At 32.7% G+C, this 72,089-nt stretch overlaps 2 protein-coding genes across 2 annotated transcripts; one reads left to right on the forward strand and one right to left on the reverse strand.

Annotated features, from left to right (window-relative positions):
• The first annotated feature begins 38,506 nt into the window (after positions 1-38,506).
• LOC110650504 (ankyrin repeat-containing protein NPR4-like) lies at positions 38,507-45,835 on the forward strand. The gene is made up of 4 exons (XM_058139738.1): positions 38,507-38,982; positions 39,123-39,263; positions 40,036-40,478; positions 44,926-45,835. Exons 1-4 carry the CDS (start codon positions 38,535-38,537, stop codon positions 45,580-45,582), a joined length of 1,689 nt encoding a protein of 562 aa, XP_057995721.1. The 5' UTR covers positions 38,507-38,534; the 3' UTR covers positions 45,583-45,835.
• Positions 45,836-70,330: 24,495 nt separating this feature from the next.
• LOC131175292 (uncharacterized) lies at positions 70,331-71,587 on the reverse strand. The gene has a single exon (XM_058139015.1). The coding sequence runs from the start codon at positions 71,585-71,587 to the stop codon at positions 70,331-70,333; it is 1,257 nt and encodes a 418-aa protein (XP_057994998.1).
• Positions 71,588-72,089: the final 502 nt, after the last annotated feature.

The raw sequence follows: 72,089 nt of genomic DNA on the forward strand, positions 1-72,089 counted from the left end.
GCAGGGAGGCTGTGAGACTAGCCTGTTTGGACTGCCATATCTTTGGCTGTGTAAATTCAATTGGTGTTTGGCCAATTGGACATGAAACTAGACTTATAATGGCACATTTTTGTTGAAGAAACCATGCCCAAAAGACCAAAGCAAGTGGACCAAAAGTTGGCCCCAATACGGGCACCCTGCAAGCCAATTCTGCAGAATGACCAAATGAATAGTAACTGTTCATTTGGCCATAACTCACTGTAGAAATGGTCAATTGACCTGAAAGTTTTACAGCAACAAGTTAAGACCTAGACAAACAACTTTCATGAAGAAACCTACCCCAAATTATAAACAGAACCTAACCCAAATGGCAATCACAATCACTATTCATGGTACTGTAGATTTGGTAATTCTGCAGTTTTTCCAATCCGGCCAGCTGTGGTTTTTGGACCATATCTGGAGCTACAAAACTCCAAATGGAGTGATTCAAAAAAAGAAATTCAACTAGACAAAATAAGGAACAACTTTCATGTTTACCATTTCCTCAAATTCCCACTGCAATAGTGCTTAATGGAATAGTAAAGTTAGGCTTCAAAAACTGAAAATTCTGCCCTCTTGGTTCTAAGTTTAGAAATGGTAATGACAATCAATTCCAACAAGTTTTAAATGTAAAATGTGGTGCATTGGGAGTGTTAAAACCAATGTACCTATTTTCTATCCAAAAGTCAACATTTTTGTTGACCAATGAGGTGAATAGTGACACCAAAACTTGAAATTCAAAATTTGGAATTAGAAATGCATCTAGGGGACTTTAAATTGCAATTGGCAATTAATACTAGCAAATGTAAAACTCAAAATGTGGGATCTTGGTGTAATTAGAATTAATATATCCATTAAGTATAAAAAAAGTCAACATTTTGGTTGACTAGTAAGGTGAATAGTAATCAAAATAATTAGCAAATTAAGATGAAGACCTAGAACCAATTCTAAGCTTAACTGCTTAGAATGGTATGACAAATGTGGACTAAGCATCTTAGTCAAAATTGTTAAAAGGAAATTAAGAGCATAAATTTGAAGTCCATGAAATTTTCATGGATTACTTGAAACATGAAAAAAATAAGTCACCTAATTGATGTGAATAGATAGTTAGGGCTTATATGCCCATCACAAATGGAATTCATAAAATATTAGTAACTCAACTTGAAATATAAAATTTGTAATTACATAAGTAGATTCTTGAATGTATAAATGAGAAAGGAAAAATATTTTGAATACAATGGTACATGAGAACCATTGTTTAGAATTGTGATCAGTATGAATAACATAATGAATGAATAAATGAACTATATTAATGTATGAATGAGACATTAGTTCTCATTATTATAGAAAGGAGAAGTATTTTGAGTAAAATGGTATAAAAGGATAATTGATGTGAATTGTGATCATATAAATGATCAAATGAATGTATGAATTATAATTGAAATTTATCATGAAATAATGAATTCATAAAACACAATATATTAATATTTAATGATATTATGTGCCCTTGTATTGCCTAGACACGTGTGTCAGATTGGATAGATTGGCATGCCAATAGGGTATTGTTTTAGCAGTGCTGCGAAAGGAAAGGCTTTGTGCCTGTATTCATGGCTTTATGCCCGTATCCATGGCTTTTATGCCCGTATTCATGGCTTTTATGCCCGATTATGTGATATCATAGCTTTTAGCTATATTGACTGTATACGTGGTTGACGTTCTGTCCCATGGTATGACGGCCCGAGGCACCGCGGTGCCCAGTGCCAACGACGTTATCGATCCGATTATCGAAGATAGGTTACTTGGGCAACCAAATGAATGGAAAAGTATAACTGTGAACTGATTATTAAAGAAAATACGAAAATTAAGTATCAGGAATGATTACAAAAATACAAGGAAGCTCAAGATCATGAAAAAAAAAAAAATTAATGAAATACATGAAGAAGTTAATATCATAAAACATGATTAGCCCTCGACTAAACAATAAGTTAGTAATTACTCATTTCTTATGAACACAATAGCAAGGAAATTATTATTTTTATTTGCATATTATATTTTCTTGTATTATTGGCACCACTAAGCTTTATGCTTAGCGCGTCGCTTTTGCAAAGCGTAGGTACTGAAGATTTGGACAGAGGGCCCAGTAGACCACAGATTCGGTAAGGCAGTTCACAGTTCTGCATAGTTTTCGTGTCACCTCACCGTCTACAGTGCATTGGTAGGACACTAGGCTTCATTTTGGTATTTTGTAATTGATTTTTATTTTCCTTTGTGTAAATGAAACTTATGTAATGTATTTTGATTTTCATGTAAATAATACAAAATTGTGTTTGTAAATGGAAAAGTGAATATTGATCTGTGACTGTTATATGACTATCAAATGTGATGAATGATTGAGAAACGAATGGTTGAAAAATATTGAGATTTTGATATTGGAGTTTGTGAATAGATGAATATGATTATTAGAAGTGTTTTTCATAGGTTCCGAAGAACTGTTTTCTCTATTTTTAGCCGGTACTCCGCCGGATTTTCTTTAAAATTTTCGGAACCTCAAATAAATTACAATTTCAATAAATGAATTATATTTCACAAGTTAATTCAAAACTACGATAAAAATGAATTAAGATAAAATAGAGTGCTCCGGCACACTGAGTGGCATAACTTTCTCGGCTACACTGTAGTCGGGTAAGGGGTGTCACAAAGAATTCCTTTCAATCCTTAGATGTAAAAAACCGAGTGATTTTCAGTCTTACAAAAACACTTTTCTTATTAGGATAATACTTAGTAAAGATTCTAATCAACCCTTTTGGAAAGAAAAATTCTTTGCAGGCCTTCCAACACTTTTGGGAGAAAGAGTTAGGAATAAGATCAAGGAACCATTTGGAAATCAAATCCCGTATAATCAATTAACCTATAGTGAACTAGTTAGTCTCACTCAAAAAGAAGGTTTAAGATTTGAAGTTACAAAAACATTTAAAATGGAAAATGAAGAAAACTCGTCAATAGTTAGGATCTTTCTACAAACCATTTGAAATAAGAACAACAATTCTGCAGCGATTCTTTGTTGTTTCTTTGTCTATTTGCCAAAATTATGTCTTAAGGACACCCACGAACCGAGAGGGGGAATCGCTAACAGCAAAGAAACTACTCTCTAAATCTTGAAAAATAGATAAATAATTAAAGAAATACACAAAATGTAAAAGAAAGAGCAGAAATAAACAGAAATGAATTTAAATGTATGAAAATGATATATATATATATATATATATATATATATATATATATATATATATATATTCAATAGACGGCAGAGCCAATCCGTTATGAATATATATATAGTCACGTAAACATAATTATTTGTAATTTTGTAGAGAGATTTGAAAAAACTTACTTAGAAATTTTATAAACTTTTGAAAGTTTTGTACAAAGAGGTTTTGGAGATTGTAATTCCTGGTAGGTATTACAAACCAGCACCTGAGCTTCCTTGTATTTACTATAAAGAAATTACAAAGGTTTTGAAATAAGGCAGAGGTTGGGCAGGATGGATGATGACCTTCTTGCTCCTTCTTTACCTCTGGTGTTGGAAGAGAATTTATTTTGAAAGGATGGGATGCTCTCTAAGAGATTTTTGAAAGGATCTTGGAAGATGGAAAGATTGAAAATTTGAAGGATTTTTTTGCGGATGTCTTGAGAAAGACCATTGAGAACCTATTGTCCGAATTTCTTCTCAAGACACCGGGCTTGAAATTGTTTTAAGGACCTATTTGCACCAAGTGAAGTAAAAAAGACCTCACTATGGTGGTAGTTTTTCACATTGACCAGTGGGGCCAATGGTAATTTTACACTAGAATCCAGCAAGGATCCTGGGCCTTCAGTCCTTTACTTTTGTATTTTTATACTGAAATCCAGTGGGGATCCTAAGCCTTCAATTACCTGTTTTTGTAATTCAAGGTGATGATTTTGGTAATCAATATATGGATCTGATGGACTAATTCTGGATGTATAAGTATTTTTAAAAATTTGTTTTTGTAAAAACTCAATGAATAATTGAGCTATTAGAATATGATCCTCATGATTTTTAATTCTGCTAATAAGGTCGGCCACATATTTATTAGTTTCTTCAAACTCAATATAAAGAGCATTGAGAGTTGTTACTCCCAATCTCTTGTTTTGTATTAAAGTCCAAAGATTATCCAATAAACATTGGTGCCTTTCTGATGGAGTATGCAGTTCTGGCTACGTTAATTCTGAATTTCTAAGCAGGAGTTTTTGAAAGAACTATGGGTCCAAAGTGGACCAAATCACCACTGTTTGAAGATTCTGCCACCGGTAAAAACTCACAGGGATTAATTTGAAACAAGTAATAACCAGGAAATTGATTTTTGAAATCAAAATTATTTTGTAAACAAATATCTTTTTGGAAATACTGTCTTGTTCCCTGCATCAAAACATTTATTTGATTATCATAAATGGAATAAGCTTTTATGATATTCAATTTCTTTGTTGTGGGTTTTTCAATAAAAGGGAAAATAAGATTTTGATTTCTTATTTTAAAAGAAATACTATTATAGTTTACTTTATAGGGAGTTATCAAATTAATGAATAGCGTCCCTAAAATAACACTATGATTTATATCTCTTACTAAAACAAATGAAGTTTTTAGAAGAAGATTTGAATTAGCTATTGAAGCTTCAGTTTTGTATTTGATTCTTATTTTGGAATTGTTTGCAGCTGGTAAGTTTTCTTTAGTTTCTTTACAGAAATGTTTTGGAATAATACCTTCTTTAATACAATTTAAATCTGCAGCTGTATCAAACACGACAATTGTATCAATTTTGAAATCTTTTGAAAAAACTATTGTAATTTTTATCAAATATTTTCTAAAAGTGATCTCATTAAGAATGAAAAGAAAATCTTTTGGAGCTTTTTCAAATCTTTCAAGATTTTGAATTTCCAAACTATTTTCTTCATCTTCTTTAGATTCTTCTTTGATTTGTTTTGAAAGTAGAAATTGAAGAGTTTTGGAATCATAAGTTTGTTTTTCTTTGAGCCATTTTAACTCAACCTTTATTGTTTTTATTTCTTCTAGAAGGCTTTGGACTGAAATTGTGGACTGTTTTGGAATCTTCTTTCTACCTAATATGGCCGTAAGATCATATGTGTTCTTACCAACAAAAGGTAGAATGGAAGAGTTTTGTACTGATTTTTCTTCAAAAGATTTTAAAAGCTTATCTAAAAATTCTTTTTGCAGTTGAGGATCCTGAACTTGTGCAAGAATTTCTAGGAGCAGCTTTTGATCTTTTAAAAGAATATTTATTTTTAATTTAGTTTCTTTTGTAGGTAGTTCATTTTCTGTATCAGAATTTGAATAGAGTGATGAACTTGTAATTAATTCATCAATTTGTAAGGCTTCTTCACTGTTTGTGAGTTCAAAAGAGTTGGACTCACTTCTAGTTTCAACTAGAAAAGCAGTTATTTTATTAATAACTTTTTCCTCTAGTTGTAGTTCATGAAGTTTTTTATTTAGCTTGCAATAATTTAAAGTATGACCTTTTTTTCCACACTTATAGAAAGTAAGACTTCTGAGATTTGTTTTGGATTTAGAACTAGATTTACTAGTCTTCTTTGAATTTTTTTTTGTAATAAGGACCTTTTTCAGGTTTTGAAAGGGTTTTATATTTTTTGGATGATTTTTTGTAAGATTTTCTACCACAACTTTCTCCACAATCTAGAGTAGGATTTTTTTATTCCTATTTCGAATTGTCTGCAAAAAGATCCTAACTCTTGGTGAGTTTTCTTCATTTCTCATTTTAAATATTTTTATAAATTTAAATCCTAATAAATCTTTAAACCTTCTTTTTGGGTGAGACTAACTAGTTCACCATAGGTTAATTGATTATATGGGATTTAGTTTCCAAATGCTTCCTTGATCTTATTCCTAACTCTTTCTCCTAAAAGGGTTGGAAGTCCTGCAAGGAATTTTTCTTTTCAAAATGGTTGATTAGAATCTTCTCTAAGCATTACCCTAGTAAGAAAAGTGTTTTTGTAATACTGAAAATCACTTAGTTTTTTACATCTAAGATTTGAAAGGAGTTCAACATTTTTATCTTTAAGAAAAGACGGATCACCTATGAAATGTAAAGAAATTATTACAATCAAGGTGGCTACTATATTTGGGATTGTTTGTCCCAACTCATCAAGAATAGGCGTACCATCTTCTTGAGTTTGTATAGAATCTAAAATCCAAGATTGTTGTAGGGTCGTGAGATGATAATCCCACCATCCTTTGAGCTGTCCTGAAAATCCGGCAATGAGGAGTTTAGCAATAGCTCTATTTGGGGTTCCAATTTGGGTTTTGTAAGCATTTGCTGTCATGGTCATTTCTGGAGAAAATTCAAGATGTTGTATTCAGACATACCATCTATATTCCATTCATAGATGGTAGAGACATTGAATTTAGACTGAATCAAGATTTTAGGTCTATTTTCTATACCTAAGCCTGGAGCTATTATTGGAAGGGGCGATGCTACCCGTGGCCAATAAAGCCTATTGATTTGTAAATTTTTTGGAGATTGGATTTCCTCGTTTTGGATGGACTGGTTTTTTTGGCTTTGAATATCTGAATCTTTCTCTATTATATTAACACTTCTTCGAGAAGTCGCAGCTGGAGTAGAAGTCACAGCTTCTAGCTTAGTTTGCCAGTGTTTTAAAGTTTTTATAAATTCAGATTGATTATTATTTTGTAAATCCTTTTGACTATTTTTGGAGACTTGGAAGGTTTGAAGACTGGATTTTTTAATTTTGTATCAGGCTTAGTTTCAACGTGGAAAACTAGAGCCTATTGGGCTTGTTCAATTTTTTGTAATTGCTTACCTATGGTATACAAATGAGCATTTGTAAAATTATTCTATTGAATAATATTTTTTATATTCACAGAATTATCTTTATTTATATTTTTGTAAGGGGCTGCTTCTACAGATTTGTCTAAATGGGGAATTTTTATTTTCCTAAGAGGAGGATGTTCATACTGTATTTTCCTCCCATCCAAAATTTCTCATTCATGGGTTTTATTCCTAATAGTAACAGGGTTTATAGATTTTTTGGACTTTTTGAAAGTTTTAAAAAATGGATATGAAATGTTGTTTTGAAAAGCATACATTTCAAACCAATTAAAAAATAAAATATGAACTTTATATCAATGTACAAATTCATAAAATTTTTCTTGTATTTTTTTTCTTTGTTCCATAAAATTATTGAAAAACCATAATTTCTTTTTATGGTTGTGAGGAGCATAAAAATCATCATGCAAAAATTTTCTATCAACTTCAAATTCTTTTTCAAGCATGTTTAGTTCATTTACAACATTTTTTGTAACAGATGAAAAAGTTAGTGAAGTTGGTTCTGATCGTGGTTGGACTTTAACCTGAACAGATTCATTTTGTAGATTTGTGTAAACTGGATGATGAACATTTATAAAATAATTTACATTTTTGTAAAGTGGAGCTAGGTATTTCTGAAGTAGAAAACCTAGAGGAACTAGGTAAGTCTGAAGTAGAATACCTAGGCTGAATGTTTAGAATGAAATTTATTATTTTCTTTAATTGGTTTTGTAATGGGTAAATTTATGACAGAGGGTAAGTGAGAAACTCTTTCTATGTCTATCGTACGAGACATTGAAAAATTATCTGAGATGCTAAAGCTTCTATTAAAGCTAAGGCTAACTCTTCCATTTTCGTACTGGGTTATTTGTCTTAATTGAACATTTGGTTCAATAATTTTGAAAGATTCTAGTTGGACTGCGCCTTCTAAGACCCATTCTTCTAGCAAAGTTATGTCTTTCCATTGAATGGATCTAAGAATTATAGTATTTGCTTTTGAAAGATCAGTTTGTAAAAGCAATGTCTCTCCTTTTTTGCTTTGAAACTTATGTTTTGTAGCAAAAGCAAAAATTATGGCTTTGTAATGTATTTTGTAAATTAATGCAAGAGGAATAGATCCATCTATCATTTTGTAGTTATGTGTTTTGATTTGTAAAACAAGTGATTTTGTAATGTTACTGTCGTTTAAAGAGAAAGTAAAGTTTGAATAGCAATCAAAAGAGAAAGGTCTACTACACAGACTAGACTTTATTGAACTAAGCAATGAGTCTTGAAAGTTTATGAACCTAGTGTCTCTAAGAACTGCTAGGATTGAGGTGTTCGATCCTTCTTTTGTAAGAGGTTTAATTCCTACTTGGACTAAACTTATGTGAATATATTTGTATTATTTATCCCTATGTTTTTGTAAAGATTTTTGAAGAGAAGAGAAATAGTCTCAAAAAGTTTTGAAATTTGTAGATCTCTCTCTTCTGTTTTGCTGGTGAAATCAGTTTTGAAAAATTTAGTTTTGAAGTCTGATAGATCTGGTCTTTTTGTACTTTTGGAATTTCTCAATTATTTATCGATTTTTCAAAATCTTCTATTATAATCTCTTCACTGTTAACTATCTTTCTCGACTCGGAGGATAAGGTAGAAGAGTTTGAGAAAGAAATAGTCTTATAGAAAATAGGATTCATATTTAAAAAAGTTTCCTAGGTTGATGTTCTAAGTTAACTGGCTAACACCAAAAGATTCACTGCCTTAACTCGCCTTTCTACACGGCCTTAAAATGGGACTTACTACCTAGGCCTGTTGACAGCCTAAAGAATACCCAGCCTATGATATTCACCTCAAGATCATAGATCAAACCTCGAAAATTTCTCAAATATGAATACTACCCTCGGTAACACTCCTTCCACCACCCCCCCCCCCCCTCTCGGCTTTGATACCAAGGACACCCATGGACCAAGCCAAACTCTTGAATATATATATATATATATATATATATATTGAATTTAAGTGCTTTTAATTATAAAAAAATTTTTAGAACCTACTTCAGCATTTTTTCTTTTTGACTAGGTTACTGTTCATGGGATTTTTTTTTAAAACATCAGCTTGTATATACTAAAATCAAATCTCAAATTACTATGAATAGGAACAGTGACTTGTATTTTTTTTTTTATTCAAACGAAGGGGCTGGTTTGCAATTGGTCTCCCATCTGCTCTTTGTATGGTAAATTTTACAATCTATCTTTAAACTTTATTTTATATTTCATTCTACTATAAAATTTTCTAAATTTTAATTTTATTCACAAAAAATTCCTCTAATATGTAGTAACAAGTTTTCAAATTAAAAAATATCTCTAATTTGTAACGTATGATGTCTACAAATACAACTTTAGTACTTTCCAGTGAAAGGTAAATCTTGTACTTTTCCAGTAAGTATATCATTGTGAAGGTATTGATATTTTGTATTGAGTCTAAACAGTAGTTGAAACAACCGGTATGCTTTGAGTGTCAGAGAAAAAGAGGTAAAAAAATAAATTTTTTTTAGCAGAAAACTTGTTATAGTAGGTTAGATAGATTTTTGCGAGATAAAAATAAAGTTCAGAAATTATTTAGTAATCAATTGAAATTAAGTGACAAAAGTAAAAGACAAAACAAAATTCAAGTAGAGGCTATATAAATTACCAGCTTTTTCTCTATATTATAGTTTTTCTATTTAATTGATTTTGCCATGTTGCTTTAAAGAACTTGAGTGCATGGGAAAGATAATTATTATGACCCTACAATTTATAATCCAATGAAGTTGCTACATTCATTTCATATATACATTTTAGGATAGTTTTGCATCTATTTTACTCTTATAATTGAGTACTTTTATGTCTTTAGCTTTATTTTAACTTAATTATTAATTTTAATTACTTGATATTTGATTTTTATGATTTTGGTGTTTTTAATAGGTTTTGAAGTGAATTGAAGGTCAATTATGCATTAGGAGATGATTTGAAAATATTTAGAATCTTAAAGAATGGAAAAAAGTTGAAGAAATTAAGTTTTGAAATCTAAGCTTGCCAAGATTTACTTAAGATATTGCTTGAGATATTACTAATGGCATACCACATTGCTTAGCCTATGGCATAAAGCAAGTTGCAAGTTAAGTGTAGCTAAATTCCAGCATCTTCAGAATTTTCAACAAAAATATGTCGAGATTTGCTTGAGAAGTTGCTTAAGATCCTGCTTATGATATGTCGAGATGCTTAAGATACAGCTCGGGTTAAGCTAGAGGTCAAGCGCAGTGAAAATTCATTGAAATACAAAAACTTGCCGAGATTTTGCTAAAATACTTGCTTAGCCTGTGCCACTAGGCAATGTAGCGCCTGGAATTTTACTTAAGATGTTGCTTAAGGTAAAATAACTCTGTCAGTAGGCACCTCAGAAATGTGAAAATACATGCTGACTTGAAAATTTCTACACCTCATCGCAGAGGAAAAGTAGCAAAAAAAATAGGAAAATGAAAAAAGAAAAAGAGAAATGGGTTTTTGTAGAGAAAAGAAAGGGATAATAAATAATTTTGATATTTCAATTCCTAAATTTTGCCATTGAAACAACATTTTCACATATCGAGAACATTAATGGTGACTGTTCATATCGAAGAGACATCGTTCAGAAAGCACGCCTGACAGCTATCCATGGAACTTTACAAATGTACCTCCAAAAGCAACGCATCATCAGTGCTTAACCAAGGAGTCCTGCCCAAAGCAAATGAACGGAAAAAATACACGAACATGAAGATTCTAATGACTAGAGGGGGATTAATGATATCACCCACTAGAAATTTAATGTGGCAGTCAAAATGTCGACATACAAAAATCCATCATGGTGGTCAAAATGTCAATGCTCACTAAGGAGAGAAACAAATGAAAGGCCGCTCAACCCAAACCGAACAGAGTCGAACTGAATGAAACATGGTCCAAACCTGACAAGAAACAATGCTTTCACTCACCTAACAAGCCGAGCTGAACTATAACTAAGCAAGTAGGGGAGTAAATGAGCCGAGCCGAGCCGAGCTTCGAATAGTTCAAGCTCGAGTCATTATATTTTTTTTTTCAAGCTTGAGCTCGGCTCGAGCTCGATTCGAGTTTTAATATTCAAGCTCGAGCTCGGTTCGTTACATACATATTAAACTCGAGCTTGATTCGAGCTCGGCTCGTACCAAACTCATTTATAATATAAACGAACCAAGCTCGAGCTCGGCTCATTTATAGATTAAGCAGAAGCTTGAATTCGAGCTCGCTCGTTAATATTTATTATATTAAAATAAAATTTAATTGAAATAAAAGTAAATTAAAAATTAAATTAATTATAATTAAAATATATTTAATCTAAATTAAAATAATTTTAAAATTGGAAAAAAATACTGAAGAACCCATTTGGGCCCCACATGTTGGCTCTAACCAATAAGAAAAAAGCATTTAAGTTAGGGTGGGGGGTGGGTGGCTTTCCTTAAAAAAGGGAAGCCACTCACCCCCCACCCTTTTCTATCCGATGTGGGACAAGTCTCACATCAGATTTTTGTTTTTTTTTTTTTTTTCTAGTTTATTAAATTTATTTTTAAATTTTATCATACTTTTATTTTATATAAATAATTTACTACAATAAAAGCCTAATAATACAATATAATGTATAATTAAAATTTTATCATATTTATTATTATTTATAAAATTTTAAGGTTTAAATTTGATTAAAAATCATATTTACATTATACACATGCCTAATTTAATTTCATAGCTCTTAACTAAACTCAATAATATTATGATTTAATTAAAAAGATTACCATATGATACAAATTCAAGATATTAGATGATATCAATTATTAATTATAATTATATTCAACTCAATTATATGTGTATGCATATACACACACAATCTACTCTTATGACACATAACTAAATTCAATAGTATTATGATTTAATTAAAAAGATTACTATGTAATACAAATACAATATATTATATGATATCAATATATAATTAACAATTATAATAAACTCAATTATATATATATATATATATATATATATATATACACGCACACATAATCTAATTTCATGGCTCTTGTTAGAAGAAAGAATACAAGTAATGAAGGAAAGGATTGTGTATTTGTCTGTGTCTCATTTACAGAGATATTACATCTATTTATACATGAGAATATGAACTAATTTGGACAACAATAATAATTGCTATAATTATGCTACACAAATCTCCTATAATCATGCTGATTCTTTGTAATTATGTTACACAAATCTCCTATAATCATCTTGATTCTTTGTAATTATGCTAACACCCCCTCAAACTCAAGGTGGTAGCACAAAGTGCCAACTTGAGTTTGCTTAAGAGATCCCGAAAGCGGCGGGAGGATGCGTTTTGGTGAATATATCGGGTTTGGTGACAGAGGAGACAGGAATCAAACATATGGTGCCATGAGCAACATGATGACGTACAAAATGACAATCAATTTCGATGTGTTTGGTACGCTCATGAAATACATCATTATGAGAAATCTGTATGGCACTTCTATTATCGCAATGAAGTATTGTGGCAGAAGAATGAGTGACACCCAAATCAGTTAATAACCAACGAAACCAAAGTAATTCGGATGTAGCATCGCGAAGAGCACGATATTCAGATTACGTGCTAGAACGTGCAACAACGATTTGCTTTTGCTACGCCAAGAGATAAGAGAATTACCCAAGAAGAAACAATAACCGGTTGTAGAGCGACGATCCAGCCGATCACCCAATCAAGATCGAGTAGCCAGATAATACTAGGGAGGAGGTAGCGGAAAAGTGCAAACCATGAAAAAGAGTGCTTTTGATATAACGAAGGATTCGAAGTACTGAAGAGAAATGATTTGAGCGAGGAGCAGACATAAAGCGGTGACTGTGTGAACGAGATATGAAATATCAGGTCGAGTAACTGTGAGATAAACAAGACTCCCGACAAGCTGTCGATATAAAGTAGGATCATCAAGAGGAGTGCCATCAAGAGGTGTAAGTTTGCAATTGAGCTCCAATGGGGTTGATACTGTTTTGCTATCAGTGATGCCCTTTCGAGAAAGTAAGTCGGATGCATACTTGGCTTGAGATAGATAATAGCCATCGAATTTTGAGAAACTTCAAAACCCAAAAATAGCCGAGAGAACCTGTGTCTTTCATTTCAAAATGTTGATTGAGATAATGTTGTAACTCTAAAATACCGGATGAATCATCTCTGTTATTATCATATCATCAACATAAAGCAATAGAAGAACAATACCACCGCTCGACGAGTGAATAATGCAGAATCATGTGGACTAGAGAGAAACCAAGTTGAGTAAGAGTGGAACTAAATTTGGCAAACCAGGCCACAGGAGCTTGTTTTAATCCATATAAGGCTCACAAGTTTGCAAACCTTATGAGGAGAATGATAACCGGAGGAGGATGCATATAAACCTCTTACATTAAATCACCATGAAGAAAAGCATTTTTAACATCCATCCGAAAAGTTTCCATTTACGAACCGCAATAGCTAAGAGATCGCGAATAGATGTTAATCGGGCCACTTTGGAGCAAAAGTTTCTTCATAGTCGATACCATACTCTTGAGTGTACCCTTTGGCTACTAAGCGAGCTTTGTAGCGTTCAATAGTTCCATCGAGCGGGTCTTGATTTTGTAAATCCATTTGCAACCAATAGGAGTCTTGTTTGTTGGAAGATCAACTAAATCCCAAGTATGAGTTTTATCTAAAGCCTGAAGTTCGCTACCATAGCTTGTCGCCAAAGAGGGTCAAGATTTGCCTCACGATAAGAATGAGGCTCATGAAGGGTTGCAATAGTAGAGTAACAATGAAAATCGGAAAGATAATGAGGAGTTTCTCTTACGGGTAGAACGACGAAGAGTAGTGCTAGGAGGAGATGCAGCGCAGTACTTTGGATCAACAATCAGTCGATTCAACGAGGTGTGTAGTTGGGCTAATATTGAGCACATCACAATCACTGGATCAGACTTGGAAACACTCTTTGGAGGAGTCGGTGAAAATAGAGAGTCGATTGTGAGTGATGAAATTTGGAAAGAGAAGAGAACATAGTATTTTCCCAAAAGGTAACATGACGAGAGATGCGTAACTTATTAGAAACAGGATCCCAACAACGATACCCTTTGTGTTCAATGCCATAACCAAGAAAACAACATAGACGAGCACGGGGTTCTAATTTGGTATGTTCATGAGGTTGTAAAAGAACAAAAGAAACACATCCAAAAGGTTTAAGGATGGAATAGTCAGGAGGTTGTCCAAACAACTTTTCAAAAGGAGATAAATTATGAAGAACCAAGGTAGGAAGACGATTAATAACATAAACAAGATGAAAAGTCGCTTCTCCCAAAATTTTTCCGGACATGAGGCGTAAAGAAGAAGAGTACGTCTGAGAATCAAGAATATGGCGATGCTTGCGTTCGCTCGCCCATTCGTTGAGAGGTGTGAGGACAAGAACGTTGAACAACGGTGCCTTGTTGACTAAGAAATCAAGTAAAGAAGAATCCCGATATTCCATGGCATTGTCTGCTCGAGAATTTTAATGTCACAAGAGAATCGAGTTTTAATCATTTTTGCAAATGTGATGTAAATTTGTGATAACTCGGATCGATGTTTCAAAAAATATATCCAAGTAAACCGAGAATAATCATAAATAAATATTACAAAATAACGAAAACCATTTATCAAGAAATAGGAGAAGGACCCCAAATGTCGAATGAATTAAACCAAAAGGAGTGTCTCAAGTAGTATTATTATGAGAAAAAGATAATGCAAAGTTGTTTTGCAAGTGACAATTTAAACAATTAAATGACTCAAACTTAGTAGATCCTAATAATCCACGAGAAATTAAAGGTTGAATTTCTTGGTAGAAGCATGACCAAGACGAAGATGCCATTGGTGAATGGAGGAATTAGGGATTGTAGCTGCAGACACAAATCTCTCGAGGAAGATGTAAAGATGTAAGCTCAAATAATCGACCCACTCTGCGACCCTCCCAAGAATCATGTCCGCTTTGTGGATCCTGCACTGACACCATGGTGAGAAAAATAACATTTAGTCCTCTTTCACACAACCGACCAAATGAAATAAGATTGAGTGCCAAATTAGGGATATAATAGGTGTCGTGAGATGAAGATTTGAGGTAGACACATGACCGGTATGTGTGATGTTCATTTTAGTACCATTTGCGGTATGGATTGGTGGTAAGGAAGATACAGAGTTTTGCGTAAGACAAGAATTTAAGATTAGTGGTCATATGATTACAACATGCAGAGTCAAAAAGCCAATAAGAATTACCCGGAGTGGCAGACATGGCAGCAGGAGAATTAGAAGAGATAACCTGTTTGAATAGTGCCTCAAGATCACTCATGGTGATGGCAGTAGAGCCCTCGATGCAAAGAAGGATGTGAGAGGAAGATCCGGGCTTTGAGACATTCTTGAATTTAGAATGCCCTCCTTTTGATCTTGGAGGGCGTGGGACAATGTTCAAGAATATGACCGTAACCATGACAATATCTCGCATTTTATGGTAGGACAATATGCAAAAGCATGACCAATTTGATTACAATTCTTACAGAGTTGATTGCCGATTTCGATGTGAGGATCGAGTAGTTGCAAGAGCGACTTCAAATTGAGGAGTTTTATCCAAACCGAGACGAGTCTCTTCAAAAATAATCTCTTGAATAGCAGTTTCCAATGATGGGAGTGGATTTCGATGTAGCAGGGACGCTCGAACGGCCTCATATTCTGATCGAAGAGCCATTAGAACTTGAATGAGATGAAGATGATCTTCACTGATTTTGGCCTGAGATATTTGATTCCAAATAGGTTGGACCTGGGCAAGAAAATCATTCACAGATTGACCTGCTTCTTGTTTCAGATTATGAAGAGTAGTCCACAACTGATAATAGTGGGCAAGTCCAGTGGTCTGATATCGATTAGCCAAAAAATCCCAGATTTCTTTTGCAGAGTCATAATTAGCAAACTGGATGTGGATGGACGAGACAGAGGTATTGCGAAACCAGGTGATGATCTGATGATTTTTACTATCCCAATCCTCAAGACGGTCAGCAAATTTTGCATCAGTTTCATCGTTCTCTCTTGTCGGCGCAGTGATATCTCCGGTAACAATACGCCAAAGCTTGCGACCTATCAAAAAACTTTTCATTCCTTGAACCCAAAGATTATAGTTAGAACCAGTCAGAACTGTTGCAATAGGTTTTGAAATATCAGATTTCTCCATTGATAACAAGATGAGGAGAAAAAAAAAATGGTATAATAATAGGTATGAAAGAATGAACCAGAACAGGTTGTAGAGAGAGCAGAGAGACCCCAAAAAAACTAGAAATAAAAGCTTTATGGCTCTGATACCATGTTAGAAGAAAGAATACAAGTAATGAAGGAAAGGATTGTGTATTTGTCTGTGTCTCATTTACAGAGATATTACATCTATTTATACATGAGAATATGAACTAATTTGGACAACAATAATAATTGCTATAATTATGCTACACAAATCTCCTATAATCATGCTGATTGCTGTAATTATGTTACACAAATCTCCTATAATCATGCTGATTGCTGTAATTATGCTAACAGCTCTTAACTAAATTCAATAGTATTATAATTTAAATTTAACATATTAACAATTTAATCTTTATGGAAAAAGTGGATAATATTATGTAGGAAAAGATTTAGGAGAAAGAAATTTTTAAAGGATGCATAAAGAGAAAGTGCTTAGAGAGATAGAAGAATAATAATAATGGATAAATAGTTTAGTATTAAAATTGAATATTAATCTTTTAAAAATTTAAAGTTAACATAAAAGAAAACTAATCAAAAGATTGGAAATGAGACAACATATAAAAAGAAAGTAATAATAATTGTTAGACATATTAATGTTAATTTTGAAACTTAATCTTTTAAAAGTTTAAAATTTTAATAGAGAATGAAGAAAGGGAGAGAGATATGTTTCATGTTTCAAATCGCACTAACGCCAAAAGTATGTAATTTTAATTTCTTTAGTAATTTAATATATATATAATAGTTTACAATAATTTTTATGTATTTATTATCCAATATTCTAAATTTATTCTCATATAAAAATTAACTTTTAAAAAAAAATCTAAAGCATAAATAACTATAAAATTATAAATATATTTTATATATTGTTTATATCGTATTTTTAAAGAAAATATTATTTTAAAAATAATTATAAACAAAATAAATATATTTATAATATTATAAAATTATAATAATTAATATAAATATTTTTGTAAACGAGTATGTTCAACGAGCCAGCTTGCGAACTTGTTCAACGAGCCAGTTCGCGAACTTATAAATGAGCCGAGCTCGAACTCAAGCTCGAGTAGAATACTGCTGAGCTTGAGCTCGGCTCGTTTATTTAACGAACTTAAAATTCAAGCTCGAGTTCGGCCCGTTTAAAAATCGAGTCGAACCGAGCCAAGCTTTTATCGAGCCGAACTTCGAATAACTCACAAGCGGCTTGGTTCATTTACACCCCTACAAGCAAGAGAAACATTTAGCGAAGATACAACCAGATTTTTAGGGGGCAATCTCGGTCTATCTATCCAAGATCACCCTCGTAATTTAAGCAATGACTAATTTTGAAAAGCCTATAAATGTTGAAGAAGGATCGTAAAGAAGGTATGTATTCATATTATCTCAAATAAACTCTAAATCTCTTTTATTCTCTCATAACCGGTTCACTGACTTGAGAGTCGGAGTGGTTAGCTATGGGGCCATTAGCCTTACTTCTCTACATGACGATAGGATTGGACTCTTGAAACTCACGGCAGCATCACTATTGTACTTTAATTTTTAAGCCTTGTATTTACTTTCCACAATCAATATAATTCTCATTTTTCAATTTATAATTGCTTTCACATTCATTTTGTAATTAAAGCAAATTGTATATAATAGAGTTGGTTCTTGCAATTGTTTATTTTAAAAGTTAGAGTGCACTTTATTGATATATTCTGTATTTGGCTCACCTACATTCAAACTATTACTCAACCAATTATTTGTCAAACAAACAACTGCAAAATCAAAGAAAATTGTAGAAAATCTCTAAAACACTAAAAAGTAATGCTCATTACATTAATAAGAAAAATTAATTATGAGTAAACATCTGATAAATTTTTGGAGATGAGTGTTCTTTAAAGTGTATTAAGATGTGCTTGGTTTAGCTCATAAATTCTAAAAATACGATTACTTGTTTGTTTATAATATTTTTTTTACTTCTAAATTAAAAAAAAAACTAATTTTTCATTTTGATACTTATAAACATTAGATTCATAAGTTAATTTGAGCAAATATTTTACTATGTTGTCTCCATTTAATTTTTAAAATTTTACTACATATCCTATTTAATATCTTTCTTAGTCACTTTAATAATAAATATGCTTAAATTTTTTTTATTAAATATATTAAGTGTTTATTAATTATTTATAAGTATTTTAACTAAACATATAACTATTTAAATTTTTAAATATTTATAAATTTAAAGAAAATTATTAAAATTAAATATTTATAAATTAATTTTTATAAATAAATCAAACACCCTCCACATTAAAGTTAATTTTGAAAATAAAGAAACTTACTGATTACTTAATTGAGTTGGCCAAGTGGGTCAGTTTGAGTTATAGCTTACACAGAAACATCAACGTGTTTATATCTCTGTTTATTACGCAGCCCATACCTCAAATCAGAGTACTCCACTCCATTCCATTGCCCTTCCTTCCCATTAGCGTATTGTTCTGGCCAAGAGTTCTCTTTCTTTTCCATCTTTTGAGGTAAGTGTCCATTGTTTTGCTGGCATCATCTCATCCTTTTTAATTTTTGGGTAAATTAATATTTCTCTCAGAGTTTTTTCTTCCCTCTATTATTTTATTATTTTTTCCTTAACTCAAATTTTAATTTTTGGGCTTTTCCCTTTGTGTGATTCTAATCAGTCTCCATAAGCGTTGACTTCTCTTGACTTCTATTTTCTTTTTCATGAGGCGTTTTTTCATTAGCTGAAAACCCTTCTCAAAACAAAGAACTATGATTAATTGGAAAATTCTTGCCCTATCAAAATCTACGTCAACAGATTTAAATGATTCTTGGTAAAAGTAGTGGCAAGGATAGCCATGAAATGAAAATACCCAAAAACTGAGTTGAGATTTTGCTAAGATTTCTCAATGAAATACCCAATCCATCGCAAATGTTCTAGAGGGTTATTATGATTTGGAAGAAGGAATCGATAGTAAGGTTTAGATTTTTATCAATTTCATGGGTTTAAGCATGTTTATTATATAAAAGGAAAGACTAGATTTGTATTTTCATTGTTGGTTTTGCAGAAGAGGGAGACCGATTCCAGTAGCATTCAAGCTACCTCAGGCATTCTCTGTCGATTTTGGCAGCAGTCCAAGTGAATTGAGAAGATCAGCTGCGTCAACCAGGCTTGCTCGGTTCGCTGAACGAAGCCTGCGGAGTGGATTGCTCGGCACACCTCTCTGCTTTCAACTCCTTCGGTAAAATGTCGACAAACGTTGTCTCTCTTTATTTCTCTCAATATGTTAGGGTTTTGAGATGTGAATTATTACTGGATTCTCTTATTTATAATATTATATATCTGCAATATCTGTCTTGCACTTTGCATTAAGAGTGTCAGTTTCCATTCCGGCAGAGCCATAATTAAATTTTATTTTCTCTACGATTGGAATCAGAAAGATTTTAATTGGATTTTAAGTGGTTTGGTTTAAATTTTAATTTCGATTTCAGTTTAGATTTGTATCTTACCTCCTATTAAGTGTAATATATTTTAAATGGACATAAATCGAGGGTTTATCTGAAAAAAAAATATTAGAGAAAAAACAATAAAGCAATCTGGGTAGCCACAGTTGGATTCCTAAGGAGGAGACTCAAGGGAGGAAAGTAAAAGATCAGAGGAGAAATGACAAGGAAAGATAGAAGAAAGGATTTGTACAGCCTTCTCTCCCTATAAACATATTATTTCTTGGTACAATTATTTATCACATGTAATACAATTTTAATTTCATATATATATATATATATATATATATATTGAGTTTGATAAAAATATCCATATTAATTTATTATAATGACAATAAAAAAATTATTTTATGTTTTAATATTAATATTAATTATTGATTTTTTTAGATAATCTTATGTAATATTAAATTTGCAAAGTACTATATAAACTTCAATTATAAGGCTTGAATCAAATTCTTACAGTATTAAAAAAATTTAGAAATAATTATATGTAATTTTAAATTAATTATAATAATAAAAAATTAAATTTTAATTAATTATTTAAAATTAAAATTAATTTTAAAATAAGTGGGATCCTCTTTATAGTTCATATTATTTATGATATTAAAAATTTTTTAAAAATTAATTAAGCTAGCTATAAAATCATTGAAACAAGAAAAAAAAATAAAAATAATAATAAAGTTTTTTTTTTAAATTAAGTAATTTCTTAAAAATGTTAATGGTATGCTCTAGTCCTGCATTGGGAAGTTATTTTAAATTTATAATTATAAATATATTTTAAAAAGAAATTAATTTATTTATAATAATTAGTAATTATTAGGGGTGAGCACTCGGTCGGTTCGGTTCTGAACTGAACTGAACCGAACCGAACCGAACCGAAATAACCGATAACCGAAAATCTCATAATTTGTAAACCGAAACGAACAGTTTATTGGAGAAAAACCGAATCGAACAGAACCAAACATTATCGGTTCGGTTTGGTTTGATTAATGAAAAACAAAAATTTCAATTTTTTTCAATTGCCAAACCTGCATTGAAATGTAAATTGCATATTTGCATTTGTTCACGCTTCATAGTACACAATTCATATAAAATCAATTGTGTAGCATCAAATAAACAATCAATTTAATAAAATGTCACTATGCCAAATAAACCATAAAATAAGTAAATTCAGTCTGTAGAAATGAATTTATTAGTTCCTATTCTTGACTATTCTTGACTTATTATTTAAAACATGTTTAATTTCACTTTTCATAGGGTTGATAAAATTCAGTTTATTAGTGCAAATATCATTGTATTTATATGTAAGTGTTACTAATATAAATGTATTAAAAATAAATTAAATTTAACTAAAATTTTATTTAAAAAGAAAATAAGAAAAAAAAAAAAAAGAATTGGTTGTTGAATTCTGTCAAAACCGAACTAGTTTAGTACATGAAATTAAGTCCAAAATTAGACTTGTTAGTGACCAATAAAAGAGCGTATACTCGTGGAAGTTGATAGGTAAAGTCCAAATTGGACTTGTTCTATGCGACCGATATATGGCTAATTATTATATATATTAGAGTACTAAAAAATAATATTCTCTTTATAATAAAAAAGTAAATCTTCTTTATAATATGAATAATGAGTTCTATATAATTATGAAAAATAATACATATGCAGTGGATCCATCTAATAATTTCTCCCGATATATCTCTCCTATAAAAGGAGACTCGCAGTGCATTGGTTTGAATAGGTTGTGTTAGGCTAAGTTCATGAGTTTAAGATTTGCAGGCCACAAAAATATTAAAGAGTTAGTGAGTGATTTTGAGAGTAATAAATTATTATTTTATTTTTTAACTAATTAAAAATGAGAGTAATTTATCATTATTAAATTCAATCATGTTTTTTTCATGTTAATTTTTTTTCTTTTCATTTCTATATATATTATTATTTAATAATAAATAAAAGATTTTGGAGAAGTCTGATTAAAGACTTTGTTAAGGTGATAGATACATCTAAAATTTTTATTTTTATTAATATTTATATATTCTACTTGTCTTTTATTTTACATAGAAATTAATTATATGGTGTTTATATTTTATTAATTTTGTTCTTAATATTTTATTTTCAGAAGGCTTAAATAAATGTTATTAAAGGTAGGTGAAAGGCACCATAGATGAGTGCTGGTTAGGTGACTTTTAAATTTCATTAATCAGTAAAAGTAATTAATTTTAATACTAATACTATGTTTTAATGTTTTTTTTATGGCAGGTATTTTAATTTAGAATACATTAATTAGTTGGGAATCATGAGCGACAATGAAATCATGAGCGACAATGAAGAATGGGAAAAACGAAGTATCATGACCGACCTTGAAACCATGAGCGCCATCCCGAGCGACATCGAAGAAGGGGAATCAAAAGGTACAATAGCTTCGTCAATTTTTATCCATCGTATGATTGAATAACTTATTTTTATTAAAAAAATAATAATAATAATAATAGTAATTAACAGGGTTTTAAAATTTGAATCGGATTGACTGATCAGATCTTTTTTTTTTTTTTTTCTTTTCTTTTGAGTGATCAAATCGGTTTAGAGATTAAATATTCATTTCTGAGAATTGGTTTTCTGATTTGATCTACTCAAAAAAAAAAAAAAAATTTACAATGGACAACAACGGCCATTAAATACAAGACCAAGCAATCATTTTGGGCCAACAAATCACTAAGCCACCATTATTTTATAATTATTATATATATATATATATATATTAATAATTTATTACATTAATATGTTAACTTAATTTATTGAATTATCTTTCTATTGTTATTATTATTATTCTTCTTTTTCTTATTATTATTATATAAATTTTTATTTACTATTTTATATATATTATTATATTAATATTTATTTTTCATTAATACGAATAAAATTATTATAAAAATTTCAAATTTAATTTTTTATAAAATTAAATGTTATTATTTAAAAAATTTAATTAAATATGTAAATTATTTTTTTTAAATTATATATTAAAATTTAACTAAAATTTTAATAATTATTGATAAAATATATAAAAATATTAATTGTAATAAAGTATCATTAATAATAATTTTATAATATTTATTTAATAAAATACTAATTAAATTTTAAATTCTTAATCTTTTGTCTTGGCGAATTTTATAATCAATATAGGTATGTAAATTTTGATAATTAATTAGATTATTTTTTATTTTATTTAATTATTTTTTAAATAAATATTTATTATATTTAATAAAAATAATTAATAAAATTTAAAAGATAATTAATAATTTTTAATTTTTTAAATAAAAAATAATTTTAAATAAAAAAATATAAATATAATAAATAAAAATGAGTGGAAGGAGTAATATTTTGAAGAGTTCTCAGGTAGACAGTGCCGATCACGTCAGCAATAGATTGATCAAATAACTTAATGTCATGTCAAACTACTTTAATCTCTCTTAATAAATGTAGTTGCATTTGAAAGCTAATATTTGTCATCATATTTTGACATGACATCAAATTATTAGATTAATCTATTGCTGATGTGGCAGGCTTTAGCTACCTAAGAATTTTTTTAGTATTTTACGTAATTTTATATTTATCAACTGTAGTAATTAAATTCATTTACCTATATATGAAAGCAAAAGACAGTTTTTTTTTTTTTTAATGGGTATAAATATGTATCTGTTATAAATTATTTAATGCACTCTACATGTATGGGGAACCACATTAATTTATAGCTTATTAAGTATTTCTTTTATTTTTATTTGTTATATTTAAGTTATTTTTATAAAAATATATTAATAATTAATAAAATTAAAAAAATAATTAATGCATATTAATTTTTTAAATATAATATATAATTTTAAATAAAAAAATAAATATGACGAATAAAAATAAACATGAAAAATACAATTTACACCTATTTAGAATAATTTTTCAGACAAATTATGCTCTCATTCAACCTACTTCCTATTAAAAATTCAAATCTTAGAGGTGACCCTTGCCAACCCCTTAGGTTTGTCATTGCCTGGCAATGCAAATAATGGGTATGACAAGGAAGTTCACTAACAAGTAAAGTTGAAATGATAAATAATTTAATTGGGTTCAGTAATACGTGGTGATGAAAGCATTTTGGTCTTTAGGTAAGCAAATGGCCAATATGCATGATGTGAATAAAATTAATACATAAAAAATATGATAAAAATAAATTTAGACTAAGAGTCTGTTTGGTTTAACTGTTGAATACAACTGTTAGCTGATAGCAGTTACTGTTAGCTATAGCTGATAGCTGTTTTATGTTAAGTGTTTGGTAAAATTATATTTAGCTGTTACTGTTGATATGTGAAATGACTAATAAGGATATATATCATATAATTTATTTAATTTTGAAATAAATATAAAATTATAAATTTATTACATTATATTATTTATTTTATTATTAAATTAAATATATAATTATTAAATTAATATATTATATTATTTAAATAAATATATAATTATTAATCTATTATATTATATTATTATTTTATTATTGAAATAAGAAAATAATTATTTTTTAAGATAATTAAATAATTTTAAAAATATAGATAAAATAATAAAATAATTATTATTGTTAATAGAAAAGTTTATAATTAATTTTAAGTTTTTAGATATAAATAAATATTTTATATTTTATGTTATTAATAAAAAATATTTTAACAAAATTAAAATACATTAATTAAAATTTTAAAATTACAAATAAAAAAAAAATTAATAATATTAATTTTCAAGTTAAATAAAAAAGGATGATATGGTCAAAATAAAAAATAAAACCAAATCAGCTATCAGCTGATGAGAAACAACTCTAAAAATAGAATCGATACAAACTACAGCTGATAGGTCTCATATCAGTTGCCCATTAGCTATCAGCTCTATTTTTTTAAACTTGTCAAACACTATAATTTACCTGTTTGGGTGTCCATCAGCTATCAGCTGCACCCAACAGGTAAACCAAACACCCCTAAAGCAGATCATTACAATAATAATTTATAAATTAATAAATATTATTATGAATAAAATTAATTAAATTAATATTTTAATACACATATTTTATAAACTAGAATTCAGATAAAAAAGTTCATTATATATTACTGGTTTTCTATTTAATAGTTTTTAATATTTAAAATTTTAATTATAAATATTATTTTAAGAGAATATTTAATGTAAAATATTAAGTTTTTTTGCTTCATGACAAAATATATTCAATTAATATATTTAATTCATGAAATGTTTAATTATTTCATTTATAAAATATACAAAATATAAAATATATATGCCTAATGAAATATTTAATATAGTTAATTAGTTAATAAAATATTTAATAAACTTAAGATATATATATATATATATATATATATATATATATATATATATATATATAATTTTCTTAAGATAATATTTAAAATAACTAAAATTTTAAATATTAAAAACCACAAAATATAAAAATAATAATATACAATAGACTTTCACTATTTAAGTATATAATTACTATGAAGAAAATTACAAGAAATAAAGTGAATGACTTGGGAGACAGATGAGCAGGTTCTCCTTAATTTATGAATAAAAATTATTCTTAAGCATTTAAAAATATTAATTATAATATTTTTTTAAATCACTAATTATAAAATAGAACTTTGGAAATCCACATAAAATTTAATAATCAATATATATATATATATATATATATATATATATATATATATATATATATATAAAATTCAACATAAAAAAATGTAATATAATTTATAATTCAACCTAATAAAAATTCATAAATTTTATTTAATTGTTATTATCACTTATTTTACAATATTCAAATATTTTATTATTAAAATAATATTTAAAATAAAATTATTTTTATATACAAAAATAAATTAATAATAACGAAACTTGTGCAACGTACGAGCATGCAACCAGTTGTTTATATTTAATGTTAAATTGTTTATATATATAAAAATATTAAGAGTTCAATTTCTTACAAATTTACGTTCTTAAAAAAATATCAATTTCAAAGTAAGAGAAAATTAAACAACATTATTTCACCAGTAGAATTAATTATAATCGAAACAAATAATTTGAACCAAATCATTTTAGATTGCCCATTGATTAAAATTATTTAATGAATTGCTATAAACACATGATTCGAATTATATTCAAGTCAATTTGAGGGTTGAGTCGTATTGAGTACATATGTTAATTTTTTATATACATATATAAAATTATCTAATTTCTTAACTTAAACACAAATTGGTCAAGTTATAAAAATCTTTGGACTGACATTTTATGTGTCACACCTTACCCCTCTGTAAGGCATAACATGATCCCGTAGAATACCTAATGAACTACCGAACTTCACCTACCGATAACTCATTAAGTACCCTACAAGGGATTTTAAAACAATTTTCTTATCTTTGACAAGTGGTGAGCATTTTTAATAAGTATTTAAAACATTTAGTTGAAATTAAAACTAATTAATATTTTTGGCCATTTTAGTTTTTCGCAAATCTTATAAAAATTTTGACAGAGTTTCCTCTGTATTTTGAGAAAACCGTTCTTCAAATACACAAATAAAAGCACTTCCAATAATTATCTAACCACTGCTTCAAATTCATACTCAATCTCAACCAATTTCTCAAAATTCACAAGTTCAAAAATTCTCAAAATACTGTCCATCAATATCATTTATTCATATTCCATTCAAGATAAACAATTTATATATTCATCATACTAAAATTTACATTCAAAAAGTCCAAATTAAAATTTATTACAACTTTTATACAAACTTTGTACAAGCTGCTCAAGACCCATGTACATGTCCATACATTTATGTGTAATATATACATCAAAAGAAATATTTACAGTTAGGGTATAAATTATACCCGAAGACTTCAAGCTGATGACTTCACACACCTCAGCAGCTCAGTCTGCTGCTCCTCTAGTCTTTGTATCTGCGACAGCAATAAAAGCTATCACGAGTACTAGGACTCGATGGTGCACAATATACTAAAATAATCTTTATGCAAAACTTAAAGCACATTCATTCAAAATTTGACTAAACATGAAAATTAAATACAATCATGCATTGTAAGATTTTACATGTAAACCAAGTTTATTTCAAAGTATCAAAACACATTTCATAAAACCCACAGTTAGATCACGCCATTCGAAACAAATAGAATCTCAATAGCCAGAGGCTAAAGAGAAATCACATGAATCTCAATAGCAATATGCTAAAGAGAAATAATATCACAGGCTAGCTAGCTCAAATATATGGATATCCATTCACATCCTCTTCTATGGCACACCTCAACACTTCTCCAGAGAAGGAATCAAAATTCGAAACTAATGACCCCCACTAGTCGTGCTAGTGAGGTGTTCAAATATATGGTCATGACACTGTGGTTTCAAAACTTATCTTAACAATTTGCTAAACATTGTCATTTCAAATATACACAATAACTTTCACAATTTAAATCAAACATCATAAAAATGCTATAATCCAATATTTCACATTATTCAAAACATTATGCAAAAGATGATTATAAAAGTATATGTTGTGCACAAACCTCAAACGAGTTGCCTGTTGGCCTTGACTCGACTCCTCGGGTTCTGTCCCAGTACTCTTTTCCACTGAAACACGAAATTTTCCAATGTTTCAGTACTAAAACTTAAAATAAATCCAAAATAAACTTAACTTCACATTTACCTAGCTCTAACGTGTTAAATTCGACATTCTCGAAATTTTGTGTTTCGGGTTACTATTCACTGCACTATTCAAGTCAAATTATTGACTTTCTAAGGCTTAATGGGTATGGGAACTCCAACTTCACCCACATACCACATTTTGGTCACCAAACTTGTTGGTTTTGGTCATTTGTTTAAAGCTTAGGTCATTTTGGCAAAATTGCCAATTTTCGGTTTTGGTTCTCTGAAGTTGTACTGTTCCATTGGTCGATCTACTGTTGGAATTTGACAAAATTTCCTTCATAGAAAATGTTCCTTATTGTCTTAAGTGTATTCTCATTTTTGGATCACCCCAATCGGAGTTTTGTAGCTCAAGTTATGGCCAAAATAAGTTTACTGTTCACGTGCACTGTTCATACTGCAATTTAGGTGCTGGCAGATTTTTGGTCCAACTTTGGTCAATAATTTGATCAAGTTAAGTTCATAATTTGGTGTCACTTTCTTCATATGAAATGTTGTACTATGTCTTAGGTTTCCATCGGTTCAAGAATCGCCTAAATCCGAGTTTTCTAGAGAGAGTTATAGCTATCCAAACATTGCTGCTAAACTAAAAATCTGCAGAATTTCAGTACAGAAATTTTAACTTTGCTCAATAATTTGAATGAGTTAATGGCCTAATTTGGGTTGGTGTTCTTCATGAAAGTTTTAGGTCTATATCATATCTAATTGCTGGTAAAATTTCAGGTCAATTTGACCTACCTAGCTCGAGTTATGACCAAATGAACAGTTACTGTTCATTTGGTCAGTTTGGTGCAGTGGCAGCCAGCAATCAATTCACTTTGGTCAATTGTTTCACCAAGTTTTGGTCAGTTTTTGGCTATGGTTCCTTAATGAAAATTGTGCTCTTTTATGTCTATTTTCATCTCCAATTGGTGGCATATCAATTGGACTTGTAAAATTTGAGTTTTGGTCCTTCAAAGTGGGTTTGGTCATGCTGCCAGCAGCATGACCATTTACCTCCGAATTTAGTTTTCATTCCTATCATTCCCACACAAGTTATTTGGTCATAATTGACCATTATTTCACTTCACAATAGGTCCAACATGTCATTTATGCATTTCTCCAAATTTTGGTTCATAAACCCTAGCATTGAAACCCTAATCTCACTAACTCTTGCATTTAACTACTTCTAATGATTTTAATGTTAATCATTTAACTAAGTAAGGTTTCTAAACTCATTCAATTGCATCATATTCATGCAAACCATACTCCTCTCAAGCTGCCCCAAAATTCAGTTTGTTCTTCCCCACATTTTTTTTTTCATTTTAAGGTTATTTACAAGCTCTTAATGCCATATAAACACTAATTAAACAAAGAAAAATTAAGGCTTGTATTACCAACCTTGAGCAGAATTTTCTTCCTCCTTTTCTTCAAATTTTCCTTCTTTCTTTCTTGCTCAATCCTCTTCTCAAGTTGCCTAGATAAGCTTTAACTATGGTGACTAATTTTTCTATGGTGAAATTTTATGATATACAAGCTCAAAATTGAGCTTTAATGGAGTTTGTGGAGATGGAGAGTTAAGAAAAAGAGAGAGATGAGAGAGGAGATGAAGGTTGACGGAAATGAAGAAGAAAAAAACCAATTTCTTTTCTTTTTATTTTGCTTATGGAAGACCACAAAGTCACAATTTAATAATTCATTTAAATAAATTCTTTTATGACATCACCTTTGACTTTTCTAACTTCTTTCTTTTTTTTTTTATTTTATTTATTTTTTATTAGTTCTTTAATTTTATTCTCGATTCAAAAATTTTCTTTTCTCCGATTTTATTTGTGATTAGGTCGAGTCGACTCTCGGGTCAATTGACCAAATTGCCCATCGACTGTTCATCCCGGTTTGCAAATAATCCAATATTTCTTCCGGCTCCCTGACCTAATTATTTGACAGGCTTAACAGTTCTTTTTCGTAGTTTTCTCTTTTCCATTGTGTTCATAAGGGTCCTAAGGACCGCAGTCACTTTACGGTTCGAAATTTGAGTTTAGAATGACTTGCAGTCATACCCGAGGAGGTCACTCATCATTTGTGACTCTCGGCTCGTTTAACCTCTTATGTTCTGTTTTTTTTTTATTTATAGTTAACTAATTAAACATTACTAATTATTTGTGTTTATGGCTTCTCAAATTGTCTTAAGTGTGGCCCTAATCCCATTAATTGTCCGGACCGACACCGGTCTCCGGAACAGTGAAATATACCAGGCTATACAACGAGGGTGTTACAATTCCCCCCTTAAATAAATTTCGTCTCGAAATTTTTACCTGGTATCAATCTCTGAACAGCTGTGGGTGTTGTCTCCTCATGTCCTCCTCTCGTTCCCAAGTAGCTTCTTGGCCCTAATGATGGTTCCACAAAGACTTTTACCAACGGTATCTGCTATTCCGTAGTCGCTTCACCTCATAAGCCGGAATCTTTATGGGTTCTTCTTCATATGTGAGGTCTGGATTCACTTCTATTTCTTCTCTTGGTAGTACATGAGATGGGTCTGATCGGTACCTCCTCAACATGGACACATGGAAGACATTATGTATCTTCTCCAACTCTGGAGGTAGTGCCAACCGATATGCCAAAGGACCCACTCTTTCCAGAACCTCATACGGCCCGATAAAACGAGGACTTAGTTTCCTTTCTACTAATCTCATAATCCTCTTCCAAGGAGAAACCTTGAGGAAAACTTTCTCACCCATCGCATACTCAATATCCCTTCTCTCGATCAATGTAGGACTTACGGCGATCCGATGCGACTTTAAGTCGATCTCGATCACCCGGATTTTCTCTTGATCTGTTGAACAATTTCGGTCCGATCATCTTTCTTTCACCCACGTCATCCCAACACAATGGGGTTCTACATTTCTGCCATACAAAGCTTCATATGGAGGCATTCCAATGCTTGATTGGTAGTTGTTGTAAGCAAACTCAATCAAAGGCAAGTGTGTATCCCAACTACCCTCAAACTCAATCACACAAGCCCGTAGCATGTCCTCCAAGATCTGAATTACCCTCTCGGTGGCCATCTGCGTGGGTGGAATGCGATCTTGAAGTTCAATCTAGTTCCTAGGGCTCTCTGAAGACTACCCTAATCTAGAAGTGAACCTAGGATCTCTGTCGACACGATGGATACCGGCACTCCATGCAATCTCACAATCTCATCGATGTATAACTTGGCCAATCTTTCTAAACGTAGTCCATCCGAATCGCGGAAAATGAGCAGATTTAGTCGATCACAACAATGACCCAAAGCGCATCATGACTCTTCTCGTGTCCTCGGAAGTCCCATCACAAAATCCATCGTTATTCTTTCCCATTTCCATTCTGCATCGGTAGTGGATGTAACAACCAGTGGTACTTGATGTTCGCCTTTACTTGGCGACAAGTTAGGCATTTGGATACAAACTCGCCACATCTCTTTTCATAGCCATCCACCAAGTAATGCTCCTTTAGCCCTCTATACATTTTTGTGCCACCGTGGTGCATGGCAAAGGAGACTCATGTGCTTCCTTCAAAATGATCGCCTCAAATCAACATCATTAGGAACACATATTACGCCAGTGTAACGAGAAACCATCATCTCTCGATTGAGAATTCGTTTCTTGCCCTCGGACTTCTTCCATCAACCGATACTTCGATCATTACGAGCAGCCATTCTAATATGATCAATCAACACCGGCCGTACATGCCATGCAATCGTTATCCGCCTCATCATTAATCTCTAAGCTGGCATGTAATGATCTCAACTCATGTACCAAAGACAAAGGAGTAACTCGTAGACTTGCCATAGTCTTGCGACTTAAGGTGCCAGCCACAACATTAGCTTTCCCTTGCTGATAGTCTATCAGACAATCATAGTCTTTATCAACTCTAACCATCTCCTCTGTCTCAAATTCAGCTCTTTTGGGTGCCCAAATACTTCAAACTCTTATGATCCGTGTAGATGTAACACTTTTCCCCATATAAATAATGTCTCCGGATCTTAAGAGCAAACACAATGGTCAAGCTCCAAATCATGTGTTGGATAATTCCTCTCATGCGGTTTCATTTGGCGTGATGCATAGGCAATGACATTTCGATCTTGCATCAACACACAACCTAACCTGTTGTGAGAAGCATCAGAATCAGTATATTCTTTACCCGGTGTGGGTAAAGTTAGGACTGGAGCTTTAGTCAAACATCTCTTCAATTCATCAAAACTCTGCTGGCATTTATCCGTCCACTGAAATTTTACATCTTTTCTAAGCAGCTTGGTCAATGGAGATGCCAACATGGAGAATCCCTTCACAAATCGACGGTAGTATCCAGCTAAACCCAGAAAACTGCGAATCTCTGTGACATTTCTGGGTGGCCTCCAATTAAGGACAGCTTCAATCTTACTTGGATCTACCTTAATGCCCTCTTCTGATACTACATGCCCTAAGAAAGATATTTCTTTCAGCCAAAATTCACACTTCGACAATTTGGCATATAGTTGTTTCTCCTTCAAAGTCTGCAGTACAATCCGCAGATGTCTATCATGCTCTTCTGCATTTCTCGAATAGACCAATATATCATCTATGAATACCACAACAAACTAGTCGAGGTATGGTCTGAAGATAGTGTTCATCAGATCCATAAAAGCAGCCGGAGCATTAGTTAACCCAAATGGCATAACTAGGAACTCATAATGGCCATAGCGGGTTCTGAAGGCAGTTTTAGGAATACTTTGCTCTTGTACCTTCAACTGATAATAACCTGATCTCAGGTCAATTTTGGAGAACACAGCTGCACCCCTCAACTGATCAAACAAGTCATCAATGCGGGGTAATGGATATCTATTCTTTATTGTCACCTTATTCAACTGCCGATAATCAATACACAAGCGGAGAGTGCCATCTTTCTTCTTTACAAACAACACTGGCGCTCCCTAAGGTGACACACTAGGGCGGATAAAGCCCTTGTCAAGCAATTCTTGCAACTGCACTTTCAACTCTTTCAATTCTGCAGGTGCCATTCTATATGGCGTTATGGAGATTGGATCCACACGAGCATAACATCAATTTCAAATCGCACCTCTCTTCTCGAGGTAATCCGGCAATTCATCAGAAATACATCCGGAAAGTCACATACGAGGGGATGTCCTTTAGTGCCGGACTCGCACTTGGGTGTCTATCACATGTGCCAAGTATGCTTCACACTTTTCTCGATCATCTTTCGGCTAGTGCAAATTAAATGATGTTTGATGGCGATAAATGCCTCTCCCGTGTATGACCACATCACCGCATACAAAGGAGACCAAAAGTGACTCTTCGCCTGATCAATCATAGCATGATGCACAGCTAACCAATCCATGCCTAAGATAATATCATACTCTCTGAAGGGCATCTCAATCAAGTCGATAGGAAAACATGTCCTTGGATCACCAAAGGATCTCTATAAATTCATTGACCGGACCTCATGTCCTAACGGACAAGTAACTAGCACTTCAAAACCCATTTGCACACATGGGACAGCAAGTGAACTGACTATGCTAGCACTAACATATGAATGGGTTGAACCCGGATCAAACAATACAAATACATCTTGACCAGAGATAGAGAATGTACCAGCTACCACATCAGAAGTCTCAGCCTCTTCTCGCTGTCTCATTGCGTAGATTCTGGTTGAAGCACTTCCTTGTCCTGACTGACCAATTATGCCCTGACTACCTGAAGCAGTGCCTCTACCTCTGCCTCTTCCTCTACCAACAGACTGTGAACCTCTGGGAGCAGGACTCTGAATAGATCCCTCGGCAGTAGTAGGAGTTGGACCATATCTCGGAGCACTAGTACAATCTTTAGCCATATGGCCTTTGCCTCCACAGTTAAAACAGGCTCCAGTGGCCCAATAGCATTCCCCCCCATGAATCTTGCCACAAGTCTCACAGGGGCGGGCAGAATGTGAACCCCACAGCGGCTGATGACTAGACCTAGGGGTCTCGACTGAAAAATCTGCCTCTGCCGTCGCCACCTCGATCCCTGCTGGGTTCACTAAACTTCTTTTTCTTTCCGGAGGTAGCACCAGAACTCTGCTCAACTGATTTTTCCCCCTTGTCTTTTTCTAATTTCTTGACTTTTTCCTTCACTAGGTTTGCTTCTGCTTTAACTCTCTCCAGTTCAAGTGCTTGGGACATAAGTTCTGAGAAGTTGCTGTGTCGAAATCCCACAACTTGCATCCTTATGCTGGGCTTCAAACCCGTCTCAAATCTCTTGCATCTTGCTTTGCTGGTAGTAAGGAGACTCTCCGCATAGTGACTCAGGAGGGAGAACTCTCTCTCATACTCTGCCACTGATCGATTTCCTTGTTTCAAACTCAAAAATTCTTGCAATTTCTGATCAACATATGCGTCTGGGATGTATTTCTGTCTGAACTCTCTGATGAAGTCATCCCAGGTTAGCACTGGTGGTTCTGCCAAGCTGTGGGGGACGGTCTTCCACCAATCATATGCATCCCCTTGCAGTAGCGACACAGAATATTCGAACTTCAACTCATCTGGGCAGTGCAATTTCTTAAACACTCTGTCCATTCTTTCAAGCCATTGCTCTGCCTCTAAAGGGTCCACTGTACCCTTAAATTCTGCAGCCCATACTTGATAATTTATCATATTGTCCGGCCGAGGCAATGGTTGTGCCACAGTGGTTGTGGTGGAGTTTGAGCAGGCATACCCGACCATTTGTTGAAACATCGCAGCCATCTGCTGTGCAAATTGTGCAGGGAACTGCGGCATTTGTGGGGCTGGTGCTACTGACCCACTGACATTCGGTAAAGCTGGGGCTTCCCCTTGTGCCTCAGCTTCAACAGACTGCTCAACTGAGCGATCCCCTTCTTCCATTTCAGGCTGAAGCTAGGGTATCTCCTGAACAAGTAACATAAGGAGATTTCCCTCCGTTAGTTCACATTCATGATGTAATGCCTTTGTATGTAGCAATTATGGACATTGAGCGGTTGTACTTAACAAAGAAAAGACACAAATTCACAATTTAAAACATAATTCAAAAATTTGCTCTGATACCACTAAAACATGTAACACCTTACCCCTTTGTAAGGCATAACATGATCACGAATAATACCTAATTAAATCCCGAACTTCACCTACCGATAACTCATTAAGTACCCTACAAGGGATTTTAAAACAATTTTCTTATCTTTGACAAGTGGTGAGCATTTCTAATAAGTATTTAAAACATTTAGTTGAAATTAAAACTAATTAATATTTTTGGCCATTTTAGTTTTCCGCAAATCTTATAAAAATTTTGACAGAGTTTCCTCTGTATTTTGAGAAAACCGTTCTTCAAATACCTGAAATAAAAGCACTTCCAATAATTATCTAACCACGCTTCAAATTCATACTCAATCTCAACCAATTTCTCATAATTCACTAGTTCAAATATTCTCAAAATTATGTACATCAATATCATTTATTCATATTCCATTCAAGATAAACAATTTATATATTCATCATACTAAAATTTACATTCAAAAAGTCCAAATTAAAATTTATTACAACTTTTATACAAACTTTGTACAAGCTGCTCAAGACCCATGTACATGTCCATACATTTATGTGCAATATATACATCAAAAGAAATATTTACAGTTAGGGTATAAATTATACCCGAAGACTTCAAGCTGATGACTTCACACACCTCAGAAGCTAAGTCTGCTGATCCTCTAGTCTCTGTATCTGCGGCAATAAAGCTATCACGAGTACTAGGACTCGATGGTGCACAATATACTAAAATAATCTTTATGCAAAACTTAACGCACATTCATTCAATAATTTGACTAAACATGAAAATTAAATACAATCATGCATTGTAAGATTTTACATGTAAACCAAGTTTATTTCAAAGTATCAAAACACATTTCATAAAACCCACAGTTAGATCACGCCATTCGAAACAAATAGAATCTCAATAGCCAGAGGCTAAAGAGAAATCACATGAATCTCAATAGCCAGAGGCTAAAGAGAAATCATATCACAATGCTAGATAGCTCAAATATATGTATAACCATTCACATCCTCTTCTCTTGGCACACCTCAACACTTCTCCGAGAAGGAATCAAAATTGAAACTAATTACCCCCACTAGTCGTGCTAGTGAGGTGTTCAAATATATGGTCATGACACGTGGTTTCAAAACTTATCTTAACAATTTGCTAAACATTGTCATTTCAAATATACACAATAACTTTCACAATTTAAATCAAACATCATAAAAATGCTATAATCCAATATTTCACATTATTCAAAACATTATGCAAAAGATGATTATAAAAGTATATGTTGTGCACAAACCTCAAACGAGTCGCCTGTTGGCCTTGACTCGACTCCTCGGGTTCTGTCCCAGTACTCTTTTCCACTGAAACACGGAATTTTCCAATGTTTCAGTACTAAAACTTAAAATAAATCCAAAATAAACTTAACTTCACATTTACCTAGCTCTAACGTGTTAAATTTGACATTCTCGAAATTTTGTGTTTCGGGTTACTATTCACTGCACTATTCAAGTCAAATTATTGACTTTCTAAGGCTTAATGGGTATGGGAACTCCAACTTCACCCACATACCACATTTTGGTCACCAAACTTGTTGGTTTTGGTCATTTGTTTAAAGCTTAGGTCATTTTGGCAAAATTGCCAATTTTCGGTTTTGGTTCTCCGAAGTTGTACTGTTCCATTGGTCGATCTACTGTTGGAATTTGACAAAACTTCCTTCATAGAAAATGTTCCTTATTGTCTTAAGTGTATTCTCATTTTTGGATCACCCCAATCGGAGTTTTGTAGCTCAAGTTATGGCCAAAATAAGTTTACTGTTCACGTGCACTGTTCATACTGCAATTTAGGTGCTGGCAGATTTTTGGTCCAACTTTGGTCAATAATTTGATCAAGTTAAGTTCATAATTTGGTGTCACTTTCTTCATATGAAATGTTGTACTATGTCTTAGGTTTCCATCGGTTCAAGAATCGCCTAAATCCGAGTTTTCTAGAGAGAGTTATAGCTATCCAAACATTGCTGCTCAACTAAAAATCTGCAGAATTTCAGTACAGAAATTTTAACTTTGCTCAATAATTTGAATGAGTTAATGGCCTAATTTGGGTTGGTGTTCTTCATGAAAGTTTTAGGTCTATATCATATCTAATTGTTGGTAAAATTTCAGGTCAATTTGACCTACCTAGCTCGAGTTATGACCAAATGAACAGTTACTGTTCATTTGGTCAGTTTGGTGCAGTGGCAGCCAGCAATCAATTCACTTTGGTCAATTGTTTCACCAAGTTTTGGTCAGTTTTTGGCTATGGTTCCTTAATGAAAATTGTGCTCTTTTATGTCTATTTTCATCTCCAATTGGTGGCATATCAATTGGACTTGTAAAATTTGAGTTTTGGTCCTTCAAAGTGGGTTTGGTCATGCTGCCAGCAGCATGACCATTTACCTCAATTTAGTTTTCATTCCTATCATTCCCACACAAGTTATTTGGTCATAATTGACCATTATTTCACTTCACAATAGGTCCAACATGTCATTTATGCATTTCTCCAAATTTTGGTTCATAAACCCTAGCATTGAAACCCTAATCTCACTAACTCTTGCATTTAACTACTTCTAATGATTTTAATGTTAATCATTTAACTAAGTAAGGTTTCTAAACTCATTCAATTGCATCATATTCATGCAAACCATACTCCTCTCAAGCTGCCCCAAAATTCAGTTTGTTCTTCCCCACATTTTTTTTTCATTTTAAGGTTATTTACAAGCTCTTAATGCCATATAAACACTAATTAAACAAAGAAAAATTAAGGCTTGTATTACCAACCTTGAGCAGAATTTTCTTCCTCCTTTTCTTCAAATTTTCCTTCTTTCTTTCTTGCTCAATCCTCTTCTCAAGTTGCCTAGATAAGCTTTAACTATGGTGACTAATTTTTCTATGGTGAAATTTTATGATATACAAGCTCAAAATTGAGCTTTAATGGAGTTTGTGGAGATGGAGAGTTAAGAAAAAGAGAGAGATGAGAGAGGAGATGAAGGTTGACGGAAATGAAGAAGAAAAAAAACCAATTTCTTTTCTTTTTATTTTGCTTATGGAAGACCACAAAGTCACAATTTAATAATTCATTTAAATAAATTCTTTTATGACATCACCTTTGACTTTTCTAACTTCTTTCTTTTCTTTTTTTTTTATTTTATTTATTTTTTTATTAGTTCTTTAATTTTATTCTCGATTCCAAAATTTTCTTTTCTCCGATTTTATTTGACAGTTAGGTCAGGAGTCAGCTCTCGGGGTCAATTGACCAAATTGCCCCTCGCCGGTTCATCCCGATTTGCAAATAATCCAATATTTCTTTCGGCTCCCTGACCTAATTATTTGACTGGCTTAACAGTTCTTTTTCGTGGTTTTCTCTTTTCCACTGTGTTCATAAGGGTCCTAAGGACCGCAGCGTCACTTTTTACGGTTCGAAATTTGAGTTTAGAATGACTTCGCAGTCATTCCCGAGGAGGTCACTCATCGCTGTGACTCTCGGCTCGTTTAACCTCTTATGTTCTGTTTTTCTTATTTATAGTTAACTAATTAAACATTACTAATTATTTGTGTTTATGGCTTCTCAAATTGTCTTAAGTGTGGCCCTAATCCCATTAATTGTCCGGACCGACACCGGTCACCGGAACAGTGAAATATACCAGGCTATACAACGAGGGTGTTACATTATGAGTTATTTGGAATTGGGTCTTTTCAAGTTGAATAAAAGTTTAAATTTAAATATAAATTGCAGGTATCTCAAATCCTAAAATAAAAAAGAAAAAAAATTGCTTCCTCTAAATTATCACTTAAAAAAAATTACAATGCAGACAAACTCTAGAAATTATTATTTTTTCTTTCATTAATTCAATTTCCATATACAAACTTTCCTTGTTAATTGTCCATCCCTTGAACGATCATCTTCTTAATTCATTAATTGAACTTTGATAGAAACAAAAAAGAGAAAATTGAAGTTGTATAAAGCTGCAATGATTGGAAACTGGGAGATAGCTGAACGAGTTCTTGAGAAATTTCCCGAATATGCTAAGGCCTACATCAATGAGCAAGGGGAGACTGCTCTACATATTGCAACTGCAGCAAACCATCCTCGGTTCGTTGAACAGTTGGTTAATAAGAATAAACAATGTCTATATATAGGAACTTGTACGGGAGAAAATGGTGATAAAGGAAATACAGCATTTTTCTATGCTGCTGCATCTGGAAATGTGAAAATTGCCCAACTAATGCTGAAGAAGGACAGTAATTTGGCGATGATCCCACGCAGACAAAATGTCTTACCAATTCATACTGCAGCTTTGCTTGGCCATGGGAAGATGGTGCGCTGGCTTTATAAGGAAACTAAAAGTAAGCTCCATACAAAGCAAAACAAAGATCTCATTTCTTTACTGGTGGCCTTGATCGACTCTGATATACATGGTGAGCAATCTTTTATTTCAATGTACATATGTTACCATATTACTTGCATAGATGTCATTGCCTAGGCGATGGATTTAGATTGTGTACATATGTTAATACTTCGTGAGTCAATACAATTCTTCATATTTTGTTTTAATCAGATATTGCGATGGATTTGGTAAAAGCTAAACCGGGGCTGGCCACCGAAAAAGACAGAAAAAATGAGACAGCATTGCATGCATTTGCCCGAAAGCTTCGTAATGATAAACCTGCAACTCCATGTTCTCCATGGATGAAGCTCTGTTAGTATTCTCTCACACTTATAACATTACTATATATTTTAGCTCATGTACTATCCTTTATTTATCCTAATTTATATTATAATGTCATATAAAGTTACAATTTTACTATTATAACACGAAAAATGAATATAATAAAAACTAAATTTTAATCACAATTGAAATTAATTCAGTAATAGAATTATATATATATACACATATAGTAATTAGTAAGTAATCTGATGTATTTAAACATAATCAATCTTTTAAATATGTACCAACATTTTTTTTTCTCACCTCTATTTTTCCTTATTGCTTCTAATGCAAGGATATATAGTTTTGAACCTTAGATTAAGAAATTTTTAAAAAATTTTAATTATTAGTTCTAATTTTAACTTTTTTTTTCTTTTTTATATCAATCGCTGCTTTAGTGAATAATTTCAAAATATTTTAAATTGATTTTGAGTTTTGGCTATAACTATTTCCAATATTAAAAGTTGAAAATTGCACTAAAAAATTAAAACATTTGGATATAATTATCGATTAGTGAAAACTTTGACCTTTTCTATCTATTAAATTATTTTATTATATTGTATTTTGAGTTCTAAGCATTGAATTTTTATAAAATTATAAGCAATAACATGTATCATTTTAATTTATACACTTTAAATTTTATATATATATATATACCAATTGGAACTTATTTATTCATAAAATAGAGTTTCATCTTGAGGCAATTAGAGAGCCTGCATTTCCTAGAATTGAATTTTACTATATTTGTTTCTCTGAGTCTCAGATTTGAACATATTTTCGGGAAGGAAAAATCAAATGGGCAAAGAAGCGATTGAGCTATATAAATTGATTTGGAAGAAAATATTATTGTTGGATGATGAACAAATTTCTGAATTGATGATGGGAGATTCTAATCGATTAACATTCATCGCAGCCAAACAAGGAAATGACGAGTTCCTGACTACTCTTATAAGTTCATATCCCACTTTAGCATTCAAAGCGAATAAAAAGGGTTATACCATATTTCATATAGCTATTTTGTATCGACAAATGAAAGTCTTCAAGCTGATACATGGGATAGGTTCATTTAAGTACTTCATGAACATAAAAAAAGATAAGGAAGGAAATAACATGTTACATTTGGCTGGAAAATTGGCCGCATCAAGTCGACAAAATACTGTACCAGGAGCAGCTCTTCAACTGCAGCGCGATCTGTTCTTCTTCGAGGTAATCATTTTATCTTACTCTTCCAAGAAAAGAAAATATTTATTGCACTAAATGAATATTGTTGACAAATTGGGAGCAAAACGAAATAGAAGCCCAAAACTAACGTGGACTTGAGTGAAGAAAACTTTTTATTGGAAAGGACTAAAGTGATATTTTACAACTCAAGCTCACACTTTAAACACCACGCTTGAGTACCTCACTTCCCCTCCTCATGTGCACACACTTTCACCACACCTAAAGAAAAAGCACTCACACTCTTACTTAGATACACACTCACACGCAAGTGTTTCTCACAACTCACTTTGTACTCTCCACTCGTACATAAAACATAGCACACACTCACATCCATTTATAGGTAGTAATAGTCGGTGACTAAAGCAATTCTAGCCAAAAATTGAGTTGGCCATGGAGAAGATTCTTGAAGCTTTAATGGCAGTGATGATGCTTCTCCAACACGCTTGATAATTTTGCGAACTTGTAGAAATTTCTGGAGGGAGAGAGGCGGTGATGGAGTCTTCAATACTCCTCCTCAGCATCGACTCTCATTTTTCATATCAAGTTATTCTCGAAACTCGACAAATTTGATAGGACTTAAACTCTTTGTGAATATATCAGTACCTTCGTCTTGTGTCTTAATCGAATGTAGCTCAATCTCTCCTTGTAACACCTTTTTTCAAACAAAGTGATAGTCTATCTCTATATGCTTTGTTCGAACATGGAATACCAGATTCTATGCCAGGTGTATAGCTGATTAATTATCACAATGTCGTACCACAGGACAATCAATGACCTTATGTAAATTATTCATCAATTATAATTGCCACATACTTTCTTGAGATGCCATTGTCTCTACTCTATACTTAGCTTTGTTAGTTCATAATGATATCATATGTTGCATTTTACTACACCATGATACTGCACCTGATCCAAGATTGCAAATGTAGCCAGTAATAAACTGTCTTGTATCATGGTCACCTCCATAGTCAGCATCACAATATCTGATAAACTTGCAGGCTCCCCCTTTCTTGTACATAAGTCCAAGATTGATGTACCTTTGACGTACATCAATATTCTTCGCACAACTTCTAAGTGAGGCTTCTTCTGATTTTTCATAAAGCAACTAATAGCCTCCATAGAGAAAGATATGTGAGGTCAAGTCATGGTTAGGTAGATCAAACTACCTACCGATTGTCAATATATATTATCGTATCCTCCAAGTCTTTTCCTTCTTCAACGCATAACCTATCATTTGTCTCCATAGGTGTACTGATTGGCTTGCACTCTATCATTCCGAATTTCTCCAAGAGGTCTTTAGCATACTTCCCTTGCCATAGGAAAAAACCATCATCTGTGTGCTCCACTTTGAGCCCAAGAAAATGTCTAAGTTCTCCAAGTTCTTTCATTTGAAAACGAACAGATAAGTAACCTCGTGTTTAGAGAATTTCTTCTTCATCGTCTCTTGTTGTGATAAGATCATCCACGTAAACTAGCACTATTGCTAGTTATCTCCTCTAGCTTTAATAAAGAGACTTGAGTCAGCATGTGTCACCTTGTATCCACTTTGCAAGAGGAACTCGGCTATCTTCCTGTACCGTGCTTATGTTTCCAAGACTTATTAGTAGCTAGTGCTAATAAGACACGAACCATAATGATATTCGCTACTAGACTGAATGTCTCATCATAGACCATGCCATATTTCTGAGAAACCCATAAGTAATTAGGTAAGCCTTGTACATCTCAATCGAGCTATCGAAACAAGTCTTCACTTTATAAACCCATCGGCAAGATATAGGCTTGACATCCTTTGGCTTTGGAACCAAGTCCCATGTCTGATTTTATTTTAAAGCATTAATTTCTTCTTCCATTGTTGTATGCTAATTATTATTATTATGTGCTTCTTCAAAGGTAGTAAGCTCCTTAATTTTATGTACTTTAACATAGGCAGCATTGACGTACCTTAGATTTGGACACTTTACTCTATTAGATCTACAAAGTTGAGGTTTTGCATCCCACTAATGGAAGGATCTTTGACTTAGCCAAACATGTTTGAGTGGACAAGCTCCAAGGGTTCTTTTGCCTTGTATTTTGACTCCTTGTGTGGTAATTAATGAGCTTTACCATGCTGACATCTAGCGTAGATAATATCACCATGGATCTCCAATTGAGGAAGACCTTTAAGCATTGACTTCACTATCATGATCTTTAACTTCTAGTAGCTAAAATGTCCGAGTCGAGCATGCCACAAGTCAGCTATCTCATTTTTTCTTGTCTTATCTACATATGTTGACTCAACAGTCAATATATAGATAGACTCTAATTTCCATTCCTCCATAATGGCTTGGCACGAAGTGATAGGCTTCTAAATACCTTAACATTATCTAGTTTGAATGCCACATAATTTTTATATGTCAATTGTGAAACTGATTATAAATTCTTCTTCATACCTAGTAAATGGAGAACTTTATCTAACTGCACTTGATTAGGACTAAAGTGTGGCACAATCATAGTACTGCCAACATTTGTGATAGGCAGCTTCAAATTATCAACTATTATAACTACTCATCTTCCTTTATATTCAGACAGATTGCAGAGCTTCTTTCTATCTCCCGTCATGTGGTTGGAGCATCCAAAGTTTATAATCAAATCTTTGTCGCAGTCAACTGCCTTGTCCTTGCAGGCGATGGGTGACACTTCCTATGTCTCCTTAATTGTGTCACTGAATGTTGCACTTGCAAAGGATGCAAGAAAATCCCATTCCTCATCTCTCTTTTGTGTATTGGTTGCTAAATTTCCTTTAACATATTGTTTCTTCAATCTATAATCTTGAGCGAAGTGACTAGGCTTACCTTAGTTGAAGCAACTTTTATCATGTTGTCTATAATTTCTTCGATGTTGACCTCCTCTTTCAAGACTTCGTTGAGCTCCCCTTAATTGAGAGCTCCCTTGTTGTTGACCCTTCAACTGTTCTTGATTTTTCTTCAGCCTCCCACCAAGGTGACACCCTTGTCTACCACTTCCTCTATTTCTAAACAAGATTTCTTCTTCTCTTTCAAAAGAAGTCCGCTTCTTTTCCTTGTCTAGCAGTTCCTGTGTGGCTAATAGATTTTTAAATTCTAATAATGATGGTTGGGTTGCCCAACCATATATTGCAGTGACGGTAGGATTAAACTCTTGTCACAAGCCATTAATAATAATTATTTTCATTCTTACTTCACTAATTTTATCTAATTTAGAAAATTCATGGCAAAGAGACTTAATTTTTATAAAATACTCCCTTCCTGTTATCTCCTTTTACGAGGTAGACAAGAGCTCGTTCTCCAACAACTATAGATGAGCATCATTTCTCCTCATGAATAAAGCGACATAAGCGTCCCATCTCTCCTTAGGTGACTTTGCATCTTTGATGTGCTCAAGCAAGTCATCCTCCACAGAGTTTTTGAGTGCAAACATGGCCTTCCCCACTTTGACCATCCATGCTTATTTCTCCTTTTCGACAGTGGGTGGTGTTATCTCTGCTCCGTTGATAAGGCCCCACAAATTATGGCCTCGCAAATAAGATTGCATGAATGTGTGCTAATACTTATAATTGGCACCATTTAGCTTCTTACTGCTCCCCACAACACCTGCTGAATCTGCCATCATGACTTGATATAATCTCACTTATAATACCAAGTAAGCGTGGTTCTTGATGAACAAGCTTCACAGTCCCAGACTGTACATGAGCAGAACTTCGAGCAGCACCTCGAGCAATACTCTAATCAACGGTCCTAGACCGTTAGACTCTGATACCAAATTATTAAAAAATTGAGAGCAAAAAGAAATAGGAAGCCCAAAACTAAAGTGGACTTGATTGAAAAAATAAAACTTTTCATTGAAAAGGACTAAAGTGATATTTTACAACTCAAGCTCACACTTTAAACACCACGCTAGAGTATTTCTCACACCTCACTTCCACTCCTCACGTGCACACACTTTCACCACACCCAAAGGAAAAGCAGCCACACTCTTACTTAGATACATACTCACACACATGTATTTCTCACAACTCACTTTGTACTCTCTTCACTGGTACACACAACAGCGCACACACTCATATCTATTTATAGGTAGTAATAGTCGGTGTTTAAAGCAATTCTGGATACAAATTGAGTAGGTCATGGAGAAGATTCATGAAGCTTGAATTGCAGTGATGATGCTTCTCCAACACACTTGATAATTCTGCAACCTTGTAGAAATTTTTAGAGAGAAAGAGAGAGAGAGAGGCAGTGATGGAGTCTTCAAATACAATCAAATTAATTGGTTGAATATTCTACATTTAAAATCAAATTAATTAATACCTTTTTTTTAATTAAGTCCATCAGTTTAAAAAAATTGCAATTCCCCCTATGCTTGTGACCCATGCAACAACCTTCACCTCTAATTATTTATATACTATATCTGATTGTAGAAAGTGAAGGAAGTTGTTCTTCCACAACAAATAGAAGAAAAGAATAAAAAAGGGAAGAGTCCAAGATACATATTTATAGAGCAACACACGGAAATGAGGAAAGATGGAGAAGAATGGATGAGAAATACTGCACATTCATGCATGGTTGTTGCTACACTCATTGCCACTGTGGTTTTTGCAGCAGCTTTTACTGTACCGGGTGGCAATGGACAGGTTAATGGCATTCCTATTTTAGTCAACCAGAATTGGTTCAAAATTTTTGCCATATCAGATGCAATATCGTTAATATCCTCAGCTTCTTCGATATTATCTTTCCTATCCATTCTTGCTTCTCGATACTCAGTAGATGATTTTCGCATTTCATTGCCTACAAAATTGACTTTCGGACTCTTTTTCCTTTTCATAGCAATATTAACTATGATGGTAGCCTTTGTTGCAACATTTTTTATTATCTTCAAACATGGATTGTCCCGATTCGCTTTTCCTATTGCTGGAATTGCTGTTTTTCCAGTCCTTTTGTTCCTTTTCCTACACTTTGGTCTCTTTCTCGAAGTGATTTGTTCAACCTATATGTTCTTCATGCTTTTCAGGCGCAACAAAAATACTCTATTTTCTAGGAGGCCCTCAAAGCATGCTGAAATTAGAAAATCTGCTTAAATTAAGCAATCCCTCCCCTTCCTGTGCAAGAGGTTTTTTTTTTTTTTATTTGTGTTTTTTTGTTTCCTAATAACTTTCAGATTTGTGTGTATGGTTTGTTGATAGATTTCAAGTGAATAAACCCTCAGATCTGTCCATGTTGGTAGATCCTGTGTGTATGGTTTGCTTTTTTTTTTTTTGATGGAGTTATTTTTATGTTTTTGTTGTTGAGTTATTTTTTTTTTTAGAAAATAGTGCTGTATAGAGAGACCTAGATTTGGAAGTTATTTGATGTGGTTCGGCCAGTTTTGATACCTGAATTTGTGCAAGCTATTTGACTTGGTTCTGGCCATTTCTGGGTTTTGGTGTCTTCATAAGAATTGTAGTTCTATGTCTTATTGCACTCGGGGTAAAATTTCAGGTCATTCTAAGTTGTATAGACCAAGATATGGTCAATTTACTAAAGCTGGACAGATTGCACCTTTAGTGCAAAATTTGGTCAGTTTTAGTTCTGGCAGTTTTGGTACCCGAATTTTTGCAAGCTATTTGACTTAGTTCTAGCCATTTCTGGGCTTTGGTGTCTTCATAAGAATTGTAGATCTATGTCTAAACTAACCATGGTAAAAATTTCAGGTCAATTGGACCTGTTTTGAGTGAGTTATGGTCATCCCAATGACTACTATTCATACGGTCAAAAATCTGGGTTGCAAGGTTGCTATTCCAGATTTGGTCATTTTTAAGGTCAGTTTCTAGGCAGAATTTTGGCAACATTTCTACATGAAAGTTGGCCTATTTGGTGTCTAGTTTCACCTCCCATTGGCCTCATACCAATTGGGTTCATAGTTTGGCACTTATGGCCTAATTTAGGTACTGCCTTCAATACACAACCTGCACAAAGTACATACATTTCCAATTTGATATTCCTTCTCCTCCTCACTACTTCAATAGTCAATCAACAACACTTCTATATATATATATATATATATATATATATATATATATTGTACACAATTCCAGCAACACTTTTGGGTAGAATATTCAAGTGCTCAATGCACACAATTCACCATTAAGTTCAACATTCACTTCCACCAAAATTCAACATATCTCAATGTCAATATTACACATACACTTCAACATAATCATACTTCAATATCACTTATACTTGCTGCCCACAATTTAACATTAGCATATTTCATTAATAACTACATGTTCACACACAAATTCATGGTTTAATAGGCTACCAAACATGGCAGTTTGCCCAAAGCATTAAGGTTCCATTACACACCCTTAATTCAAGCACTACATACACATACTTAGATTTTAACTTACTACTTCCTCCATTTAAGTTATTCAACCTTAATTTCCATCCATTATAGGTAAGAAAAACTCAACTACAATAAACTTTCATGGCTGTCCAAAATTGAATATATCAATAACTCATCGAATCCTTCAAATTTCTTCAACATCCAACTCATCTCAACCTTAATACAAACTTTAATGAAGCAAGGGATGAAAAGCTAGCACTAACCTTTTTTGAGTTTCACCAAAACTTCATCAAATCCTCTTCTTTTTGCTTCCAACGTACTGCCCAAGGTGTGTGTGCAAACTTTGATGAAGAAACTAAGTAGAAATGGTGGCTTGATCATGCACCCATGGAGGTTGCATGTGGGGCGTCCATGGTGATTTCCATGGTGAACTCCATTTCTCTTGGCTGGTTATTTCTCAAGGTGGAAGATGATGGTTCTGCTGTCCCAAAGGAATATTTAAGTGTCCCAAATTAAGAGTTGGTGGAGCACTAACTTGGATTTTAATGTTTAATTAGTTAAAGTTTCCTTGTTTGCACATTTGGCTCCATTCTTTTACTATTTACATATTGTGTCACAATTTAATTTTTCATGACATTTCTAAAGTGTAATATCATTTATTTTTAATGGACATTGAGGTCAAAAGGCAACCCTAGGTGTTAAATGACCCAAATACCCTACTTCGGGTTATATTCTTGATTTTTCGGTAACACTGATTTTTGTCTGTTTCTCGATTTTTCGTTTTTCTTTGTACTAATTTATTAATTTTTCTTTGATATTTCTAGTATTAATTACATTTCAATAAACCTTTATCTATGTCTCAAAATTAAATTCCGAGGGTTCCCCGCGGTCTTGGGGTCGGCAACGGCCTTCCCTGTGCGGTCACCCATCACTGTGGTGCCGGCTCGTTTAACTTAGCTTCATTTTCTCTCTTTCATTTGTCTTTGATTTTTCTTGCATTTTTTTCTTATTTATTTCATCATTATATGTCTGTTCATTATCACCGAAGTATAGTTCCAGACATTTTGACTTTCCGGGGCAGACATTAGCCGTCGGAACAGTAGAATGTACGGACTACGAAAATGAGGATGTTACAACTCTTCCCCTCTAAAAAGGAATTTCGTCCTTGAAATTCATCGGATTCAAACAACTAAGCTTATCGTTATCTCATAATTTTATTCACTTTTCCATCATTGTTTTCCTCTGCCTTTAGTATTCCTACTCATAAAAGTCTATTATTCATTAGTTTCTTAATCTTTCATACTAGGATTCTTTACCAGTCTTCAGTCTCTTTTACCAATTCCAACTCTGTTAAATTACCCTTTGTCTAGGTATTCTGCATTTATCTCATACAAGACCTTATACCTTGGTATCTTCATGCTTATTTAATAAATATCACTATACACAAACTCCATCAATGGAAGGTATCTATTCTTGCTTTCGGAGAGAGCATCAATACAATTTCTAAATGTATTCTCAAATACCTACATCATTCCTTCCTGTCCAAAATATTAAAATACTGATAAGACTGCATATCGATGTCCAGATATCTTCATCCTCTAGGTGTTTTTTCTAATTTATAGCCATACTGAATTCTCTAAGCTCATAGCAAGTTTTGTGGTAATGGTAGTCCACATTAGTGTAACCGAGTCACTGACTCTAGCTACCTTAGAAGTGTAGTCTTTCGATAGGCTAGTTCTGAAGTTTTAAATTTATGACTAGAATTTTCACATTTATTTCCCGTAATAGTACTCTATTCGGGTGTAACTGTATCAAATTATAGATTACTTACAAATATTCTTAGTTTATTGTTCCACGAGGAAGCACGGAGCTCTACACAATAATCCCATATCGGTACTGTAATCTGCAGCTTACAATACAAACATTGAGAATATTACATAGCTACTACGTTATAACCTCATGAACTAGGTTTTCTACTTCTTTTTCTAACGCCGTTTGCGACTCTGAGTCCATATCTTAACTTTGAATACTCAAAAGTAAACAGATCTGCATAGTGTTACCTCGACTCTTATGAATTCAATGCATGTATGCACACTATCTTTCCACTTATCTTTGCCTAGGAACGCCTAAACCATGCTCTGATACCACTAAATGTAACACCCCTCACCCGTCTACAGTGCAGCCGAGCAAGGTATGTCACACGGAGTGCCGAAGCACCTGATCTTATCTGATTTCATTATAGTTCTAGATTTACTTGTTCAAAAACTTTATTTGAGGTTTAGGCTATTTTTACTGTTTATCAAAATTTGACTAATTTGGAAAATTTCAAAAAATTTAATGACAATCCAGCAGAGTGCCGGTTGTAATTTGGACTAACAGTTCTTCTAAACCTGCCAAAAACAATTCACAACATATTCAAATTCATAGCTCAATTTACCACAATAATATCTCATCAGTTTCTCAAAATTTCTTAAACTCAATCTCATTCAGAATCATTATGATTAGACAATCAATTCAGATATCAGAATTCTTACATTTCATTAACTTGTATAATTTTTCCAATTAAGTACATAAATTTGTCAAGTATAGGATATACAAATGAAATTACAATATACTTAGAATGAACAAAATACATAACATGTGTAATTATGAGCCCTATCTACATGCATTGCTGAGGAGGTGACAACCTTGTACTCTTCTGACACTTCTGCAGATCTGGACTCCAAAAATCTCAGTCGACAGTCTACTGGTTTTACCTTCAGTACCTGCGCGAGGAAGCAATTCCATCGCGCTAAGCATTTCTGCTTAGTGGTGCAATAGTATAACAAGAAATAATATATACAATTAAAGAAAGAAATAAATCATAATTCGGATACTCAAGAATCAATTTAATTTAGTATGGTATTTCTAGTATGAACGATCTTATATACTCGTTTGTTCCTCTTTGGAAGTGCTTAGTTTATAACTTTTCAGTAATACTACCCAGTATATAAATTATTCTAACTGTATTATATTTCAAGTCTCTACGGTTCTGCAATTTATGTTTTTGTTATGTTTCTTTTGCTAATCTCTTTTACTCAATCATTCAATACTTAATTTAATTGTACTGAAATTTCATTATACTTAACTTAACTTAGCTTCCTGAATTGAATAATGTTTTAAATAACTGCCCATATAGCCTATACACTGACCAGACTGGATAAACGGATATACTAGCACTGGGTACCTAGTACCTCGGGCCGTCACACCATCGGTCACAAAGTATCTCCTGGTGTGCAAACAGTGTGGCTAAAAAGCCATATAATCAATCAGGCATTAAGCCGAGTATAATAACACAAACTGTATAGCCACAGGCTATTAAAATCATAGTATGGCATAATAAGCCATAAAACACAGTATGACGTAAAGTCATTTACAGAACAGCTGTCAGAATCCTATTGGCATGCCAACCTATCCAAACTAATCAACTACGCAAACTAGGGCATATTACAAGATTAAATATTTATTTTTTTATTTTCAGGGTTTACTGGTCATTACACAATTCACTGGTCAATGAAAATATTGACCTTTTTATACATCATAGATAAGTTGATTCTAGTATCAACATGTCACAATTTGCATTTCAATATGCTACCAATATAGTGCAATTTACCATTTTTACAAGTTGGCATTCATTGCCAAATTGCTTCAAGCATCATTGTATGTAAATGTCAAATTCTCAATTTTTTGTGTGCTAGATTGGTCTAGCTTAAAGTCCTATTTCCCTTGGTTTTTAGCTTTTGGTCAAAGAAGCAAAATTGTAGCTCTATGTCTTATTGCACTCGGGGCAAAATTTCAGGTCATTACGAGTTGTATAGACCAAGATATGGTCAATTTACTAAAGCTGGACAGATTGCACCTTTGGTACAAAATTTGGTCAATTTCTCAATTTTTGTGTGCTAGATTTGTCTAGCTTAAAGTCCTATTTCTCTTGGTACTATTCCCTTCAATTCATTTCATTAGTCAACCTATAATGTTGACCCTTGATGCACTTTACGTGAGTCAATTCTAATGTTACCAATTTCATTTCCAAGTGTATTGCATTTTATTGTAATTTACCGGATTTCGGTGTACTATTTTGACCTAGCCGGACGACCTAGTTCCCTTGGTTTTTGGATTTCGGTCCAAACTACAAACTTGTAGGTCTATGTCTTATTGCACGCGGGGCAAAATTTCAGGTCATTCTGAGTTGTGTAGACCAAGATATGGTCAATTTACCAATGCTGGACAGAATGCACTAAAATAGTAGGCTTAGGTCATTTTTAGGTCACTTTTGGTTCGGCCAGTTTTGGTACCTGAACTTGTGCAAGCTATTTGGCTTGGTTCTGGCTTCTGGGTTTTGGTGTCTTCATAAGAATTGTAGCTCTATGTCTTATTACACTCGGTGCAAAATTTCAGGTCATTCTAAGTTGTATAGACCAAGATATGGTCAATTTACTAAAGCTGGACAGATTGCACCTTTAGTGCAAAATTTGGTCAGTTTTAGTTCTGGCAGTTTTGGTACCCGAATTTGTGCAAGCTATTTGACTTAGTTCTGGCCATTTCTGGGCTTTAGTGTCTTCATAAGAATTGTAGATCTATGTCTAAACTAACCATGTTAAAAATTTCAGGTCAATTGGACCTGTTTTGAGTGAGTTATGGTCATCCCAAGGACTACTGTTCATATGGTCAAAAATCTAGGTTGCAAGGTTGCTATTCCGGATTTGGTCATTTTTAAGGTCAGTTTCTAGGCAGAATTTTGGCAACATTTTTACATGAAAGTTGGCCTATTTGGTGTCTAGTTTCACCTCCCATTGGCCTCATACCAATTGGGTTCATAGTTTGACACTTATGGCCTAATTTAGGTACTGCCTTCAATACACAACCTGCACAAAGCACATACACTTCCAATTTGATATTCCTTCTCCTCCTCACTACTTCAATATTCAATCAATAACACTTCTATATATATATTGTACACAATTCTAGAAACACTTTTGGTCAGAATATTCAAGTGCTCTATGCACACAATTCACCATTAAGTTCAACATTCACTTCCACCAAAATTCAACATATCTCAATGTCAATATTACACATACACTTCAACATAATCATACTTCAATATCACTTACACTTGCTGCCCACAATTTAACATTAGCATATTTCATTAATAACTACATGTTCACACACAAATTCATGGTTTAATAGGCTGCCAAACATGGCAGTTTGCCCAAAGCATTAAGGTTCCATTACACACCCTTAATTCAAGCACTACATGCACATACTTAGATTTTAACTTACTACTTCCTCCATTTAAGTTATTCAACCTTAATTTCCATCCATTATAGGTAAGAAAAACTCAACTACAATAAACTTTCATGGCTGTCCAAAATTGAATATATCAATAACTCATCGAATCCTTCAAATTTCTTCACCATCCAACTCATCTCAACCTTAATACAAACTTTAATGAAGCAAGGGATGAAAAACTAGCACTAACCTTTTTTGAGCTTCACCAAAACTTCATCAAATCCTCTTCTTTTTGCTTCCAACATACTGCCCAAGGTGTGTGTGCAAGCTTTGATGAAGAAACTAAGTAGAAATGGTGGCTTGATCATGCACCCATGGAGGTTGCTTGTGGGGCGTCCATGGTGATTTCCATGGTGAACTCCATTTCTCTTGGCTGGTTATTTCTCAAGGTGGAAGATGATGGTTCTGCTGTCCCAAAGGAATATTTAAGTGTCCCAAATTAAGAGTTAGTGTGTAACGATTGGGAACCATCCACTAGAGGAATTGTCCGCTTTGGCCATAAGCCTCACGGTTTTGTCCCATAGGTGGAATGGAGAACTTCCCAGGAGGTCACCCATCCTAGGATTTCTCTCAAACGAGCACGTTTAACCCTGGAGTTCTTCCAACTCTCCAGGCCATTCCACCAAAAGGCGCCTCTAGTAATTAGTTCCCCCATTTTATATATCATTACTTTTTGAGCCCAAGACCATCTCCATGTTTTGCCGATGTGGGATTTGCCTAGGGTGTTACAATCCACCCCCCTTAGTCACTAGGGGTTACAAACCATCAACTTATAAACCCAGCATCTCTCCCGTGTTTTGCCGATGTGGGATTTGCCTAGGGTGTTACATAGTGGAGCACTAACTTGGATTTTAATGTTTAATTAGTTAAAGTTTCCTTATTTGCTCATTTGGCTCCATTCTTTTACTATTTACATATTGTATCACAATTTAATTTTTCATGACATTTTTAAAGTGTAATATCATTTATTTTTAATGGGCATTGAGGTCAAAAGGCAACCCTAGGTGTCAAATGACCCAAATACCCTACTTCGGGTTATATTCCCGATTTTTCGGTAACACCGATTTTTGTCTGTTTCTCGATTTTTCGTTTTTCTTTGTACTAATTTATTAATTTTTCTTTGATATTTCTAATGTCAATTACATTTCAATAAACCTTTATCTATGTCTCAAAATTAAATTCCAAGGGTTCCCCGCGGTCCTGGGGTCGGCAACGGCCTTCCCTGTGCGGTCACCCATCGCTGTGGTGCCGGCTCGTTTAACTTAGCTTCATTTTCTCTCTTTCATTTGTCTTTGATTTTTCTTGCATTTTCTTCTTATTTATTTCATCATTATATGTCTGTTCATTATCACCGAAGTGTAGTTCCAGACATTCAGACTTTTCGGGGCAGACATTAGCCGTCGGAACAGTAGAATGTACGGACTACGAAAATGAGGATGTTACGCTAGGCTTACCTTAGTTGAAGCAGCTTTTATCATGTTGTCTATAATTTCTTCGATGTTGACCTCCTCTTCCAAGACTTCGTTGAGCTCCTCTTAATTGAGAGCTCCCTTGTTGTTGACCCTTTAACTGTTCTTGATTTTTCTTCAGCCTCCCACCAAGGTGACACCCTTGTCTACCACTTCCTCTTTTGCTAAACAAGATTTCTTCTTCTCTTTCTGAAGAAGTCCCCTTCTTTTCCTTGTCTAGCAGTTCTTGTGTGGCTAATAGATTTTTAAATTCTAATAATGATGGTTGGGTTGCCCAACCATATATTGCAGTGACGGTAGGATTAAACTCTTGTCACAAGCCATTAATAATAATTATTTTCATTCTTACTTCACTAATTTTATCTAATTTAGCAAATTCATGGCAAAGAGACTTAATTTTTATAAAATACTCCCTTACTGTTATCTCCTTTTATGAGGTAGACAAGACCTCGTTCTCCAACAACTGTAGATGAGCATCATTTCTCCTCATGAATAAAGCGACATAGGCGTCCCATCTCTCCTTAGGCGACTTTGCATCTTTGATGTGCTCAAGCAAGTCATCCTCCACAGAGTTTTTGAGTGCTAACATGGCCTTCCCCGCTTTTATCATCCATGATTATTTCTCCTTTTCGTCAGTGGGTGGTGTTATCTCTGCTCCATTGATAAGGCCCCACAAATTATGGCCTCGTAAATAAGATTGCATGAATGTGTGCTAATACTTATAATTGGCACCATTTAGCTTCTTAATGCTCCCCACAACACCCGCTGAATCTGCCATCCTGACTTGGTATAATCTCACTTATAATACCAAGTAAGCGTGGTTCTTGATGAACAAGCTTCACAGTCCCAGACTGTACACAAACAGAACTTTGAGCAGCACCTCGAGCAATACTCTAATCAACGGTTCTAGACCATTAGACTTTGATATCAAATTATTAAAAAATTGAGAGCAAAAAGAAATAGGAAGCCCAAAACTGAAGTGGACTTGATTGAAAAAATAAAACTTTTTATTGAAAAGGACTAAAGTGATAGTTTACAACTCCAGCTCACACTTTAAACACCACGCTAGAGTATTTCTCACACCTCACTTCCACTCCTCACGTGCACACACTTTCACCACACCCAAAGGAAAAGCAGCCACACTCTTACTTAGATACATACTCACACATGTATTTCTCACAACTCACTTTGTATTCTCTTCACTGGTACACACAACAGCGCACACACTCATATCTATTTATAGGTAGTAATAGTCGGTGTTTAAAGCAATTCTGGATACAAATTGAGTAGGTCATGGAGAAGATTCATGAAGCTTGAATTGCAGTGATGATGCTTCTCCAACACACTTGATAATTCTGCAACCTTGTAGAAATTTTTAGAGAGAAAGAGAGAGAGAGAGGCAGTGATGGAGTCTTCAAATACAATCAAATTAATTGGTTGAATATTCTACATTTAAAATCAAATTAATTAATACCTTTTTTTTTAATTAAGTCCATCAGTTTAAAAAAATTGCAATTCCCCCTATGCTTGTGACCCATGCAACAACCTTCACCTCTAATTATTTATATACTATATCTGATTGTAGAAAGTGAAGGAAGTTGTTCTTCCACAACAAATAGAAGAAAAGAATAAAAAAGGGAAGAGTCCAAGAGACATATTTATAGAGCAACACACGGAAATGAGGAAAGATGGAGAAGAATGGATGAGAAATACTGCACATTCATGCATGGTTGTTGCTACACTCATTGCCACTGTGGTTTTCGCAGCAGCTTTTACTGTACCGGGTGGCAATGGACAGGTTAATGGCATTCCTATTTTAGTCAACCAGAATTGGTTCAAAATTTTTGCCATATCAGATGCAATATCGTTAATATCCTCAGCTTCTTCGATATTATCTTTCCTATCCATTCTTGCTTCTCGATACTCAGTAGATGATTTTCGCATTTCATTGCCTACAAAATTGACTTTCGGACTCTTTTTCCTTTTCATAGCAATATTAACTATGATGGTAGCCTTTGTTGCAACATTTTTTATTATCTTCAAACATGGATTGTCCCGATTCGCTTTTCCTATTGCTGGAATTGCTGTTTTTCCAGTCCTTTTGTTCCTTTTCCTACACTTTGGTCTCTTTCTCGAAGTGATTTGTTCAACCTATATGTTCTTCATGCTTTTCAGGCGCAACAAAAATACTCTATTTTCTAGGAGGCCCTCAAAGCATGCTGAAATTAGAAAATCTGCTTAAATTAAGCAATCCCTCCCCTTCCTGTGTAAGAGGTTTTTTTTTTTATTTGTGTTTTTTTGTTTCCTAATAACTTTCAGATTTGTGTGTATGGTTTGTTGATAGATTTCAAGTGAATAAACCATCAGATCTGTCCATGTTGGTAGATCCTGTGTGTATGGTTTGCTTTTTTTTTTTTGATGGAGTTATTTTTATGTTTTTGTTGTTGAGTTATTTTTTTTTTTTAGAAAATAGTGCTGTATAGAGAGACTAGATTTGGAAGTTATTTGATGTGATTCAAAAAAATCATGAGCCAAAAAGTGGATTGTACAGGCGACATATGCTCTATAAACACTATCAAAATTTTCAAATTTTTTGTACAAATACTAAAATTCATTTATATAAAAATATAATATATTAATTTATATTTCAATTTTATACTTATTTACAATTAATGAAATATCGTTTTTATTTTATAAAAAAAATATTTTGTAATATATATGTGATAATTTTTAATTGAAAATCTTAATATATATATATATATATATATATATATATATATATAATTTGCGTTGCACATGCTAATTAAAATGCAATAAACTATTTAGGATTAGCGATTAGCATTGGATACCAACAGTTAATCTTACGTGCGTTTGGTAAACAACATTGTTATTAGTTTTTTATTTTTATCTATTAATGGTTAATAAATTTAACTAATATTAAAATAGTATTTAGTGAAATTTTCTTTTAAGTAATTGTGTGTTTAGTTAAAGTGTTTAATAGTGTTTCGTAAACAACATTTAGTTATTATTTTTTATTTTTCATCTATTCATGATTAATAAGTTTAACTAATATTAAGAGAGTATGTGGCTGCACTTATTGAAATTATCTTACAAGTATTTAAAATTTTAATTAATTACGTGTTTGGTGAAAATGCTTATAAGCGATTGATAAGTAATAAAATTAAAGTAACTTATAAACACATTTGTTGTTAAATTTTTTAAAATGGGTATTAAATGTTAAAAAAAAATTAGATGAGGTATGAGGTGGACATTTAAAATTAAATGAGAGTAATATGGTAGAATACTTAATTAAACTAGTTTATAAGTATTAAAATAAAACCCGCTCCTTTAGTTTTTTGTTTTTTTTTAAGTTTATAAGCTTAATATATAAGTTCAAAAATTATTATAAACAAATGAATCAACTTATTTCAGAGTTCGTAAGCTGTTTTCATCAGTTTATAACTTAAACAAATATTCTTTTAAAATGTTTGGTTAAACCATATCTATCCTTAAGCAAATTAAAATTATTATAAATTAAAATGAAAATTAAAATTATTTTAATTCACTTTGATTTTATTTAAATAAAATTACTTATTTTTCTATATTATAATTATAATAAAATATATAAATGTTAAAACTTTCATTGATTATTTAAAAAAGAACTTTAATTTTTTAATTATTATATGTTTTTAAATTAAAAGGTAGCATTAAATTGAATAAATTGGAATTTTAAAATTTTAACAGGGAAAAGGATCAAATAAATCCATATACCTGTTAAGATCAAATAAATCCAAAATCAAGTTTTGAGTCAAATAAGTCCATATACTTTTTAATTAAGGTCAAATAAGTTCTCACTTAATAAAATATTATTTTCTCTATTTTTAATAATAAAATATTAAAATGATAATTTTTATTCATCATGTTCTTCAATTTTCAACCATGTACTGTACTAGGTAAAAATTTTTAAGCTTTTTATAATTTTATTTTTTATAGGCTTTTTAATATCACCGACCAAATAAAGGTTTTGGACAGAATTATCGATCAATGTTTTTGTCATTATATTTTATATTTCATCGCTAATATTCTCACCAATCTTTGGCATCATCTTTACCTATGAAATAAAGCCACTTGTAAAAGTTTCGTCGATAATCGGTCGGTATTATCGCTGGTAAAAATTGTTTTAAATTTTAATTTTTTTTTTGTTCCTTTTTTGTTGTTAAAGCGTTGGTAATTACTAACAAAATGTTTTGGTCATAATATTCATATCTCTGCTTTTAGTTTTTTATAATAAGAGAGTGAGTGAGTGAGTGACCCTTCCATTGGTAATTACTAACAAAATGTTTTGGTCATAATATTCATATCTCTGCTTTTAATTTCTTATAATAAGAGAGTGAGTGACCCTTCCATGCTTCTCTCCTTTTTCTCCCACCTTCCCTCTCATTGTGTTCTCTCTGTCCCTATCTCTTATACTCTCCCTCTCTCTCTCCCATGCCTCTCTCTCTCTTCTTGCTTGTGTGTGTGTGTCTCTCTCTCTCTCCATCTCTCTCTCTCTCTCTCCCATTGCTTTCTATCTTCTTATTTGTGTCTCTTTCCATCTCTTTGATGTGATCCTGAAGGCACAAAGCTTCATAGAATTTCTTCAAGGGTTCATTCAAGCACATGTTGGCAAGAAATATGAGATTGACAAGCTTGGCCTACTTAAGGAGCTCAAATGGGTCATCTTGGTTCAAGTGTGCAAGGATGAAATTTACAAGCTTGGTATGCTTAAGGAGCTTAAATGGATCATTTTTGTACAAGTATGCATGAATGGAGATCACCATATATAAGGCTAAGCATAATTACCCTTCAAGTGTCAAAATTGCCAAATTTCTCCAAAATCTTCAAGAGCCGTAGCTTTCACTTCTTGACCATGAAATGGGAGGTTCAACACGGCTTGGGCATGAATTGTGTAATAACCTAAATTTTAAAATATAAATTTTATATTTTTTTATAGTATTTAAATATTGTCTAACTAATTTATAATTTTGTAATGTTTTCATTTATATATATTTTAATGTTATTTCTAAACATATTTTATGAATTATATAATATTCCAATTTTAATTTAAATGATTAGTTTTAAATATTAATTTTAAATCAATTGATAAAATATATTATTTCATTATTGTTAACCTTGGTTCTAAGATTTGATTTAATTGTTATTAATTTGATTACTATTATTATTATTATTATTATTATTATTATTATTATTATTTATTGTATATTTTTTTATTATTTAGTTATACATATATTTGTATTTTGGAACCTAATTAAAAGGAATTTGGAACTTATTTGAAAAACATAGAAAAGACCAAGGATTTATTATGTAATTAAAAGTTAAAAAAAAAAAAAAGAGAAAAGAATTGAAACTTTTCAGGAATGAATCTAGACAAATGCTTGTCCAGATCCATTCCTAGATTAAAAAAATAAAAAATAAAAAATAAAAAAAAATAAAAAACCAAACAGCCCATCTTCTCCCCCCCTCCCTCAAGCGACCCTCTCACCCCCCCTCCACCCTCTCTTCTCTTCCTTTCTTGATATTTTTTCGGCCAGCGAAGGACCAACTGCCGATGATCGATAACCAAGCAACTCCAAGGGAGGTCCTGTGACTATCCACGGGCATCCTGTGACGGTAGGCGTGGTGATGGCACGAAGAGAGTGAAAATAAGGAGAAAATTGAGTTTTAAACTTTGAATGCTCATATCCGGTGATCTCAACATCCGATTGGAGTGATTCAAGTGGCTACGGACTCCTGGTGAAGAGCTCTTTCAGAAGGGACCAACCATGCCGGATTTGGTGGTCGTTTTTGGTACTAGTGAAGAGAGAGAAAATAGATCTTTTTTAAGCTTTCGGATCAAATTTTTAGTGATTTGAGACCACTGATGAACTCAGCGCATCGAGACCTTTAAAATGGGACCAACCCCGCTCTGATCGGACACCATTTGAAAAAGAATATCGTCGGATAGTCCAGATCGCTTAGTGAGATTTTTGACCCTTTTCAATGCCCATAAATTAATATAATTATATAATAATTATTAATCATTTATGAGCTTTGTTTAAGTGCAATTGGATCAGTGATAGCTCACCGGCACTCAGGACTGAGTTTTTGGCTCAGTTTGGGAGTCCAGCGAGCAGTCCCAGAAAGGGGTTATGTTTACAGTCATTTCTAGCATTTTCAGATGTTGCAGGCGTGTTCCAGGGAGCAGATTTGGAAAGGTAGTCCCTAACTCAACTTGGGTAGTTTGTGCTTTGATTAAGTTAGTGGTTAAATTTGTAAAATATTCCTGGCTTAGAAATATTTAGTAAAATAACTTTAATTAATACAAGGACAATGTGGAGGACCTTTAGGAATATTTTCATAATTTTTGAAGTGCTGAAAATAAATATTTACACTGTAGAGGAGTTAGGGACCTGAGTTAAAGTTTGGAGGATTGGACCTAGATTAGGATCCTTGTAGGCCCCAAATGTGCATTATAATTATTATTGTGGGCCTTAGACCCTGTTTGTTACGATTGTTGCATTTTTCTTACAAGAGGTTAGGTCCAGTTATAGGGAAGACTCTGCCGAAATTTCAGCAAGACCTTAGAAAATTATTCTTGCTTCTTTGATTAAATTGATTAATTAATTTGATCCGTAAATTTGATAGAGGTCAATGTGTCTGTCTGGGTAATCAGTGCCAGCTAACCTTTCTTCCCCTTCCAGCTGGACCAGTTGCAATCGAGTCGACTAGTCTGAGTTTGATATTGATTATTTTTATAATTTCAATATTAATTATATAACTAATATGCTCATGCATTTTATAAATAATTAATTATGCACATAAATAATTAATATATTAGGAGCATTTTGGTTGCTGCATATTTAATTATTGTTATTTTTTTATATTGCCACCTTGAGGATAATTTAGAGCTCTGTGTGTGTGATGGCGTGAGTATGGTGTGGATATGGATAAGGGTAGGATGGGTAATCACTATTGGAGCTTGACTCGCTAGAACCTGATCCTTATATATAGATAGGTTGTGGTGAGTACTGCTTTGAGTTGATCTCGCTGGCCCTCACACTTGGATTATTAAGTAAAAGTTTGGCTTAAGTTGATCTCGCTGGCAGGTATTGGATTAAAAGAGTTGTATTAAGGATTAGCTCCCATATATGTATTGATGTGATACACTGGGTGTGAGTAGCTCCAAATTAACTTCTTGTGCGAATATTGGATGAATTATTATTATATGTGATGGATGTACATTTCATGGTAGGATTACACTAGTTTTAAATAGTTATAGAAATTGCACCTATAATCAATATCTAAACTCTTTGAGTCAAACACCCATTTCTATGCAAATATTTTTCCTAGGCTACAGGAGGAGCAAGTTTATTTTTTGAGTCTAACCTGCATTTTCCTCCGTAGGTTGTGCTTCATAGTTTAATAGCTTTTATTGTGTCTATTTATTTGTTTATTTATTTATCTATTTGTTTAATTATTAGAACTCTGCTGTGACACTAATGTATTTATGTATTATATTAATTAATGGAGATTAAGTGATTTATGCATGATGAGTATTAGGGTCGAGCTTGGGCTCCCCTAGTCTTAGTTTTTCTGATAGTTATCGATTTGGGTTGGCCTAAATAAATTTGTAATATTTTATTTTATCTTGTTAATTGGGCTTTGATTGTAGTCCTGGTTAAGGATCTGGGAGCATTGAGGCTTATTACGGGCCTTGAGAGCTTTATGTCAGCTCAGGTCTTAGTGCCAATCCAGCTCGTGGGATCGGGTCATGACAAATTGCACAGAAGAGAGCACTTGAAAATTCTAATGGCCAAGGATCTCATGGCTATGGTGTGAAATGAAGGGAGGTGCACGCCCTGGGTGTGAGCCAAATTCTGAAGGAAGAATTACAATTTTCTTGGCGTAGGTTTCACACTCAGGGTGTGAAATGAAGGGAGGTGCACGCACTAGGTGTGCTGACTTTGTAGCTCACTTTCTTGGATGATTTTGCTTGGTTTCTTTGTAATTAATTTGATTTTTTTTAGGGTTTTATGTTGTATTAGTAGCCACCTATAAATACTTTATGTTTCATGCATTTTTTATAGCTTTTGATTATCAATTGATTATTAAGAGAGTTTTCTCCTCTATTGTTCTTCATTGAACTTTTCTTCTTGACAAGTCTGATTGGCTTTTAAGAATTAATATCTTGATATTCATGGTTCTCTACCACAGGTTGGCATTGGATCTTGAATCCTTTGTTTTTCTATTTGAATTATTTGCTTGGTTCTCCATCACAAGGTTGGTTTTGGGTTAAGTAATTTCATGTAGAAGAATCTGATTGTAAGAGTTTTGGGGAATTGGATTGAATATCTTGGCGGTTCCTTGGCAAGTCCACTAGGGTTCTCATCATTTTGGTATCAAAGCTTTAAGTTTGTTAATTTCGATTAATTTTGTGTTTGGGTATTAAATTCAACCCATCAGTTCTTTTTTTTTATCTTTCAATTTTCTTTACTCATTTTGCTTTAGTTTCATTCATTAATTGGTTAATTCATGCATGTCCTTTTATGCTATTTGTTTGTTAATCTCCATTGTTGAGTATTAACATTCTTGTTGGGAGTCTTGAGTCAATACAAAAGATTGCTTCTAAGTGTTTGATAAAATGTCTCTTAGAACATTATTCTTTGGTTTTGAGCATTTGTTGTATTGAATTGATTGTTCCAGCAATTTTTAGTAGTATCTTAGTGGTTATATCGATAGTTTTGCATATTTGATTAAAAAAAAAAAAGAATTACAAAAGAATTGACGTGCTGCTAGTATTGTGGGTTTATCACTATGACCCTATTTTTGTTTGAGAATTGCTAGTAGTCAAGTATATAAAAAAAAAATTGTGATTTAAAATTGCAAACACTAGAATACAATTTGAGTTGTTTTATGGTTGTTTGAGACATTGCTTGGTTGGAGGCATGATTTTTGTTGGATACGATTTTTTTGCTGATCATTATAGTGAAGTTATTCATTAATTTCTTATGAAAATCTCATTGTTAATTTGGTGTCTTTCATTTGTTGGCTCTAGTGTCACATTAAATAATTTCTTGTGAACTCGTTTTGTCCGTCTCATTCTCAGATATTTTTGTGTTGAGTCTTAGGAGTTGGATGTCTTATTTGAGGTTGATTAGTTCATTAAAGAACTGAAAGATGTGAAAAAAGAGTGGTAAAAGGCTAGTGTGGTGAGCACAAAAGAGGGAAAAAACTTGAATTTGTGTGAAACATGAGTGGAATGTCATTGCTTGGAGAGTAATATGTGAGGAAGTGGTGTGTGAATTATTTTTTCTCTAACATTTTCTTGCAAGTTTATAAATATGTCACAAGGTAGTGGTGAGGAAGGAAGTGATACGAGGAGAGATGGAAGAAAGGAAAGAACTAAAGGCGTGATGTGTGGTGACATGAAAGGGGACAATGTTTTTCACACTAAATGCTTTATCCAAGAAAGGGCTTGTAGTATGTTAATAGATGGAGTAAGTAGATGCAATATTGCGAGCACTTTATTGATTGAGAAATTGGGGTTACCTACTTTAAAGCATCCAAGGCCACATGAATTGCCATGGTTTAATGAGTTTGGAGAAGTTAGGGTGATAAAACAAGTGTTAGTTTCATTTTCTATTAGGAGGTATAAGAATGAGGTTCTTTGTGATTTAATCCTATATAAACTTCTCATTTGTTGCTTGGCCGATCTTGGCAATTGGATAAGAGAGTTGTCTATGATGGATATAGGAATTGATATTCTTTTGAGTGGGATAGTAGAAAGATTACTTTGGCACCATTATTTCTTATGTAAATATATGAGGATCAAATGAGAATTAAAAGAAAAATTGAAGAAAAGGAAAGTGAAAATGGAGAGAAAAATGGAAAAGTGGCCAAACATGAGTGTAAAAGAAAAAATATTAAAAGTGAGGGGGAGAATGAGATTAAAGAAAATGAGATGAGTGAATTTACAAAAGGAGAGTGTTCAGGGAAAAAGGAGAGCCAAGAGAGAAAGAGTGAAAACAAAAATGTTGAAAGTGAGATAAATGAAAAAAAAAAAAAAGAAGGCAAGAGGAAGATGTTGAAAAGAAAGAAAATGAGAGACATGAGGAAATAAGTAAGGAAAAAGTGAAAAGAGATCTTTTATGACAAAAATTTTGACTTTGACTTTGACATTTCATTTTCTAATGTTCTTGATTCTATTTTGTAGGAATGTGAAGGTGTCTTTCTAAGTAAGGAGTCAAGTGATTTACCACCTATTGAAAAGGAGAAATTAGTTGCTAATGTTAATCAAGATAATCAAGAAAAAAAAAACTATGGAAGTTGAAACATCATCTAATAGAGGGAGTGCTCCTAATCCTATTCTTGAAGCTATATTATGAGGATTTGAGTATTTGGAAAATATTTGTGCAAATGATAATGATTTTGTTAGAGTGTTTGTTAAGTTTGAGAAAAGTGCACCTCAAGAGAATTATATTCATGACGGTTTCATGATTAGAGAAAATAGAATTTTTGTGCCTAAATATTCCATGCATGATTTGCTTATGCATTTTGATGACAAAGTGAAAGATAAAACAAATATGCATGAACACTTAGAATATTTGAATTGTGTGATGAATGTGATTAAGGATAGGCATGCTGGAAATTTGTTGACGAAAGATAGATTTTGTGTGTCAAAGTGTCCTCTGCATGAATTGAATGAGCAAGAATTACATCATTGTGGTTTAATTGATCATCTTAAATTTGTGGAGTTTATGAAAGAACATTCTTTTTGTATGCATCATTTGATAGGTCATCTTGATGTATTGAGAAAAGAAAATTTGGATTCTAAGTGAAGAATTGTTTATGCATGGAAAAAGACATTTTTGTTGGATGTGTTAAAGATTGGTCAAATCTTAAATTTGTGCATGATGTGAGTAGTGTCTTTGGTTGGCCTAATTGCTATAGGAAATTTGTTTAAGAAATTTGTGCTAAATTTGCATGTTTAAATATGAATGTTGAAAAACATGATGAATTTATGTGAACAAGAATATGCATGAGATATGTTTAAAAGGAAATCTTGTTCTAAGCCATTGTTGAGTGAGCTTGATAAATTCTTTGAACTTGATAAATTCTTTGAGCTTGAATGTGATGCTTTTAGAATTGGATATCATCTCCTTGTTGATTGTGTTGTTATTTTAAATGTTTTTGATGAAGGAGCGGAAGCATGAAAAACACAAGTTTATATCATTGAATTCAAAAATTTTTCACCTAGGGTCACATGCATCATGCAAGATTTATTTTTATCTATTTGATTTCAATGATAAACAATATATTAAAACTCTTTTAATATGTTTTTGGATCTACATTTGCTGTTTAAGATTTTAGAATTAATCAGATTAATTTTAAGAACCCTAGATTAGATCAAGAACAAGTGCACTAACCTCTTGATGCACTGCAGTGTGTTTGTCACCTTTGGGATGCGTCTTTAGGATACCAAATGTTGTCCCTCTAGCTTGTTCACACCAAGATCACCTATGGCAGCCCTTTAACAGCTTCTAAAGCTTTTTCTATGAATTAGAAAATTAAGTTTTGCCTTTTGAGAGATTACAGATGTAAACAGGACACTAGAAATAATTTCTAGTATTTTTAATTCAAGAGATTATTTGCTAATCTCTTTGAAATGATGAGAGATGAAGAAGAAGAGAAGGGAGAGCAGCCAAGGGTGGCGGCACCTTTTTCAGAATGAGCAGATTGTGTAATTTGTTCTTACATCCTTACACTTATATAGCTAGGTCACCACTTAAAACCCTTGCCACATGTCACCTTCTGATTGGTTCTAGGTTTAATTGACCCAATCACATTGTGACAAGTGTCAAACCTATATTTAATCTTAATTTTAATCATCTTACATGATTAAAAGACATTTGGCAAGCTTATGTGTAGTGCCATGTGTCACCATCTCATGATGCCGCATGTCACTCTGTGAAATAACCAAAATACCCTTGTGTCTTAATTTTGAGTTCTCAACTCAAAATAATTATTTCTCTTCTTCTAATCAATTTATATCAAATATAAATTAATTAATTAATCTCTATTAATTAATTTCTCATTAATTAAATTCATATTTAAACACTTTAAATATAAATTTAACTTATACTATACATCCAATAACCTAGATTTGGTTTCAAGCCATGCTAGGGACTTTGCAATCTAATTGACCTATATTAAAAACAATATAAAGAATATAGTAGATGAAAAAAAAGATAATTTACCTTATCACAATCATGTAGATTGATCTGTAGATAGCGGAGTTCTAGATGGAGCATTAGAGTATTGGCTCAATAATAAGTCCTCCAGGTGTTTCATCCTAGTTTCTACTTCAGACAAACGATCCTTAAGCAATCAATTCTCCTCTTGAAGGCCAACATTGGAACGAGATTTCTTAACTTCTTTTGCCTTTATTCCACCCCCATAACCAATAACTTGATCACGATGTCGTGTTTCAAAACATTGTTCTACTACCTCCATATGAGACAAAGAAGGGTTGGATTGGATGACATCACGTATTTGATCCTATAATAATTATGATTAATCAATGACGCAAATATAATAATTTATAAAAAGAAAGCAGTTGCAATAAAAGTAATATAACATACATATTTCTCTTGAATATTAGAGTCAACCAAATTTGCACCCTTCTTATGAGTTTCAAAGAATATAGTTCCAATATCTGGTGGATTGCCATCCTTGCCTCCCTTTATAAAATACAATATTGTTACACAATAGCATAATATATTTAATCTCCAAAATGCAAAAACATGAAAAAATTTCACTAATATTACCAAATCATAGATAATTTGTCTGTAAGGTTTGCTACCAATACGATGAAGCATAGTTAAATTTTTCCTATTTTGAGTTTGAACACTTGTTTCCTACATTAAAAAAAGTATTTAAAAACAATATGTTAACCCTTTTAAAAAATAATAAAACTGAAGATAAAAATACTTATATTTAATTTACATAATTTTTAATATTAGTAAAATAAAATGTCATACCTTAAATTTTCTGGTGCAAAAATGGTTCTTAACTAACCACTCCCAATCTTCTTGATGCATCCCTTGAGGAACATTTTTCAACATCTCTGGAAAAGAACCACAAGGCTTTATATTGTGGCGTTTCAAATCCCCTCTCCAATTATTCCACAAATGATTCATATGCTCTAAAGTCTTTTCTCGATATAGCTCAATGTCAAAATTTCTAAATTTCTCCTATAAAAAAAAAGAATGAATAAATAAATGCAAATTAAATTAATATAATGTTTTATTAAAAGTAAAGGTACCTTGACTGAATCCCACATATGATCTTTTGCATCTTCTCCAATTTGCTTCCATGAGTGCACTCTTATTGGACAAATGTTTGGGTCACGCACTATTTTGCCCAAATGTCTTGACCATTCTGCATGATTTTCTCCAACAACTCGATTATTATAAAAAACCACATCCAGTTTCTCTCCATCCTTAAGTGCTGCAATCTTTTTACCCTTATTCATTCCTCTTGTTTTTCTCTTTTTTTGTTTAGTGGAAATACCTAAATAAAAAAGTCTCTAGAACTTCATTAATAATATAGAAATAATGCATCAACAATAAATATAAATTATTAATAATACATATGACAATAATTATTTGAACCTTCTTGTGTTTCTTCCTGAGCTGGATTGTTATTACTTTGATGTTGCCTTGTTGTATTACATTGCATAGTATCAAAATCTATCAATATTAAAAATAAAAAGTAAATTATTAATGTAAACTAAATTCATAACGCTGAATGAAATAGAAAAATAGGAGTTGAACCTTCATGCACTTGTTCAGGTATTTGTTCTTGTATTCCACCATCTTCTTCCCTATGATCAACATCTTGAACAAGAGAGATGTCATTATGTGGCTCTAACGAACAACGTGCAATTGATGCAGTTTGACTTTGTGTAGATGTCATAGGTAAAAATGATCTTGATCGATGTCCATGTCCCCTTGCCCTTCTTAATGCACCCGGTGGTATAAATGAACTCTTCACTATATTTGTCCTAGGTCCTTTCCTTTTTTGTGACCCCATTTCTAGCGTCATTTACCTGGAATATTAGCACATCAAATATATGTGAATTTTTTTTCAAACCAACAAAATATATCATGACATAAATAAATATGGGGAACAACATAAATAAAATATGGAAAAAAGACAAAATGAAATGTAAACTACATTGAATAACTAAATTACACATAAACATCCAAAACAAATTATGAATATATTATAGAGTTTATTTTGAAAAGAAACATTATACAGTAGCATTCAAACAATAATAATTAAATAAACTTCAAGATCCATGTTTTCTTTTCTTCTGTGTTGAAGATATATCAATTATTTGTGGCTCTATATCCATCCTCTTCCAACTAATTTGGTCATTTGCATCAACTGTAGTTGTTTCTCCAGATTCAAGATTGATAGATTCATCAGCTTGATATGCTTCACCGAATTGATTCAAATCAACGGGGTCAATGTCTTCTTCTAATGGGATGTCATAGGAATCTCGAGGATGTGCCTTTATCACACAATGCCAGCCTTTGTGAATATTGTCTGGAACATAAAAGACTTGTGATGCTTGGTTAGCTAAAATGAAAGGTTCATTTGTTTTCAAAGTTCGTTTACAGTTAACACTAACCCCCCCATATTCATCAATCTTAACCCCCCTCACTCGATCATAAACATCCCACCAATTACAACGAAATAACACCACACGTCTTCCTCCAAGATATTGCAATTGAATAATCTCAGTTAAGACACCGTAGTAATCTATGTTGTTAACTTCATCACCAATATCTCCAATTACAACAACTCCACTATTTTGTGTCCTCAAACCTTGGTCATGATATTCAGTATGAAACCTATATCCATTGACGATATAACCATAAAAAGATGTCACATATCGAGTAGGACTGCGTGATAATGAGAGTAGGGCTCCCATCATTGGACTTGAGTCATTTTTATGCAACCATGCAACCTATAAAAAAAATTTGTTTGAAAAAGTGAAAAAATCAATTCCTAATGGTTACAAACAATTGAAATAATTAATTACTCAAAATACATACAAAACTTAAAGTGTACTTACTTTCGTCTTAAACCATCTAACAAAATTTTTATTCCATTGACCTTCTGACATACCTACTAAATTGGTTGCTGGCAATTGTGAATACTCTCTAAGGGGCAAAAAAAAAAAAAAAAGAGGATTATAGGCGATTGTGATAAATTAAAAAAAAAAGAGTAAATACAATATGAATAAACAAAAAAAAATATCATACTCGATGTATGGCTGGACTTCATCACAATTCTTTAATACATAAATATGAGCTTGCTCCCACTCCTGTGTATCAAGATCACGAGTTTTACTAGCACCTAATCCTCGTCCTACTTTGGAGAAAATTGATAAGCCTCCTTTATTTTTATTACTGCCACCATCATAGTTGCGCTCCATTCGATTGAACTTTGTCTCAATGCCATGCAAGTACCTTGAGCAAAGAGTCATGCACTCATTTGCAATGTATGCCTCTGCAATTGAACCCTCTACACAAGCTCTATTACGAATACATGACTTAAATGAATATAATGCTCGTTCTATTTCGTACATCCAACGATATTGTACTGGTCCACCAATTTTAGCTTCATTAGCCAAATGCATGGGCAAATGCACCATAATGTCAAAGAATGAAGGTGGAAAGATCATTTCTAGCTTGCAAAGAGTTATAGGAATTTGCTTTTCTAATTGCTCCAATACATCTACCTTTAATGACTTTGCTCCTAAATGAGTGAAGAACAATGATAGCTCAACAAGTGGTTCATATACTACTTTTGGAAGTAAACCACGTATTGCAAGAGGAAGTATATGTAATAGAAGAACATGACAATCATGACTCTTTAATCCTGAGATTTTACTCTCTTTCATGTTTACACAAAGAGAAATATTGGATGAAAATCCATCTGGAACTTTTAACTGCTTCAAGAATTGGCAAAGCCTATATTTTTCTGTAGTAGATAAACTGTACAATCTTTGGAGGTATCACAACTTTATTCCTCATCTTGGGTGTAACTCTGGCCTTATATTTAATGCTTGCAAGTCAAGGCGAGTTTTGATGCTATCTTTAGTTTTTCCCTTTATGTTCATGATTGTCCCTAGTATATTATCGCATATATTCTTTTCAATGTGCATGACATCTAAGTTGTGGCGTAGTAATAAGGTCCTCAAATATGGAAGGTCAAAGAATATACTCTTTTTATTCCAATTGTCCCCCCTGCCATCATGTGAGATTGCTTTCTTCATATGAGGAGCCTTAGTTAATATGACCCCTTCAAGATTTTTCACTTGATCAAGTATATCATCTCCTGAAAGTGGCTTGGGTGGTAACCCTCGCTCCCTTGTGCCATTAAAAGATTTGTTATCATTTCTCCATTTGTGATTAAGAGGAACATATCATCGATGACCCATATAACATTGCTTGCCTCCATTGGCCAACCTCATCCAACAGGTGTCCTTATTACAACAAGGACAAGCCAACTTTCCCTTAGTACTCCAACCTGATAATTTCACATATCCAGGAAATCATTGATAGTCCATAGTAAAGCGCATGTAACTTGAAATTACAGTGCATATGCATCAAATGTATCAATGCCAGTTTCCCATAACTCTCTTAGTTCTTCTACTAAAGGTTGAAGATAGATATCAATTGCATCTCCAGGACCCTCAGGACCTGGAATAAGCATTGATAAAATAAAATTTGATTGTTTCATGCACATCCAAGGTGGCAAATTGTATGGAATGAGTAAAACTGGCCAAACACTATATGGCATTTTTGAATTGGCAAAAGGTTGAAATCCATCACTAGCAAGGCCTAGTCTCACATTGCGAGAGTCTGAGGCAAAATTTGGATGTAGTTTGTCAAAAGAAATCCATGCCATTGAATCAGCAGGATGTCTCATCACTCCATCATCTACCCTCTTATCTTTATGCCATCTCATCAAAGACGCTGTCTTTGTGGACATAAACAATCTTTGAAGTCTTGGCTTTAGTGGAAAGTAACGCAAAATTTTTTTTGGTATTCTCTTCCCATTGGTTTTAACCTTGTCTTCCCCATTATATTTATCAGTCTTCCATCTAGAATAGCCACAAATCTTACAAAAATCTAGCCTCTCATCCTCTTTCCAATATAACATGCAATTATTTACACATGCATCAATTTTTTTGTATGAGAGACCAAGATCTTGAATTACTTTCTTTGCATCATAATACGATTGTGGCAAATTAGATCCTTGAGGTAATAATTCATCTTTCAATAATTGTAACAACATAGTAAATGACTCATTACTCCATCGACCAAGGCTCTTGATATGGAGCAATTTGACTAAGCAAGATAACTTTGAGCTCTTAGAACCTTGGTATAATGGTTGCTCAAAATCTCTTAGTAACCTATAGAATTTATTTGCTTCCTCATTCGGTTCCTCTTTATGAATATCACAAGCGAAGATATCTGTATCCATATCATTTGTATATTGACCACAAAACTCTGGATACAAATCCCTTAAAATGTCATGCATCTCATTACTAGCCTCATCTTCACTTTGTTGAACACTTTCTAAATTAGATTCAGATTCACCTACCCTTTCTCCATGGTGATACCAAAATGTATAATTACGTATTATTCCATACACCTTGAGGTGTGTCCCTACCACTTCTCGTGTGGCGGAATACGTGTTACTACACTTAACACATGGACAACGAATTTCCCCATGCCTCCCAGTTTTCTTAAAAGCATAGTCTAAAAATTCCTCAACCCCACGCAAATATACATCATTAAGACGATCACCAACAAGATCCATCCATCCTTTGCTAGGAGCCATTATCTAATAAATTGATAGTTAGAAATATAACTTATAAAAATAAGCAAACATATTTGACAAGAAAAAAATTTAGTTTAAAATTTAGGTTACATTATTAAATAAATAAATATTAAAAAAATTAAATAACATTGATCACAAAAAGGATGGTGCCAAAATATTATATGAAGTGGAAATTTAAAAGTAGGGTCAGAATGGAGGAATTTGAAAGACAAAGAACTATAAAAGTGAATTTTCTAAATACAGAAGGACTTATTGAATAATTATGCATTGATCAAAGAAAGGGAGACACTTGGTAATAAAAGCCACTCTTTTTTGTTTCTAAATCAACCAGCTGCACTCTCAATCTCCCTCAATTTTTCATTTTCCTTCATTCTCTATTTTTCGTTTATTCTTCTCTTCATTTTTGTTAATTAACATTACCCTTTTTTATTTTAAATTATTGGCATTAAACTTTTTTTAAATTTAAATTTAATATCTCATAATATTAAAATTAATTCTAATA

Source organism: Hevea brasiliensis, chromosome 17, assembly GCF_030052815.1.
Source record: "Hevea brasiliensis isolate MT/VB/25A 57/8 chromosome 17, ASM3005281v1, whole genome shotgun sequence".
Taxonomy (NCBI): Eukaryota; Viridiplantae; Streptophyta; class Magnoliopsida; order Malpighiales; family Euphorbiaceae; genus Hevea; species Hevea brasiliensis.

Bases quoted from the DNA above. Each gene is read 5' to 3' on its own strand.
- LOC110650504 (XM_058139738.1), top strand. From the start codon at position 38,535: ATGATTGGAAACTGGGAGATAGCTGAACGAGTTCTTGAGAAATTTCCC. The intron at 38,983-39,122 runs GTGAGCAATCTT...TGTTTTAATCAG, and splicing joins GATCGACTCTGATATACATG to ATATTGCGATGGATTTGGTA. The intron at 39,264-40,035 runs GTTAGTATTCTC...TCTGAGTCTCAG, and splicing joins TTCTCCATGGATGAAGCTCT to ATTTGAACATATTTTCGGGA.
- LOC131175292 (XM_058139015.1), bottom strand. From the start codon at position 71,587: ATGGCTCCTAGCAAAGGATGGATGGATCTTGTTGGTGATCGTCTTAAT.